We start from the raw sequence: 66,306 nt of genomic DNA on the forward strand, positions 1-66,306 counted from the left end.
ACCCAAACACTCCCTTCTTCCCAAAACATCGATCTCATCTTCTCCACCCGACCATTTCCAGAACCACCACCACCTGCTCTACCCTGCCACCATCTTCCCCGACCATCCCAGTTCGTCTCGAGCTCCTTCCCATCACCTCCCAACACCACATAAACCCATACCCATCAGTCCTTTCCCCCTAGCCTAGAGTTCTTATCAAACTCATATCTCTGCATCCTAGGTATGGAGTTGATAAGAAATCTGGAGCTAGGGTTTCACTTGGAGCGACATGGAAAGCAGAGAAAGCATCGTACAAGTATGGGTTGAAGCTATTTTGGTCAGTGTGTAGGTTAATTTTTATTAATTTACAAAACCCTAATTTTTGGGATTTGGGGGAAACCCTAATTTTATTGTTTGGGTATAAATTAAGGGTTGGGTATCACTGTTAAAACTCGTTCTTGGACTAGCCAAGTTTCCACCCAATTTGGGTTAGGTTAATTCCAATTTTAAATTGCACTGTTAAGTTTTAATGTGTGATGCTCCTATTCATTTTAATTGTTCCTGTTAGTTGCACTTTTACTTTTAATTGCATTTGTTCTTGTTCTTGGTTTTAATTCTCTGTTTATATGAATGCTCACTGTTAGTTCACCATATTGTTCACTGTGTTGTCATGTTAGTTCACCATGTTGTTCACTGTTATGCTCACTGCCATGTAATGTTAGTGTAATGTTTGTCATGTTCTAAACCATCATGCTAGGGATTTGATGAATCCCTAATTTCTTATTGTGTAGTACATTGATCATATTGCTTTAGAAGGCTAAACAAGTTTAGGAAAAACTTGAACTTAGTTCATCATCACCTCACTTTCACAATGTATGCCAAGTATACTTTGTAGTTAGGTCCATGAGCTGTTGATAAGCTGCAACTCAAGCTGAATTCATAATCTTTTGACTAATTGTGCCGTAGAAAGACAGTTAGTACTTTGGAAAGAATACCATAGTTGTGTTTAACTTTCTATAGGAGAATACATAATAAAAGTCAGAGTGAATTCAACCCCTAGTTCCCATCCATAATCAACCTTCCCTGTCATCCATAAATCCATCTTCAACTGTTAGTCTTGTTTTCTTTCACTTGTTTGTTTTACCTGCATTTTCTGTTTTGCATTTTCTTTACTACTTGCTTCCCCTCCTGCCACTTCTGTTGCATTTCTTCTACTGTTGCAATTGCTGCTGCAGCACTTGTGCTGCTGTGCTTTCCCTTGCTGCTGCCACTTCTTCTGTTGCTGCTGTAGCTTCCTCTGCTGCTGCTGCCTTTCTGCAGCTGCTGCTGCCACTCCTTGCCCTGTAGCTGCTGTTGCCTCCTGCATCTGAGCCTCTGCAGCTGCTGCTGCCAATCCACTTCTGTGGCTGTTGCATTGCTGCTGCTTGCTTTGCTCTCCAAGGCTCACTTCACAACTGAGTCCAAGGCCCTAAGCCCAATTCACAGTTGAACTGTTGAGCCCAAAGCTCAAATCAGTTCACTGAAACAAAGCCCAGCTTTCAAAGATCAAGCCCAGTTTCTAAAACCAAAGCCCAATTACTGTGAAAGACCATTTCACTGTTAAGGTGAAATTGAGCCCAAAGCTCAATCAAAGGACCAAAGCCCATTTGCACTTCAAAGATAACTGAGCCCAAGCTCAGTTCATTTTATCTTTAACAAACTCACTAAGCCCAATTCATTCAAAGGGCATTCAAACCCATTAGCACTCAAAGCCCAATCTAAGCCAAAAGGCTTCTAAGCCCAAAGCAAACTAGAAACCCAATTAGCTAAAACACTTCCGAAACACACCCGATCTCTGTGGATCGACCCGTACTTGCACGAGCTACAACTGACGACCGTGCACTTGCGGTATTACTGTAGGCCCGTTTTCATTGCATCATTTTTACACACTAGTCCGGACCTGCCAAGTTTTTGGCGCCGCTGCCGGGGATTGGTGCTGAGTTTTCTCTGTGTTTTTTTATTAGCTATTTTTGCATTTCATTGCATAGCATTTGCATCTGCATCTGCTTCACTTCATTTGCTGTTGGACCTGCTGTTCTGAACCTGTTTTTCCTCTGCTGGGACGCCACCAAGGAAAAGAACCAAAACCCAACTGGGTTTTTGCAACAATATCAGAGCAGCTGGGCTGTGCTAAAAAGGTAAGCCTAAACCCATTCAATTGAGAGAACCCAACCTGTGGGCTTCCAAATTTATTTAATTGTGGGCTTGTAATAATTAACCCAATTTTTTTTGGGCTTTTTATTTTTCTATTTTGGGTTTGTAATAATTTATTTTTGGGCTTGTTGTTTAATTTGTGGGCTTGTATTTATTTTGTGTGGGCTTGTTTAAATTCTTCCATTGGACTTGTATTTTGGGACTCTGGGTTTAGACCCAGCTGATAACCGATTGTGGGCCGCAGCCTTCCTTCCATTTCATTAGAGGCTTGCACAGTGGGCTTGCTCCCATTTCAAAAACCAAATTTTATTTTCTTCATTTTATTTAAAAAAAAAAAAAAAAAAAACCAAAATTTTCTTTTGCTCCCAATTTTAAACCAAATTTCTTTTATATCCCACCAAAACCAAATTTTTCCCAAAAATCCAAACCCATCAAAAACCAAAATTTTTTAAAACCCATTAAAACCAAATAGTGAGCTTTGTGTCATTTCAAAATGGGCCAACCTCGTGCTCTCCATGAATACATGTATCCATCAATACAAATTCCATTATCATGTATTGTCTTACCTAACCAATAACCCTTTTAAAATAAATGCAAACATGATACAAATACTTCCTATATTTCGAGGGTTCGATTCTGAGAACCCCTATACTCATGTGAGGGAGTTTGAACAAATTTGTCGGACTATGCAACCTGATCATATGTCCGAAGACTCTCTGAAATTGCGTTTGTTTACATTTTCTTTAAAGGAAAGGGCCAAAACATGGTTTTACGGTTTGAGACCACAATCAATCACCACTTGGGAACAACTCACTAATCAATTTTTCCAAAAATTCTTTCCACATCATAGGACCATCGCTATTCGTCAAAGTATCAATTGTTTTGTCCAATTGGATGAGGAAACTGTTTTTCACTATTTTGAACGTTTTAATGATTTGTTGAGTGAATGTCCGCACCATGGAATTGAGAAGTGGAGACTTGTCGTCATCCTCTATGAGGGACTAGACTTTAAATCTCGAACCATGGTTGAGTCTATGTGTAATGGTGAGTTTATTGATAAATCTGTGGATGATGCATGGAATTTTTTAGCCGAGATTGCAGAGAAAACCCATCAATGGGAATCCGTTAGGGAAACAGGAACAACACCACATGATATGAGTCACCCCCATGAATTAGAGTTTTATTCTTGTAATAACTCCGACCTTAGGATTGAAAATTATCCTTAATTGCAAAATGCCTATCATGATGATGATGATGATTATGATGTTATGCTAGAAGAACATGTCTATACTAAAAATGTTATGGAACCTTTGGGTTCAAATACATTAGGCTTCTCTGCCCCGACCTTAATGCATGATATTTCTTCTAGTATTCCATGTGATGTTTCCCCTGATGTGCCGATACACGAGAATAAATCTGTTGATGATGTTGATAATTCTGATTGTAATCTTGCCAATTTGATTGATGATTGTGAGCATGATGTGACATGTGTAGATGAGTTAGGAGATTTTGATTTGATTGATAATGATGTGCCTATCGTCCTACCTAAGTCACAATCTGATGGCCTTCCACCCAACCTAGATTTGGTTTGTACCCATATTGTCAAACCGATTTTTCTGAAAATGCCTAATCTAGGATTGGAACTGTGTGCTTCCCAAGTCCTCTTGGACTATTTTGCTTCAAAATATAACACTTTTAAAGAGCCACAGTTGGAATGCATTTCTTTGCCCATCCCGAAAACAGTCCATTATGAGTTAGACCTTTTGAATCCTGAATCCCTAAAATTAAAAGATTTTGTGCTTAAAAGTAAACCTGTTGAAAAATTTTGGTTTAGGGGTGATTCATTCGGTTTTTCACTCTCACTCCCATTTAAGTCCAATTTTAGTGTTTTGAAGCTTTCTTTGTCTCTACACTTTGTCTTTTGGTTTGATCCTCAACTCTTTAGATTGTTAGTGTATGGTGAAATTTTTGTATATAATCCAGTAGATAAAATTTCTTAAAAACCCCTTTTGTTCGTTTTGTATATATTTTGCTAATCCAATATGATCTCGGCTGAAATATGTTGGATTTTTGCCTTGAATAACGGAGTTTTAATTCTGCTTTCGCCGAAATCGGGTATTCTCTCTCCTTTTACTCTACTCAGCATGTCCCTTTCCATATGTTGCATTTTAATTCTTTTCATATTTTGAAACATTGAGGACAATGTTTAGTTTAGGTTTGGGGGTATAGAGTAGATACCACGATAATTTGCTATAATTGAAAACAAAACTCCATCTTTTTGAAAAAATTGAAAAATTCCAAAAAAATTAAAAAATCAAAATTCAAAAAAAAAATTTAAAAATTGAAAAAAATCATAAAAATGGAGCTCATCTACCTTGAAATGTTGACTCTTGTGCAAATATGTATTTTTATTAGGAGTCTTAGTCTAGATATTTAGGCACCCTGATTCTAGCACAATTCACATAGTGATAAGAAATTTGCACGCGCACGATCTACCAATACATGTATGGCCTCGATCTTCAAGGTGTTTGATAGGAAGTTACGATTGCCAATCACTTTAGAATACTGAACGAAACTTGACTAGCTTGTTCTTTGGTTGGTTGGGATAGAAGATGGAGGTTACATTAAGAAAAACAACCATCGAATTTAACTGGGTGCATCAAAAAGGGCTACCTCTTGCAAAGTGTCATGTAATTTTTTGTTTCTTTTTGTTATGTATCAAAAGTGCTACCTTATGTAAAAATCAGTATCATTTGTCAAAAAAAAAAAAAAATAAAAAATAAAAAAAAAATCAAGTATTTATCAATTCCATCATCTCTTGTTCCAAAAATAAAAAGAGAATAGTCAATGTAAATAAGAGTCATGTAAATAGTCATCTTTTGTTGTTTCATTGTAATAAGCAAGGAGGGTGTATGCCATTGATGTACAACGCGAGTAATTGTGAAATACCTCCAACTCATTCACAATTCTCGTAAAGTCCGGACAGCTAGCTAGATTTCGACCTCAGTTCTTAGCCTGAGAAACTATCTCTTGGTGATTAGTAGTCATGACTTCAGATCTTTCTTTACACATGTGTAGATACACTTTACACTCTTATCACATGTCTTTTTTTGTTATCAGTGCTAGGATTGTGCCTTCGATAGCTAGATTGACATCTCCATTTTGCTGTGAGCTTAAACTGTTTTGCACATGTCACGTTTGACGGAATCTGAGCTTATATTTTGTCCTTAGGTTTTGTAGGCACACCTCTGGTAAACCTTCACGAGACTTCAACTCGTCCACTAGGGACACTTAGTGGTTTAAAAGGCTTAGTGCATACGCTAAATGCATTCGAGAGACCAGCGACAATGGTATAGTTAGGATTTCCTTAGTTTTGTTTTACTTGAGGACAAGTAAAATTCAGGTTTGGGGGTATTTGATGAGTGCTAAATAGTGCATATTTATATATATTTTTGTTGGCATTTAACTCATCTTTTGTGCATTAATTCTACATTTTATCCCATATTCTGTATTTTCATTGTTTTCAAGAATAAATATTTTTCTTACTTAATTTTGCATTTTTAGGTAACAAATAAAATCTGGATGAAGTGCGGAGCAAAAAGAGCAGAAAAGTAGTGAAAAGCCGGGAGGAATTACGCAAGGAAGCAGCGAAGAATGTTGCGCACAAGACCAAAAAGCTAGGAATGGGCTCAAGAAGGAAGAATTGTTCTTAAAGAAGATATGGGCTTGGCATACCCAAGGCCCAAAACCCTTACCCAAATCCATTTCCTTTATCCATACCCATTTCCATGAGAGCCGTCAGATTGGATCCATCTTGTCATCCAACGGTCACCTCATCATTGCATCAAATCCCGATGATTCCGCCCAACACTACAGCACCTAACCTAATCTAGCACCGTTGACTTCGTTGTGTTCCACATCCAACGGTCGCTACAAACTGCTTCTCTCTTAGCCGTCCGATCTACCTACCATCTCCATATCCAGCGGCTCAGCTCGCCAAACATCGAACCAGATGCTCTCGCTTCACACCCTAGCACCGAATCCTATTATCCACCCAAACACTCCCTTCTTCCCAAAACATCGATCTCATCTTCTCCACCCGACCATTTCCAGAACCACCACCACCTGCTCTACCCTGCCACCATCTTCCCCGACCATCCCAGTTCGTCTCGAGCTCCTTCCCATCACCTCCCAACACCACATAAACCCATACCCATCAGTCCTTTCCCCCTAGCCTAGAGTTCTTATCAAACTCATATCTCTGCATCCTAGGTATGGAGTTGATAAGAAATCTGGAGCTAGGGTTTCACTTGGAGCGACATGGAAAGCAGAGAAAGCATCGTACAAGTATGGGTTGAAGCTATTTTGGTCAGTGTGTAGGTTAATTTTTATTAATTTACAAAACCCTAATTTTTGGGATTTGGGGGAAACCCTAATTTTATTGTTTGGGTATAAATTAAGGGTTGGGTATCACTGTTAAAACTCGTTCTTGGACTAGCCAAGTTTCCACCCAATTTGGGTTAGGTTAATTCCAATTTTAAATTGCACTGTTAAGTTTTAATGTGTGATGCTCCTATTCATTTTAATTGTTCCTGTTAGTTGCACTTTTACTTTTAATTGCATTTGTTCTTGTTCTTGGTTTTAATTCTCTGTTTATATGAATGCTCACTGTTAGTTCACCATATTGTTCACTGTGTTGTCATGTTAGTTCACCATGTTGTTCACTGTTATGCTCACTGCCATGTAATGTTAGTGTAATGTTTGTCATGTTCTAAACCATCATGCTAGGGACTTGATGAATCTCTAATGTCTTATTGTGTAGTACACTGATCACATTGCTTTAGAAGGTTAAGCAGGTTTAGGAAAAACTTGAACTTAGTTCATCATCACCTCACTTTCACAATGTATGCCAAGTATACTTTGTAGTTAGGTTCATGAGCTGTTGAGAAGCTGCAACTCAAGCTGAATTCATAATCCCTTGACTAGTTGTGCTGTAGAAAGACAATTAGTGCTTTGGAAAGAATACCATAGTTGTGTTTAACTTTCTATAGGAGAATACATAATAAAAGTCAGAGTGAATTCAACCCCTAGTTCCCATCCATAATCAACCTTCCCTGTCATCCATAAATCCATCTTCAACTGTTAGTCTTGTTTTCTTTCACTTGTTTGTTTTACCTGCATTTTCTGTTTTGCATTTTCTTTACTACTTGCTTCCCCTCCTGCCACTTCTGTTGCATTTCTTCTACTGTTGCAATTGCTGCTGCAGCACTTGTGCTGCTGTGCTTTCCCTTGCTGCTGCCAATCCACTTCTGTGGCTGTTGCATTGCTGCTGCTTGCTTTGCTCTCCAAGGCTCACTTCACAACTGAGTCCAAGGCCCTAAGCCCAATTCACAGTTGAACTGTTGAGCCCAAAGCTCAAATCAGTTCACTGAAACAAAGCCCAGCTTTCAAAGATCAAGCCCAGTTTCTAAAACCAAAGCCCAATTACTGTGAAAGACCATTTCACTGTTAAGGTGAAATTGAGCCCAAAGCTCAATCAAAGGACCAAAGCCCATTTGCACTTCAAAGATAACTGAGCCCAAGCTCAGTTCATTTTATCTTTAACAAACTCACTAAGCCCAATTCATTCAAAGGGCATTCAAACCCATTAGCACTCAAAGCCCAATCTAAGCCAAAAGGCTTCTAAGCCCAAAGCAAACTAGAAACCCAATTAGCTAAAACACTTCCGAAACACACCCGATCTCTGTGGATCGACCCGTACTTGCACGAGCTACAACTGACGACCGTGCACTTGCGGTATTACTGTAGGCCCGTTTTCATTGCATCATTTTTACACACTAGTCCGGACCTGCCAGTACGCATACGGGTATGCATACTAAGTTCCCGGACTTCAACTATGCATATTATGGTTCCCGGATTTTGAATAACTTGCAACAGTTAGCATACAAGTACGCATATTGTGCTATATCCAATCAATGGTTAATCGTTCTAAACTCCATGTTAATCAGTGAAACATTCTTGGAAGACGAGAATAGTTGTCTCACACAAACTATTAGCTTCAAAGCAATTTTCAAGTGATCAATAGATCAATACGAAATATTCCGAGTCTACATCAAATGACTGTCTCACACAAATCATGTAAGATGTTACCAGGGGATATTCACATGATCATCTTTTGACTTTCGTCAAGAATAAAGTGAAAGTGAAAGCTTACCAACAAATATTGCGAGAAATATGTAAGCGAGTTAAAATCGGCTCGAAATATCAAATGTATATAATATAAAGTCCATATAGCTATACGAATTTTGTCTCAATAGGACATAGAATACCTTTTGTTGATGAAGTTCCACAAGCTCCCCTTAGTAGTTCTTCGTCTTCAATTGATGAACGTCGTGAAGTTTGCTCTACTACACAGTTTATCCTAATCCGAGACATAGCTATAAGTACACTAGAAATCAAGACTTATAGTTTTGGCAACTAAACTTACCAAACAAGCTTGAGATAGCAACGCTTGCGAGTTCGATCGAGCAGTGCTCTAACAATCTCCCCCTTTGTAAATTTTAGTGACTAAACTATCAATACTTATGGATTACAAAATACATAAACTTTGTAGCTTCTCATCCAAATGCTTGATTTCCTTGGTTCTTCAACATTACTCGAAATCTTCGTCACTTCCAAGTACTCCAGTGATTCTGAACGTGTTCAACTCAGCATCATAGTTGTTGAAGACCCGTAGCCATAACAATAAGAAAACCATTATTTTCAGTTATTGTTATACAGTGTCATAGTATTATTATACAACATCAAAGTCCAATTGTATCACAACTTTGACAATAATACTACGGTGATAATGTATCACTCCTCCTTAGTCAATACTATATCTCACAATCAAAACCACTCCCCCTTACATAATGATTCGTAAACCATATGTATTTGTAGTGTGAACTACACATTAATTCTCCCCCTTTTGTCAATATAAATTGGCAAAGGTATGAAAACTAGTGGGATCGTAATGAAATTCTCATAGAGATACTTCATGACTAAAAGAGAACATATCAACTTTGTTTCAATGGTTTCACATAGTCGAAACTTAGCTTATTCATCAAGGAGTTTATAAAGATACAAGAAAACTCCTCCAATTTTCCACAACCACACTCCCCACAAAGATTTGTCAATTCATCACAAGTTCAATTAAGAATTCTCCCCCATAAAATGTCATTCCCGAAAGAACAACAATAACGACCTTACTTTCACAGGAAAATAAGGATTTCTTTGGACATTAACAAATTACATGAGACATGAATTGGTATCCAGAAAACTCAATTAAATTAACCACAAGAGAACCCGTGATTAATTTAATCGGAAATGCTCAACATAAGAAAACTTACGGAGCCATACAGTACTTTCACATAGAAGTGGATCAGGGAAAGATCAATACTGCGGAATATTCAAAGATTCATTCTATATTTTATCAATATTTTCATAATGATATCATAGACTTAATCTTTGCAATTCAAAAGTCCATTATATTTTCCATCACTATTTGCATAATGACACAATAGACTTAACTTTTGACAAGTATGGGACAATCATAGTTCACGGACGCAAACACACATATCCCATAACAATTTTTGCAATATATAAAACCAATAAAGATTAATACTGCAAAATCATCTTCCAAATAAACTTTAGAATTTAAATAAATTTAAAAAACATTGCAAGATGAAAATCGTTAGCAATAGCAATGTGCAATCACAATATAAGCTATTCCAAACACTAGTTATCCTTCTTAAAACAAGAATAAATTCTCATAAAAAGTTTTCCAGACATAATCAAGTTTCTTTGATAACTTCATACCTTTGAAAAGATCTATCATAAAAGGTATCACTGATATCCTTGATTCTTTTTACCGTAGAAACTCCATGTTCATGAGTTAAATATTAATTCTTCGATCAACAATGCGGGCAAGCTGCTTAGCTTTGACACAATCCACGATTAGTTTCTTCTGTTTCCTGATCAAGATCTTTTGATTTTCAAGGATTTTGGTATGACCATCAATAAGCTGATTCATTTGTTGTTGAAGATTTACAAATTCGACCCTAGAGTCATTCAGAAAAAGAATTAAATCCTTCACAGATTCTCCAATCCAGGAGTTGTACTCTTTCCTTTCAATCATCTTTTTCAAGACAAAATCTTGAACTGAATCACATCCTTTAATGCCTTCTTCCAACTCGAGATTCACCACTTCCTGAGGTCTTGAGGAGTTCTCCATTTATTTATTTTTTATTAGGGAAAGAAAAATAATATAAAATATATATATGTTTATGAACAAGAGAAGGACGCCCTTGTTAAGGAAACCCTAAAACACCCAAGAAAGACACAGACGTTCATGGACCTGTTATGAAAGGTTAATGGATCAGAAAAGATTTAAAAATAAGGAAATACTTTCAGATATATCTTACTTTCATAGCTCAATAATTAAAAGATTTAATCAGAGCATGAGGATAAGATTTTATAGTTACAAGGAGTCAAGAAATGACTCAACCTTCACAAAAAAAGAAAACAGTTAAATCAAACACAAGACAAATAGTAATCTACCGCAAACTTGAGCATCTCGTAAATGTCATCCTTGTAACTCTCAAGTTAGATACAAGGATGAAATTACCTAGAGCTAGGTAGCAAAGTGAGAAGTAATCCCACCATGACCATAGAGAGATGAATTGTAAATACCATCTAAATGTTTGATCCTTGTATTCCTTACCTTTCTTTGGTTATTTCTTATTCCAGAGAAATAATACATAGACCTCTTTGAGTATCCATCAGATGGATTTTTATGAGGATTAAATCTAGGACCTCTAGAGATTAGTTCTAGAGGATCAGAATTGATAAAATTCCATCTTTTAGACTTAGGTCTACCAGATTTCTTCTCATTTGCACTTGGAATGTGTACATTAGTAGTGTAATTATTAGCACCATTAAGAGGAACACAATTCCTGTAAAGATTTCTCAAAAAGTGACTTTGAAAACTTTGTACATGATAGTTATGGTTTCTGCAAGAATGAAATACTTTGTGGATGTTGTCAAGCAATTCACCCTGTCAACAACAAAAAGAAGTAGATTTTGAAGATCAGAAATCTGTTTTTTTCTAACCAAACAATGTGAATCATAATGATTTCTTTCCCCCCAGAAAGAACGGGATGGTGGATGAGGGGCATAGGAATTAACATGTTCCAAACTCATAGCTCTATTGGAAGACTGCAAGTTATGTATACATTTCTTAGTAGATGCTTCCTTTAGAGTAATTTTCTTCATGTACTGTAATCCCTTGTGAGAAGTAGAGAAGGGTATAGAAGAAGATTTGCTAATTAAGACATAGCTTTCCTTTTTCAAGGAATTGCACTGTTCCTGGGCTAGGAGAAGAGATGCGACCAGTTTTTTTTTCAGCACGAATGTTGTTCAGATCTGATGAATGAGTCTCGATCAAACGTTTTTCTCTAATTGAATCTTCTTTAACAATATATTCAAGAACACTAATTTTTTCACGTTGTAGGGTAGTTTCTTGAACAAGGTTTTCGATATTGTTAGAGGAAGACTCAACAATACTGTAGAGTTCCTGTTCTCGACCAAGAGACTTCTCGAGTTCATCAATGAGTTGAGAATGTTTTTCTTCAAGAGACTTTATTTTAGAATCTTGGAAATCAATAATCTCAATAGATTTTTTTTAAAGTTCTGGTGAGTTCCATTTCAGCTTTTGACATAGTGTCAATTGTCTCTGTTAGAGCACTGCTCGGTCGAACTCGCATGCGTTGCTATCTCAATCATATTTGTCAATGTTAGTGATCAAAACTATAAGTCTTGATTTCTAGCCTATTTATAGATGTCTCGGACTAGGACATAGATTGTGTAGTTGAGATTAGACTTTACGGCATTCATCATTTGAAGACAAAGAACTACTAAGGGGAGCTTGTGGAACTTCATGAACAAAAGGTATGTGGAGACCGAAACTCATCTATCACTTGGAAAGTCTATTTCTACTCTATCTCCTATATTGAGATATAATTCGTATTACGATATAGTTTTCTATTGTACACATTTGAGATTTCGAGCTGAGTTTATCTCGCTTACATATTCTCGAAATATGTGTTGGCAAGCTTTCGCTTCGACCAAGTTCATCTTATACCATGAGAAAATTTCCTAGTAACATCTTACATGGTTTATGTGATACAATCGTTTGGTGTAGTCTTGGAATGTTTCGTTAGATTATTTCAATATTTGAAAATTGCTTTGATGCTAATAGTGTGTGAAAACGGCTATTATCATTCTCTAAGAAAGTTTCAATGATTGAAATAAAGAGTTTAGAATCATGTAATCATGTTTGGATATAAACATAGTGTGTTATCACGGTTATGTATAAGTCCAAAACCGGGAACCTGAAGTATGCGTACCCGTACGCGTACCGGCGGTTGTTGGATGTTTGGGCAAGTATGCGTACCCGTACGCATACTGGCGGAAGTCTCACGTCCGTGAATTTCTGCTGTAGTCTAGAATGTAAATTGGTATGCGCACCCGGACGCGTACTGGCGTAACCTAACTCGGTCTGGCTACTTAAGTATGCATACCCGTTTGCATACTTGAGTTGGTTATTTTCTAAAATCGGTTGTGTACATGAACTTAAACATTTATAAAATAAGGAATGCAATCTTTGCAAACCGTGGCTATAATGTTCATGTATTGATTCGAGTGAATCAAACTGATTTTGATTCAATTGTGTTCTTGTATACTTCTATGAGAATATAGCAATTGAGCGGCTCTTTAACTAGTTTCATTTGAGTCATTTGAACTAGTTATGGTTAAAATGAACAAGTTTGATATGAGAGTAATCATATGGCTAACTTCGGTTAACTATTGTCGAGCCAACATGGTGTACACGTTTGGGTACGATTACATAAACCTAAATGAGGGTACATTTCATTTGTGTGTAACAAGCTAAGTTCGATCTAACAGTTGAAAGATATTAGATTGGATGAATTAGTTTTTCATCTAACGGTGAATTGAATGCTTTGTTACCAAGGTAACTTGGATTGAAAACCCTGATTTGAAAAACTATATAAAGGAAGAATTCTAGCAACTGGGAAACCTAATCCCCACACCTCCCGTGTGTTACTAGTTGCATAAACTAGAGTCGATTCTCCTTTAACCTTAGGTTTCTTCGAGACCCTGTAGGTTAACGACTTCAAAGACTTCATTGGGATTATGAAGCCAGACTCAACTATTTTTTTTGTAGTTGCGTGTTTTGATCTTGACCGATTCTATCGTTTAAGTACTATCTTCTCTAAGATTTGCTCGAGATTTAATCTCCGATACGCAAGATAAAAAGTAATCACAAACACCTTCGTCTCATCGTTTGTGGTTCCACAATATCTGGTTTCGCCATCATACAATTTAGATTATTGTGAGGTGATTGATAATACTAGGCCGTTCTTTTGGAATATAAGTATGGTTTATCAATTGGTTCATGTTCACCTTGATTTATCAAAAGACGGAACAAAAACTCTTGGGTATTTCTGTGGGAGACAGATTTATTCAATCTATAGACTTTTTTGTGTGAGATATATTTGTTTATCAAGTCTTCGACTTTGGGTCGTAGCAACTCTTGGTTGTGGGTGAGATCAGCTAAGGGGATTAAGTGCGTAGTATGCTGCTAGGATCAGAGACGTAAGGAACGCAACTGTACCTTGAATCAATGTGAGATTGATTATGGTTCAACAACGGTCCATCCTGAAGTTCATTGGTAGTGGGAGCGTTTGTAGCGGCTTAATACAGTGTGGTGTTCAAACTGGACTAGGTCCCGTGGTTTTTCTGCATTTGCGGTTTTCCTCGTTAACAAAATTCTGGGGTCTGTGTTATTTCTTTTCCGCGTTATACTTTTTTGTATAATTGAAATATCACATGTTGTGCGTTAAGATCAATCAATTAGAAAATCCAACTTTTGGTTGTTGATTTAAATTGATTGACACTTGAATATTGGTCTTTGGTATCGTTCAAGTTACTCCTCTTATATTCAATCGGGCTCGCAGATTTCTATATGCTGATTGCAGATTGAATTAATAGTTAGTGATATTAAACTCTTTGATATACTTTTCTCTAGATTGAGTCTGTTTTTCTAGTTGATTCTCTAGAATGTATATTGGAGTAAGTCCTCTCAGATTACCAAACGAATTATTGGGTGTGGTTATTAGACCCCGCATTTTCAATTGGTATCAGAGCAGGCAAACACATTAAAGACCTTATAAGTCTGTGTTTGTAGCAATCTGATATGGACAGAAGTGTTATCTCTATAAACGTACCACCAGTCTTCAATGTCTCAAATTACTTGTGGTGGAAAAATTTTATGCGTGCCTTTTTTCAAGCGCGTGATTTTCAATTATGGGCTTATGTGGTTAATGGCTATGATGCTCCCGTTGTGGCAGTAGGAAATGCGACAGTTCCAAAGGATATTGGTGCATATGACGCTGCTGAGATACTTGCTGCAAAGCAAAACCCTGACGGTTTGAATGCCATCATACATGCCATTACCCAAGATCTTCAGCACCATGTGACTACGTGCACTCGGTCTAAAGATGCTTGGGATATATTAGAAACCGTATTCAAAGGGAATACCAGTGAAAAGGAAGCCAGGCTTCAAAACCTAAATTCCGATTGGGAAAAACTTCTTATGGCAGATGAAGATTCATTTGATGAGTTTAATCACAAAGTGTCTGAAATTGTTAATGCATCCTTTGCATTGGGTAAGACTATTCATGTTAGAGCACTGCTCGGTCGAACTTGCATGCATTGCTATCTCAAGCATGTTTGTCAATGTTAGTGATCAGAAATATAAGTCTTGATTTCTAGCCTATTTACAGATGTCACGGACTAGGACATAGATTGTGTAGTTGAGCTTAGTATTCACGGCGTTCATCATTTGAAGACGAAGAACTACTAAGGGGAGCTTGTGGAACTTCATCGACAAAAGGTATGTGGAGACTTAAACTCATCTATCACTTGGAAAGTCTATTTCTACTTTATCTCCTATATTGAGACATAAGTCGTATTACGATATAGTTTTCTATATACACATTTGAGATTTCGATCTGAGTTTATCTCGCTTACATGTTTCTCGAAATATGTGTTGGCAAGCTTTCGCTTCGGACAAGTTCATCTTATATCATGTGAAAATTACCGAGTAACATCTTACATGGTTTGTGTGATACAATCATTTGGTGTTGCCTTGGAATGTTTCGTAATGATTATTTCAATAACTTGAAAATTTCCTTGATGGTAATAGTGTGTGAAAACTGCTATTGTCATCTTCTAAGAAAGTTTCAATGATTGAAATAAGAGTTTAGAACACTTAACCATTATTGGATATGTCATGTTGTGCACTCTTGTACATATGTAATCCATGTCCGGGAACCATAGTATGCGCACCCGTTTGGGTACCTATTGGTTTGAGAAATCCAGGAACCTAAGTATGCGTACCCGCTTGCGTACTGGCGTACATGTTCATGTTCGAGAGTTTCTGCTGGGATTTGAAGTTCGTGTACCCATTTGCGTACTGGCGGAACTCAATCTTAGTCTGGGTATTTCAAGTATGCGTACCCGTTTGCATACTTGAAGGTTGAAGTTCTAGAATCGGTTTTAACCTTTACAAACCGTGGCTATAATGTTCATGATTGATTCGAGTGAATCAAACCGATTTTGCTTCAATTGTGTTCTTGTATAATTCTATGATAATATCGCAATTGAACAACTCCTTAGCTAGTTTCATTTGAGTCATTTGAACTAGTTATGGTTAAGATGAATAAGGTTGATATGAGAGTGATCATATGGCTAACCTCGGTTAACTATTTGTGAACCAACATGGTGTACACGTTTAGGTATGATTACATAAACCTAAATGAGAGTACATTTCATTTTTATGTAACAAGCTAAGTTCGATCTAACGGTTGAAAGATATTAGCTTGGTTGAATCAGGTTTTTCATTTAATGGTGAATATTGAATGCTTTGTTACAAAGGTAACTTGGATTGCAAACCCTGATTTGAAAACTATATAAAGGAGAACCCTAGCAACTGGGAAACCTTATCCCCACACCTCCTATGTGTTACTAGTTGCATAACTAGAGTCGATTTTCCTTTAACCTTAGGTTTCTTCAAGACCCCGTAGGTTAACGAATTCAAAGACTTCATTGGGATTGTGAAGCCAGACCCAACTATTTTCTTTGTAGTTGTGTGTTCTGATCTTGTTCGATTCTATCATATTGAGTACAACTGAAATAATTGAATCGAGATTAGTTTATACGATAGGCAAGATAAAAGTAATCACAAACTGAAAATGCGGGGGGTACAACAACCTCACCCAATATTTCGATTAACAATCTGTATGGACTAACTCCAATATACTTTCTAGAGAATCTACTGGACAGTCAGACCCAATCTAGAGAAAAGTATATCGAGGAGTTAATATCTCAATCTCTTGATTTGATCTTTACTCAAGTAAATAGAAATCTGCGAGTCTTTATCAAATACAAGGATAAAAACTTGGATGGTACCAAAAACCAATATCCAAGGATCAATCAATTTCCAATCAACAACCAAAGGTTAGATTTCACAATTGATCGATACAACGCACAACATGTGATATTTCAATTATATAACAAAATATAATGTGGACTAGAAATAATATAGACACCAGAAGTTTTGTTAACGAGGAAACCGCAAATGCATAAAAACCCAAGGACCTAGTCCAGATTGAACACCACACTGTATTAAGACGCTACAGAAACTAGCCTACTACAAACTAACTTCGGTCTGGACTGTAGTTAAACCCTAATAAATCTCACACTGATTCAAGGTACGGTTGCGCTCCTTACGTCTCTGATCCCAGCAGGATACTACGCACTTGATTCCCTTAGCTGATCTCACCCACAACTAAGAGTTTCTACGATCCAAACTCGAAGACTTGATAAACAAATCTGTCTCACATAGAAAAATATATAGAATTGAATAAATCTGTCTCCCACAGAAATACCCAAGAGTTTTTGTTCCGTCTTTTGATAAATCAAGGTGAACAGGAACTAATTGATAAAACGGACTTATACTCCCAAAGAACAACCTAGTATTATCAATCACCTCACAATAATCTAAATCGCATGGTAGCGAAACTAGATATTGTGGAATCACAAACGATGAGACGAAGATGTTTGTGATTTCTTTTTATCTTGCCCTATCGGAGATATAATCTCAAGCCAATTATTCAATTGAACTCGTACGATAGAAAACGACAAGATCAGATCGCTCAACTACAAGAAAAAGTAGTTTCGTCTGGCTTCACAATCCTAATGAAGTCTTTCAGCCGTTAACCTACAGGGTCTCGAGAAGAAACCTAAGGTTAAAGGAGAATCGACTCTAGCAAACCAACTAGGTCTCGAGAAGAAACCTAAGGTTAAAGGAGAATCGACTCTAGCAAACCAACTAGTATCACACACGAGGTGTGGAGATTAGTTTTTCCAGATGCTAGATGTCTCCTTTATATAGTTTTCAAATTAGGGTTTGCAATCTAAGTTACCTTGGTAACAAAGCATTCAATATTCACCGTTAGATGAAAAACCTGATTCAAGCAAGTTAATATCTTTCAACTGTTAGATCGAAACTTAGCTCGTCATACACACAAATGACATGTATTCATTTAGGTTTGAGTAACCGTACCTAAACGTGTACACTTAGTTGGTTCACAAATAGTTAACAAATGGTTAGCCATATGAGCACTTTCATATTAACCGTATTCATCTTTCTCATAACTAGTTCAAATGACTCATAAAAACTAGTTAAAGAGTTGTTCAATTGCTTAGGTCTTTATTCATAAACACAATTGAAACGAAATCGGATTGATCCACTTGGATCAATTCATGAACAATATACCCTACTTTGGGCAAGCGGTTTGACGCGCTCCTGGATTGCTATGTGTAGTTCGATCAACCAGGTATGGAGGCGAGTCGCCGGTGAGCACACCAGTACCTGTTTGATCATTCGAAAGAAGATCTAAACTGTCCAACTAGGCTGGCCAAGTCGGACGGATATGATGGGTTTGAGTCCGTTATGGTTGGTCTTAGCTCGCTGAGCTTCTCTTTCAACAACGCGACCATCCTAACTCTAGCCAATGATCAGGGATGCTACTGGCGGGCTAAGAGGATTCTGATTGGCTGGGATGATAGTGGGACCGCCGGTGGACACCATGGAGTTTTCTCGGTCTTGTAAGGAGGAGGCCAAGCTTGTTGGATCAGCTGGCCAAATCGTGTGGTTGTGATTGTTTTGAGACTAACATGGGCAGCCTATGTTTAATTCCTTGAGGAATTAGGTGTGTCGACCAGCCAACTTCAAATTTTAATTAAAAGTGCGCGCAGCGCTTTCAAAGCGATCTGATTGGTCTGTGGGAAGAGGGGACCGGCAAGTAGCAACATGGAGCAGGTCGCGGACACGCCTCCTTTTGTTGCTGCTCTTACTTGCTGCAATTCCTCTTTATTCCTTGTTTTCTGATTTTTGGTAGGATCTTGATCCTACTAGCTCTGTGATGGATCAATTTCCTAGTTTGCCTAGGTTTAGTTTCGACCATCGAGTTTCGAATTATCGCGCAGGGTGCAAAAAACCTAATTTTTGCAAATTGATAAAATTAGGTTAAAGAACTGAATTTTGCGGGTTGCCGCAAAACCAATCAATTTTTGGTGAATTTCGCATATTGATACATAAATCACTAATTATGTTCATATGGCATCATAACTTTGCGTGCCCCTAATTGAGTATTTCCATGCATATCTTAATCCTGACACTTCGGAAAATTCATGTTGCGAGCGAACATTAATTGTCATGTCATGTCAAAATCAAGTGTTCTGATGAGAACATAGCATGGAATGAATACTCGACAGGCTCCGACATTAGTGAGTAATGCAACTTGGAGCTTAAACACTCATTAGGCTCTATACTAGTGAACAATTCATCTAGGAGCTTGAGTTTCAATATAATATGAAGAGAGACATAGGCACTCATCAGATTCTGATATATTCTTCAAATTCCTTGCGGAATATAAACATATCAAGGTCTACTACTTCTGATGCTGGGTCACGTAGGCATACTTTTACAATTTTTGCCCTAACTAAAAACCATCATCAACATTAAGTCCCTTGCTTAGCACGTAACAGGGACATTGTTGCGGGGTAAGCATTAGATGATGACAGACGTAATTAAAATTGAAAAGATAAAGCAGGTAGATATTACCAGGAAAATTCTAATCGTCCTTCAGCAACGGGACCGCGCGACCAGTGGTCTTTGTAGTAGCGTGTCCTAGCTCGGCTATGGGGCATGAGTGCTATGGGCCCAGCCGTCTATTCCCGTTCATGGAGCAAAAAAGGAATCCTTCTTTTGGAAACTTTGTTCGTATAAAAAGGGGTATCAACCCTCTTACGTTTTTGTTGCTTGTTTGGCTCTGTGCTTTCGTCTGTAGCAGCCGTCTCATCTTTGTCACTATTAGTAGCTCCATCACGAGCGTTCCAACCGTCGGCAGCAAGGTAAGTACATATTGTTCTTTCTTCTTTTTGCAAGTATGAACTTTAGTTGTACGTATAACTTCCACGGTTTTGAAATTTCATTAAATCCTGAGCAAACTCCATCGATCCTCTCCGGAATATGTAATAAGGTTCTGTCTCCAGAAAATGAGTATCCAACCTCTCTAGTGGGTTTCAAAATTTACCAAACTCCATTGCGCTAAATTGCAAGAGGCCTTGACTTTAATTTGTTTGGTGTCTGGACTGCTGAGTCGCAATTAAAATGGTCTTTAAACTCCTGAGCATTGACTGGTACGAAATTGTATTTATTCTGACTCTTTAGCTCATAGGAATATTCTTTCCTTTCTGATTGCTATGATGATATTCTTGGAAGGCTTGTATAGGCAAAATCTTCCGAAGTCGTTGAGTGAAGTAGACGAGCTGAGAGGCGTTCCGTTGCCGAAGTGTTGCTATCAACTCTTCCAGGAATTAGTTCTAAGCGATATCCTTTGAATCATCTTCTGAATCTTGGATTGTTGTATGAAATGGGATGCGATAAGTAGTCCCCAGTTACACTTCTGTTTGGTTACTTGAGCTGTACTTTTTGAGCCGGCTTGGGAATACAATGCGTTCTTGCAAGGAGTTGTAGATGTGTGTTAGATCCGATGGCGAGGCCAGATATGTGAAAATATCTCTGCGGCGTACTTTTGGAGTCTTCGATGCACGTGTACAGATTCATGTTGAGAAATTCCTATGGTTCGTAAATCTTTGACAGTGATGATACTGATATCAGCAATAACCTGGTTGAGGGACGTGAAGGCATCATGTGCTGGCTGTCCCCAGGTATGAAAAAGCGGGGGTCAACACCACCCAATATTTCTCTTTAGCAATCTGTATGGACTAACTCCGAAATACTTTCTAGAGAATCAACTAGACAGTCAGACTCAATCTAGGTAAAAGTATCTCGAGGAGTTAATATCTCTCTCTTGTTTTGATTTACTCGAGCTAATAGAAATCAGCGAGTCTTTAATCAAACACAAGGAACAACTTGGATGGTACCAAAGACCAATATCAAAGGATCAATCAATGACAATAAACAACCAAAGGTTGGATTATTCTAATTGATGATCTAATTGCACAACCTGTATTATTTCAATTATAAAGATAAAACAATATAATGCGAAATAGAAATAACACAGACACCAGAAATTTTGTTAACGAGGAAATCGCAAATGCATAAAAACCCCAAGACTTAGTCCAGATTGAACACACACTGTATTAAGCTGCTACAGACACTAGCCTACTCCAAGCTAACTTCGGACTGGACTGTAGTTGAACCCCAATCAGTGTCCCACTGATCCAAGATACAGTTGTACTCCCTACGCCTCTGATCCCAGCAGGATACTGCGCACTTGATTCCCTTAGCTGATCTTACCCACAACTAAGAGTTGCTACGACCCAAAATCGCAGGCTTTAACAATAATTTTTTTTTCTCATACAGACAAGTCTATCAAAGGATCAATCTGTCTCCCACAGATAAACTCTAAAAGGTTTTGTTCCATCTTTTGATAATAATCAAGGTGAACAGGAACCAATTGATAATCCGGTCTTATATTCTCGAAGAACATCCTAGAGTTATCAATCACCTCGCAACAATCTTAATCGTATGGTAGCGAAACAAGATGTTTCAGAATCACAAACAATGAGATGAAGATGTTTGTGATTACTTTTTATATCTTTCCTATCGGAGATATCAATATCAAGCCAATCAATATGATTGTACTCGTACGATAGAAGATGCAAGATCAGATCTACGATAAAAGTAGTATCGGTCTGGCTTCACAATCCAGATGAGTCTTTAAGTCGTTAACCTGGTTTTAGAAGAAAAAAACCAAAGGTTAAAGGAGAACCGACTCTAGTATGCAAACTAGTATCACAGTGAGGTGTGGGGATTAGTTTTGCACAAATACTAGAGTTCCCCTTATATAGTCTTTCAAACGGGGTTTGCAATTAAGTTACCTTGGTAACAAAGCAATTAATATCCACCGTTAAATGAAAAACTGATTTAGATTCAAGCTAATATTTCTCAATCGTTAGATCAAAAACTTACCTTGTTATACACACTTGACAATGCACGCTTCTAGGTTTGTTAACCGTACCCAAACGTATGCACTTGTTGGTTCAACAATAGTTAGCCAAAAGGTTATCCATGTGAGCATTTCATATCAACCACGTTCTTCTTCACCATAAATAGTTCAAATGACTTCAAATGAACTAGTTAGAGAGTTTTTCAATTGCAAGGAAATCTCATGTACTACACAAGACACAATTGAAGCATATATGATTTGATTCACTTGAATCGGTTCATGAACTTTCATAGCCACGGTTTGCAAACCGCATTCCTTAGTCTTTTTTAAGTTTAAGTTCAGAAATCATCTTCAGATATATAACCTTCTCAAATTCGCAGACTAGGTTCGCGGACTTAAGTTACCGGGCAGAGTTTACAAACTCCAGCAAAAATTCTCGGGTATGAGAACTTCGCCGGTTCGCGAACTTAGCTTCCCGCAAGTAGTTTGTCAACTCCATCAAAAATTCTCGGGTTTGAGAACTTCGGCAGTTCGCGGACTGAGTTCGCGGACTTGTCTCACGCTATTCTTCCGGTTCTCTTGATCAACAAAGTTCGCAAACTTTGGTTCAAGGAATATGACTTATATATAAATGTGTTTCCACAATAATGCTTATGTCCACCATTGTGTATGTAATCTAAACTCTCATTTTAATCATTGGAACATCATTAGAGGACGTTATATAGTTGTTACACCATTTCTCGTCAAAGTAATTTTCAAGATGATTGAAACATATCATGACTTTCGTCACATGGTAAAGATAAACTCGGTTAAAGCAAAAAGCTTACCAACTTATATTTCGAGATATAGATAGGCGAGGTATACTCGTCTCGAAATACAAAATATGTATAATCAAAGTCTATATATATAGCATACGACTTTTTGTCTCAAAGAGTAGGAGATAGAGTAGATAGACTTTTGAGTGATAGATAAGTTCAAGTCTTCACATACCTTTTTGTCGAGAAGTTCCACCGGTTCCTTGAGTAGTTCTTCTACTTGTATGATGAATCGTCATGAAGTCCTTGAGATCAACTACACTTTCTATCCTAGTCCGAGACTTAGCTATAATAGACTAGAAATCAAGACTTATAGTTTTGTTCACTAACATTGACAAACATGCTTGAGATAGCAACGCATGCGAGTTCGACCGAGCAATGCTCTAACAATCTCCCCCTTTATCAATTTTAGTGACAAAACTATCAATACATATGGAATACAAAAAAGATAAAGAAACTTTAGTAGCTCTTATTCCACATGTCTAATCTTCAACATTCCTCGAAATCTTCGTCACTTCCAAGTACTCCAATGATCCAAAAGGTTGTAAGTTTAGCATCACCGCTGTTGAAGATCAATATCTATAACAATGAGAAAGCACCGGTCTCGATCATTGTTATACAATGTTATAGTATTATTATACGGTGTCAAAGTCCAATTGTATCACAACTTCAACAATAATACTATGGTGATATGTATCACCCCCCCTTAGTCAATACTCCATCTCACATGGAAACCACTCCCCCTTACACAATGATCCGAAAACCATATGTATTTGTAGTGTGAACCACATATTAATTCTCCCCCTTTTTGTCAATAAAATTGGCAAAGGTACAAGAACGGGATCATAATGAAATTTCTGAGAGAGACATTTCATGACAAAAAGAAAAAAAATACATACCAACTAATTTAGATGTAATCATAAAGCCGAATCTAAATGCATTCATCAAGGAGTTTAGAGATACAAGATAACCCCTCCAAAATTCCACAGCTGCACACCCCTCAAGATATGACCATTAAGTGCAAGTTCAAAAGAACTCTCCCCCATTAGATGTCATTCCCGAAAGAACAACAAGAGGGACCTTAATATCAAAAGAAAAGAAGGATTTTTATTGGACACCAAAAACCATGAGAATGATTTCCTTTATCCAAAAACTCAATCAAATTAATCACAAGTAAACCCATGATTAATTTAATCGGAATATGCAATCAAATTAAACACAAAAAATGCTCAACATAAGAGAACCTATTGAGACACGAAAATACTCAATTAGATTAATTACAAGAGAACCCATAATTAATCTAATTGTAATACACAACCAAACTAATCACACAAGTATGCAATTTAATTGTCATTTGTTTTGCTCGACATAAGAAAACTTACGGAGCAGTAACTAAATAACCAAACAAGATGATTAATTTAGTTCAATATGCTCGACATAACATATCTCATGGAACACCAACTAAGCTAAAAAATCAACTTGGTTGTATAGTGATCAACATAGGATACATTACGGAGCCTCACAGTAATACATAATGTATGGATCAGGGATGATTAATATTGCGGAATACACAAGGATTCATTATATTTTCCACCACTATTTGCATAACGATATTAATAGACATAATCCTTGAAAACAAAAGATTTTAACCTATCTTCCATCAAATATTTGACAATATAGGCTTAACTTTTGTATTTGTCAAAAGTCCATTCATTCTTTTATCAATACGTGAATACGGATCACGAATGACTTTACTTTTGACAAAGTATGGGATAACCATAGTTCACGGACGTAAACACCAATATCCCATAACAAATTGCAGTATAAAAAATCATAAAGATTAAATACTGCAAAACATCATCCTCCAAAAAGTTTTTAGAATTTAAACCAATAAACCTCAAAAAGAATAAGAATATGAAAAATAATAGCTATGTGTAGTCACAATCATTGTTATTCAAAGCACTAGTTATTCTTCCAGCTAAATAAAAAAGAAGACTTACTAGGCAACCATAAGAACACGAATTACTCATCTTCTTCTTCATCGGAGAAACTCCAAGATGCTTGAATTGCGTTCAAATCTTCCTTGAGCTCGGGAAACTTCGTTGCAACCAAAGATAGTTGTTCTTGGACACACTTCACTCTTGAATCAACCTTACGCACACCCTTATGAATTTTTTTGAAGAAGGCTCACGGTGGTAGGGTCACTAAAGTCAAGAGAAGCGATTCTTTGTCGCTTGCAAGCATTTCCCCTTATGCGACTGAAGGTACACGGACGAACCGGTTTGGGAACCCCAAGAGAATTGCCAATTGAATCAAATCCACGATCACGAAAATTTTGACTAATCAAGCAAGGGTATCCTAACATCTTGGCAGGTGAAGTCATCGAAATCACTTGAAAGGTAATAAAACCACAAATATCGAGACTTGGAATACCTGTATCAAGGAAATAAACCAATTCTGCAAACTCATGACTCCACCAAGAATTTTTAATTGTAGAGGGACAAAGATTGGGGATACCAAGTTTTCCAAAAGCCAATAAAGCAATACTAAGATCATTAGTAGGGAACTTTCCTTGACTCCCAACAACCTTCTTGCCACAAAGTACGATTGAGGTATCATCACACGACGGACGTTCATGACTTGGTCTAGGAAGCCGTACGTTCCCCAACGGTATTTTGGTAACCCTTGAACTTAATTCTCTATCAATAAGAAACCTTTCTCTACCAATCATGGATTTGAATTCCATCTTGTTGTAATCAACAGCATGAATGTTGGCATAGAAAATCTTTGTGAGAGAATCAAATCCTTCACCAAGACCATCTAAAATATTTCCAAGCTTGAATTTTTTAAAGCAAGCCAAATCCTTTTCATGCCCACTAGAGAAATCCAATCTCTTTTCTAGAATGAACCCTTTTAAGGCAATCTTATCAAACACCTTATCACAAGACTCATTCACAAATCTAATTCTAGGAGAGTTCAAGATAGGGAAAATTGAGCTTTTTGAACACATTTTTGAGCTTCTAGAATTCATCATAGATCTAGAAATAAGCAAGGATCAAGAGGAAAATACTTACTTGAAGTGAGCCTTGAAAACCCTTCCTTTTGATTTCTCCAAAGAAGCTTTAATGGAGGAAAATAATAAAACCTTAGAGGTTCACGTACGCGGACTGTTTGAGGAGATGAAGACGTCCGCGAACTTCTTTTATACACCCTACATGGGACTTTGACCCGAGCACGAACCGTGACCCATTTGAGGAGTAGGATTTTTTAAAGGTGTAGATAACAAAAGAAAAAGTACCTACTGAAAAGCTCTTATCACAAAAACATAAGAAAAGAGAGATTAAAACAAAAATCAACCTGTTACTTGCCCCATTTCAAGTTATATACAAATGGGGTAGAGCCATTCCTTAAATCAGGTGTTGGAAACTGCATAGAATTTCCATGCAATTTTTCTGGTTGATATGTGTACCTAGAGTCAGGAGTATAACCGTAATGATAATACTTAGAAACAAGTGGGTCTTTTTTCTTATGACAAAGATATGAACTTTTCTGATAAATGGTTCCTCTGCTCAATTCATATGGATTCTTTTTATCTGCTTCACATGTATCGGTGTCGAGAATAGCTTGTGTATCATTAGAAAATGATTTGACAGGCACAAAACTCTTGTCAGAAAAATTCAAATTCTCTATGGAATTAAGCTTTTCTAAGATTGCAAAACACTTTCAAACGCTCTGAACAACTCCTTGTCAATGGAACCTTTATGGTAGTATTCCTCAAAGAGATTCAGAGTAATTCTTGTGTGAGTCCATACCCTTGAGCGTTGACCATGTTTTCTTCGACAATTCCTTTTATTCTTTTCCTTAGATCGTTTCTTCACATCTAGACTTTATGATATGCTAGATGGTATAGGATTATCATGTGCACCCATAGGAATGAGGCGTGATAATCTCCGAACAATCTTCAAGGAAATCTGGTGTGCGCTACAGATGCTACAAGCAACCCTCCAAAAAGATTTCCCATAGGAATATACTTTTGAGGATCGAACAAACACAAACTTATAAGGTTTGAGGTGTTTGCCTGCTCTGATACCAATTGAAAAAGTGAGGGTCTAACAACACCACCCAATATTTTACTTTAGCAATCTGTATGGACTAACTCCGAAATACTTTCTAGAAAATAAACTAGACAGTCAGACTCAATCTAGGTAAAAGTATCTCAAGGAGTTAATATCTCTCTCTTGTTTTGATTTACTCGAGCTAGTAAAAATCAGCGAGTCTTTAATCAAAGACCAATATCCAAGGATCAATCAATGACAATCAACAACCAAAGGTTGGATTATTCTAATTGATGATCTAACGCAGAACCTGTATTATTTCAATTATAAAGACAAAATAATATGATGCGGAATAGAAATAACACAGACACCAGAAATTTTGTTAATGAGGAAACCGCAAATGCAGAAAACCCCGGGACCTAGTCCAGATCGAACACACACTGTATTAAGCCGCTACAGACACTCGCCTACTACAAGTTAACTTCGGACTGGAATGTAGTTGATCCCTAACCAATCTCACACTGATTAAGGTACAGTCGCGTTCTTGCAAGGAGTCGTAGATGTGTGTTAGATCCGATGGCGAGGCCGGATATGTGAAAATATCTCTGCGGCGTACTTTTGGAGTCTTCGATGCACGTGTACAGATTCATGTTGAGAAATTCCTATGGTTCGCAAATCTTTGACAGTGATGATATTGATATCAACAATAACCTGGTTGAGGGACGTGAAGGCATCCTGTGCTGGCAGTCCCCAGGTGTGAAAAAGCGGGGGTCTATCAACACCACCGAATATTTCGCTTTAGCAATCTGTATGGACTAACTCCGAAATACTTTCTAGAGAATCAACTAGACAGTCAGACTCAATCTAGGTAAAAGTATCTCGAGGAGTTAATATCTCTCTCTTGTTTTGATTTACTCGAGCTAATAGAAATCAGTGAGTCTTTAATCAAACACAAGGAACAACTTGGATGGTACCAAAGACCAATATCCAAGGATCAATCAATGACAATCAACAACCAAAGGTTGGATTATTCTAATTGATGATCTAAACGCACAACCTGTATTATTTCAATTATAAAGATAAATCAATATAATGCGGAATAGAAATAACACAGACACCAGAAATTTTGTTAACGAGGAAACCGCAAATGCAGAAAAACCCCAGGACCTAGTCCAGATTAAACACACATTGTATTAATCCGCTACAGACATTAGCCTACTCCAAGCTAACTTCGGACTGGACTGTAGTTGAACCCCAATCAATCTCCCACTGATCCAAGGTACAGTTCTACTCCCTACGCCTCTGATCCCAGCAGGATACTGCGCACTTGATTCCCTTAGCTGATCTCACCCACAACTAAGAGTTGCTACGACCCAAAATCGCAAGCTTTGACAATAAACAAATTTTTCTCACACATACAAGTCTATCAAAGGATCAATCTGTCTCCCGCAGATAAACACTAAAAGGTTTTGTTCCATCTTTTGATAATAATCAAGGTGAACAAGAACCAATAGGTAATCCGGTCTTATATTCCCGAAGAACATCCTAGAGTTATCAATCACCTCGCAACAATCTTAATCGTATGGTAGCGAAACAAGATGTTGCAGAATCACAAACAATGAGATGAAGATGTTTGTGATTACTTTTTATATCTTGCCTATCGGAGATATCAATCTCAAGCCAATCAATCTGATTGTACTCGTACGATAGAAGATGCAAGATCATATCTACGATAAAAGTAGTATCGGTCTGGCTTCACAATCCAGATGAAGTATTTAAGTCGTTAACCTGGTTTTAGAAGAAAAAAACCAAAGGTTAAAGGAGAACCGACTCTAGTATGCAAACTAGTATCACAGTGAGGTGTGGGGATTAGTTTTTCACAGATACTAGAGTTCCCCTTATATAGTCTTTCAAATCGGGGTTTGCAATTAATTTACCTTGGTAACAAAGCAATCAATATCCATCGTTAGATGAAAACCTGATTTATATTCAAATTAATACTTCTCAACCGTTAGATCGAAAACTTACCTTGTTATACACACTTGACAATGCACGCTTCTAGGTTTGTTAACCGTACCCAAACGTATGCACTTGTTGGTTCAACAATAGTTAACCAAAAGGTTAGCCATATGAGCATTTCATATCAAGCACGTTCTTCTTCACCATAACTAGTTCAAATGACTTCAACTGAACTAGTTAGAGAGTTGTTCAATTGCAAGGAAATATCATGTACCACACAAGACATAATTGAAGCAAAGATGATTTGATTCACTTGAATCGGTTCATGAACTTTTATAGCCACGGTTTGCAAACTGCATTCCTTAGTCTTTTGTAAGTTTAAGTTCAGAAATCATCTTCAGATATTTAACCTTCTCAAGTTCGCAGACTAGGTTCGCGGACTTAAGTTACCGGGCAGAGTTTACAAACTCCAACAAAAATTCTCGGGTATGAGAACTTCGTCGGTTCGCGGACTGAGTTCGCGGGCTTAGCTTCACGCAAGTAGTTTGTCAACTCCAGCAGAAATTCTCGGGTTTGAGAACTTCGGCAATTCGCGGACTTGACTTAATCAAGAAAAAATACATCCAAGAGTTATATCTCCATTTCTCAAATCAATCTGCAATCGAACAGATTGAAATCTGTGAGCCGGATTAATATGAGAAATAACTTAGATGGTACTAAAGACCAATATCCAAGTGCCAATCAATTTCAATCAACAACCAAAGGTTGGAATTACCAATTGATTGAACTACGCACAACATGTGATATCTCAATTATATAAAAACATAATGCGGAAAAGAAATAACACAGACACCAGAAAATTTGTTAACGAGGAAACCGCAAATGCAGAAAAACCCTCGGGACCTAGTACAGATTTTAACACCATATTGTATTAAGACGCTACAGACTTCATCCTACTACAAGTTAACTTCAGACTGGAATGTAGTTGGTCCTTACCAATCTCACACTGATTAAGGTACAGTCGCGTTTCTTACGCCTCTTGAACCACGCCGGATTCTGCGCACTTGATTCCCTTAGCTGATCTCACACACAACTAAGAGTTGCTACGAACCAAAGTCGAAGACTTGATAAACAAATTTGTCTCACATAGAAAAGTTTATTGAATAAATAAATTTGTCTCCCACATAAGTAACTACGAGTTTTTGTTCCGTCTTTTGATAAATCAGGGTGAACATGAACCAATTGATACACCGGTCCTATATTCCCGAAGAACAGCCTAGTAATATCAATCACCTCACAATAATATTAATCGTATGAAAGCGAAACAAGATATTGTGGAATCACAAACGATGAGACAAATATGTTTGTGACTACTTTTTATCTTACCTATCGGAGATTAAATCTCGAGCAAATCTTAGAGAAGATAGTACTCAACACGATAGAACAAAGTAACACCATAACATGCAACTACAGAGAAAATAGTTGGGCCTGGATTTAGAATCCCAATGAAGTCTTTAAGTCGTTAACCTATAATGGTTTTAGGAAAAACTTAGGTTAAAGGAGAATCGACTCTAGTCGCAACTAGTATCACACAGGATGTATGGGGATTAGGTTTCCCAGTTGCTAGAGTTCTCCCTTATATAGTCTTCAAATCAGGGTTTGTAATCAATCATACCTTGGTAACAAAGCATTCAATATTCACCGTTAGATAAAGACCTGATTAGAGTCAAACTAATATTTTTCAACTATTACATCGAACTTAGCTTGTTATACACAAATAAAATATGACTTCATTTAAGTATGAGTAACCATACCCAAACGTGTGCACATGGTTGGCTCAACAATAGTTAACCGAAGTTAGCCATATGAACACTTTCATATCAACCTTGTTCATCTTAATCACAACTAGTTCAAATGACTCAAATGAAACTAGTTATGGAGTTGCTCAATTGTTTATATTCTCATAGAAGTATACAAGACACAATTGAAGAAAAATAGGTTTTGATTCACTCGAACCAATTCATGAACATTATAGCCACGGTTTACAAAAGATTGCATTCCTTAATATATAAATGTTTTTGTTCATGAACAAACCGATTTTAGAACTTAACCCACTCAAGTATGCAAACGGGTAAGCATACTTAGAGTTTCGAACTTGGTCTGGGTTCGCCAGTATATGAACGGGTGCGCATACTGTCGTACGTGACCAAACTCATTTGAATCCCCGGACTTGAACTTTTCAGCCGGTACTCATACGGGCATTGCATACTAAGTTCCCGGACTTCAACTATCAAACCAGTATACATACGGGTATGAATACTATGGTTCCCCGACTTTGCATAATTTGCAATAGTTAGCATACAAGTACAAATATTGTGAAATATCCAATCAATGGTTAATCGTTCTAAACACCATGTTAATCATTGAAACATTATTTGAAGACGGGGATAACTGTCTCACACAAACTATTAGCTTCAAAGCAATTTTCAAGTGATCAATACATCAATATACGAAATATTTCGAGTCTACATCAAATGATTATCTCACACAAATCATGTAAGATGTTACCAGGCGATTTTCACATGGTCATTTTTTGACTTTCGTCAAGAATAAAGATGACCTTGGTTAAAGCGAAATCTTACCAACACATATTTCGAGAAATATGTAAATGAGTTAAACTCAGCTCGAAATATCAAATGTGTATAATATAAAGTCTATATGGCTGGACTTTTGTCTCAATTGGAGATAAAATTTAAATAGACTTCTGAGTGATAGATGAGTTCAAGTCTCCACATACCTTTTGTTGATGAAGTTCCACAAGCTCCCGTTAGTAGTTCTTCGTCTTCAATAGATGAACGCCGTGAAGTCTAAAGATCAACTACACATTCCATCCTAATCCGTGACATAGCTATAAGTAGACTAGAAATCAAGACTTATAGTTTTGGAAACTAAACTTGACAAATAAGCTTGAGATAGCAACGCTTGCGGGTTCGAACGAGCAGTGCTCTAACAATTACATAATCCCTCTAAATACATAAGTATTGTTGGGACCCTAAAATACTTGACATACTCATCAGGCTAGATATCACATTTGTTGTCAACTATACTTCTTAGTTTATGCATGCTCTAAATTTCGAACATGTGCTTCTTGTGAAAAAAATTCTGAAATACCTCAAACTATTTTATGGGCCCGGGTATTACTATAATCCCAGGTGATAAAACTCAGCTTTCAGGTTACTCTGACTTAGATTGGGCGAGCTGTCCAGATTCAAGGAGATTAACTTCAGGTTTTTGTGTATTTTGGGTTCTACTTTTGTATCCTGGCAGTCCAAGAAACATTATACTGTCTCAAGTCGTCTATAGAAGTTGACTATAAAACTCTATCTTGCTTGGCATATGAGTCATGTGGCTTGCTACAGTCCTTGATGAGTTACATATATCTTCGACACCGCCTCACCACCTATTTTTTGACAATCTAGGTGCTCGTGCTTTAACTTTGATCCATGTCTTTCACGCTCGAACCAAGCATATATTGAGCTGACTTATCACTATGTTCGAGATCTGATTCAAGATGGCACCGTTGATGTTGAGTTTATCTCCCCAGCATTACAGATTGCTAATATGTTTACCAAGGATTTACCACTTCCTCTACTAAACATCTTGGAGACAAACTAATGCACTTCGGCACCATCCCTGCTTCATTTTGAGGGGTAGTGTTGGATATTACTAGTTATGACTTCTTTTACCTTGTGTTGTGCACATATCATTCCCTTGCTTTCTCTTTTATTTACCGTTTATCTTGTCATATTACTATCTAGAATATCCTAGGTTAATTCCGTTATGGAATTGTTATATATTATCATGTTTTCTGATCTTATCTCTATGTAATGACATTGCTATATATATATGATGTGATGTAACTCCTCCTAGGTATCTCTGATCTTCATGAAAACAACTTATCATCATAAATACTCATCGATATTTTTGTTTAATCATTAGTCTACATCGATATCATTGTCTTACATTATTCATATCTTTGTTTCGTCACAACTATTTCTTTTATGGAGGTTATCCAAAGTTTAAATACTGTCTAAGGAAGCTTGGGATAGGAAAAACCTATTTTGTGAGGCCATTTTTTGATCCGGATCTTCAAACTAGGAAAGGAAACAATATTGTTTGAGAGAGTAGTTGCATTTTAAGCATCTCTGGAAATGAAATGGCCAGACTTGTTGCCAAACCAAAGAAGCACTTCATCTTCCTCCGGATTGAACACAATAGAATCCAAGTAACTAGTCAAACGTGTCATTTTTCCAATTTCAAAATCATAAAATCTATTTACAGCTTATAATTATAGCTTTTACCATACACTAGAGTGGATGATCTTAATTAGTGACAGATAACTTATAGGCTTGCCTATATTCATCTTTGACACCGGTCAATAATAGATGAGAAACTTGGTCTCCTATATAGTAGCAGTAAAAGGCGATCTTCGTTATGGCCGGCATATTTCCTTCCTTTTTTCTTTTTCTGGGAAGTCCCGAATGTAGCCCTAAGCAATGCAAAATATGGTTTGGAGTTTAAAAGTGAAAAGGTTATATAATACATCTATTATTGGCTACCGAGACTTGTTAGCATAGACAGAAGGTCTAACCAACAGGTGAGAACAATCTTTTTGTTAAAATTGCTTAACTTAACTTTGTGCATATAGAATTCATAAGATGAATAAGTTACCTACTGATATAATATCTCGCTTAACTGAAGAAACCATAATTAACTGAAAACTAGTTTCCAAACTCTAGAGAGATATTGCAAGTTATATCAAGGTAGGTCTGCTTTTCCAGGTTCGGATGGGATCTGCTTCACAATTCTCTTATGGAGGAGAGCAATACGGTGACATTTATATGTATGGACACTACTTTTACAAGACACTTTTGGAAATCGATACTCATCGGTCTATTGAGATAGAAGAACCCATGATTGAGATGGTCAGATCATGTAACAATTTGGTTTGTTTCTCGGTAAAGGGAAAGTCCAATCTTGTGAGTGATCCTATCTACATATGTAATCCCATCACCAAGGAATATGTATATCTTGCCACATTCAATAAATATGAAACAAATCCATTCTTCTTAATATAAAGGAGGATGTAGAGGCTGACGTATAAAGACCACATTCATCCTCAGAAATGGTGTAAAAATAAAGATGTCACGTAGTCCCCCAAAGGAAATCAGGAAAAATATGTTTCTTCGAGGCTCACGACCATATAAGCAGATAGGATAAAAGGACACAAATGTTGAACTTGAAATAAATTATATATATGGAAAAGTCGACCCATCTTTAGTGTAGAAAGTTAGAAATTTGTTACCAGATCCAGAAGGAAGAGATGCGTCTTCTCGCGGTTTCAAGTAAAATCCAAATATGATGTTATTTTTTTGCAAACAATTTATGTTATTTTCGTTAATCTTATGTTTGACCAGGAAATAATTTTCCAGATTTAAGTTTTAACAGAACAAATACGTCTTTTCGTTAATAGACTTTGCCTCAAATAACTGTCTCAAAATGTACGATAATATAGGCTTTCGTACACGCCTTTATTCAGTAACATTTGCATATGGGCTATGGACATTACTATTCAGTAACAGTTGCATTTGCATATATAATGTGCCGAATGCACAACACTGATCACATTATTTACGATGCAACAAATCCATCTTCGCCGTGATTCAAAAGGTAAAGGTTTATGAAATTTATGAAAACCAGTCTAATTTATCCTTATCTTCATGTTCTAATCAACGTTTAACTCAATTATTTTTACTTATTTATAGAAAAATTATGTATACTCCAATTCTTGAAAGTTCAATAAAATGTCGGAACTTGTATACTCTTATTCCCGCGAGGGTAAAAAATTTAGGGTTGAATGGAACTGAAAAGATTGATGTTTGGGCTAAAGTATATGCTCATACACTTTCTTCATATAATGTGTGACCTCGGGCATCAATCTGCTCATACTGGTAAAAATTCAGTGATCTTACATCTATGGTTCCCAATAACTTCTAATGATAAGTTGTTTTATCGACAAGGATCAAGATGACACAGAGCGGGATGAAGATGTTTCGTTAAAGAAATCCCAATACCGCCAAACAGGTTAAATGTTTTTCCCTTTTCTTCTTTTTCTTTTATTTCTGATGAGATTATTCTAGATTGGATCAAGTGGTAAGTAAGGATGCTTCAATGTAAAGTACTGATTCTTTAACATTAAGTAGTAGGTTTTCTGAATTGGGTGTATTTCTCACTGCTTTTGATGATTAGGTTGATTTAGTTGGAGATTATAATGATGTTGGTGATCATTTGAAACTTGGATGGATATCACTGTAACAATGCTTTCATGTGGAGTAACTGCGTGTGAAAAACAAATCGCTAATTCTGATAATATAAACACTGATATAAGGGAGCAGATTATTTTATTAAATCTCATACCTACCTAAATGCTTTGTGGGCTGATGAGGTATTTTGGTATACAATGAATTCGTCTAATCATCATTTTAGGAAAATTTATGGCAATATTTCTAAATTTAGACTTATGTTTAAGGTACGTAACTGTCTGACACTAATCATTACTTTCACCAGTGACCAGAGATGGTCTAGCTGGCGAGATGCAGAGGTAAATTCTTTTTTAAAAGGTAGGATATTCTATTATGATAGATGGCTTCAGAATTCGTTTAAATATATAGAGGACCAGAGGGTTTCAGGCAGGTTTATACAAAATCCAACCGGACATTGTTGGAGATGTGTGTAAAATAGTTCAAATATTTTTCCGGTCCAAGCATATTTTGAAGCAAATCAATAAAACTTATATTTATTTGATTCATAAGAAGAAAAAGGCATTCAAGGATGCAGACTACAAACCCATAGAACTATGAAACACGTCTTATAAGATCAACTCGGAGATACTAGTTAATTACAAAGTAAAGTCATTGATAGAGAAAATTATTTCTCTATATTAAGCATCAAGGCAGAATGATCAGTGACGATACCATCATTGCACAAGCGATTGTTCATTCTATGAAGAAAAAGAGAGGGGGGAAATGATGGATTGCACTTAAGTTAGATTGTCCAGAGCCTTTGATAGGCTTGAATAGAATTTTTTAATCAAGGTACTTTGGATTTTGCGAAGACTAGTGTGATTTGATCTATCAATGCATAAATACTACGTCTCTATTAATGGTACTTAATGTCTCTCTTTCTCAGAGTTTCGTCCCACTAGAGGGATAGATAAGGTGATCCATTATCAACGTACTTATTCCATCTAACCATGGAGTTTTTTGTTAGAGTATTGCTCGGTCGAACTCGCATGTGTTGCTATCTTAAGCATATTTGTCAATATTAGTGATCAAAACTATATGTCTTGATTTTTAGTTTACTTATGACTAAGTCTCGGTCTAGGATAGTTAAGTGTAGTTGAAGCTCCAAACTCCATGACGATCATCTTGCGAAGACGAAGAACTACTCGAGGAACCGGTGGAACTTCATCCGACTAAAAGGTATGTGGAGACTTGAACTTATCTATCACTCAAAAGTCTATTCTATGTCCTACTCTTGAGAGAAAGTCGTTTAAGTATGTTAGTTTTCATACATACACATTTGTTATTTCGAGCCGAGTTTACTCGCCTATCTTTTTCTCGAAATATCTGTTGGTAAGCTTTTGATTTAACCATTTTCATCTTTACCCGTGACGAAAGTCATGATGACATTTCAATCTTGAAAATAGCTTTAAGGACGACAGTCGTGAATAACGATTGTTATAACATTATAGAAGAATGTTTCAATGATTGAAATATAGAGTTGCGATTACCATCTATGGATATAAGCATATATAGTGTGTTCGCACATCAGTGTATAAATCCATGTACCGGAAGCCAAGTGTGTGCATATGTGTGCATGTGGTATTGGTGAAGGAGACGGGTTGAGTATGCACGTACCCACGGAAGTTTTCATACCGAAAATTGATGCTGGAGTTTGTAAGTTTGCAATCTAGTAAACCATTCACCTTAGGTACGCGTACCCAAGGAAGTTTTCAAACCGAAAATTTCTACTGAGTTTATAAACTCAAATCCGGTAGCTAAGGTACGCATACCCGTACGCGTACTCAAGCTGGTGAGATCTCAAATCGGTAGTTCATGAACTTAAAACAATAAATTATAAGGAATGCAATCTTTGCAAACCGTGGCTATATTGTTCATGAATTGATTCAAGTAGATCAAACCGATTTTGTTTCAATTGTGCCTATGAATAAAGACCTAAGCAATTGAACAACTCTTCAACTAGTTCTTATGAGTCATTTGAACTAGTTATGAGAAAGATGAATACGGTTAATATGAAAGTGCTCATATGGCTAACCATTGGTTAACTATTTGTGAACCAATTAAGTGCACACGTTTAGGTACGGTTACTCAAACCTAAATGAATGCATTTCATTTGTGTGTGTGACAAGCTACGTTTCGATCTAACGGTTGAAAGATATTATCTTGGTTGAATCAGGTTTTTCATCTAACGATGAATATTGAATGCTTTGTTACCAAGGTAACTTAGATTGCAAACCTTGATTCGAAAACTATATAAAGGAGACATCTAGCATCTGGAAAAACTAATCCCCACACCTCCTGTGTGATACTAGTTGGTTTGCTAGAGTCGATTCTCCTTTAACCTTAGGTTTCTTATCGAGACCCTGTAGGTTAAGGACTGGAAAACTTCATTGGGATTGTGAAGCCAGACGAAACTACTTTTCTTGTAGTTGAGCGATCTGATCTTTACCATTTTCTATCGTACGAGTTAAACTGAATAATTGGCTTGAGATTTTATTTTTGATGGGGCAAGATAAAAAGAAATCACAAACATCTTCGTCTCATCGTTTGTGATTCCACAATATCTAGTTTCGCTACCATAGGATTTAGATTATTGTGAGGTGATTGATAATACTAGTTTGTTCTTCGGGAATATAAGACCGGTTTATCAATTAGTTCCTGTTCACCTTGATTTATCAAAAGACGAAAAAAAAACTCTTGGGCTTTTCTGTGGGAGACAGATTTATTCAATTATATAGACTTTTCTGTGTGATACAAATTTGTCTATCAAGTCTTCGACTTTAGGTCGTAGCAACTCTTAGTTGTGGGTGAGATAAGCTAAAGGAATCAATTACGTAGTATCCTGCTGGGATCAGAGACGTAAGGAGCACAACTGTACCTTGAATCAGTGTGAGATTGATTAGGGTTCAACTACAGTCCAGACCGAAGTTAGTTTGTAGTAGGATAGTATATGTAGCGGCTTAATACAATGTGGTGTTCAATCTGGACTAGGTCCCGAGTTTTTTTTTGCATTTGCGGTTTCCTCGTTAACAAATTTTCTGGTGTCTGTGTTATTTCTATTCCGCATTATATTTTGTTATATAATTGAAATATCACAGGTTGTGCGTTGTATCGATCGATTGTGAAATCCAATCTTTGGTTGTTGACTGGAAATTGATTGATCCGGATACTGGTCTTTGGAACCATCCAAGTTTATATCTCTTGTATTTAATCAAGACTCGAAAATTTGCTTGAGTAAGAATTAAATCAAGAGATAAAGATATAAAACTCTTTGATATACTTTTCTATTGATTGAGTCTAACAATCTAGTTGATTCTCATAAAAGTATATTGGAGTTTGTCCATGCAGATTGCTAATCGAAATATTGGGTGAGGTTGTTAGACCCCCGCTTTTTCATTTTTGTCAAACAATTTATCAGAAGCACGTGAAAACAAAACCATTATATGTATTAAAGTGGCAGGTCGTAGTTCTCCAGCCACTAATCATTTACTTTTTGTAGTTGATTGCTTGATCTTTACTCAAGCAACCCTTTCTTATGTTAACAATATTTTAAAGCTTCCCTAAGATTTCATTTCACATCCGAGTAAAATTATCAACTTTGATAAATCTTTGTTTTATTTCAGCAGGCTTATTAACCGATGGTTGTTTTAAAACTCACACACATCTTTGATGTCAAAACTATGAAAGCTAAAGATAAATATATGGGCTCTCCACTCATCTTAGGTCACTCCAAGAAAGATCCTTTAAGAAAATCATAGAGAATTTTGAGCACATATTATCAAGCTGATATTCTGAATCCACGACTCAAGCTGGTAGGGAAACAAAGGTAAAACATTTTCTTAACTATATTATTTTATATCAAATGAGTATCTTTCAACAACCTAAGCATCTCATCAATCAACTAACTACTATTCAAAAAATTGAGGTTATAAATAAGGGTTTTAATCCTCTTGCTTGGTATAAACTTTTTAAATCCGAGGAGATAGGTGGTCTTGCTTTCAGAGACCTTAAACTAATCAACCTAGCATTACTAGCTAAGCTAGCATGAAGAGTGCGCACTGAATCCAGTCACTTGTGGGTAAAAATACTAAAACCAAAGTACTCCAAAAACTCTGACATTCTGCATCTTAAACCATCTGGTTCTAGTACATCATCAGTTTGGCAGGGAATTGAAAAAGGTCTTAGAGTACTTTTAGAAATTTGTTTCATGGAAGCTAATAATGGCAGAAAGAAAAAATCTGGCACGATATATGGAGTATCGGTATACATCAACCGCCCATACCAATTGTAGGAAACCATGAAGATTATGTTTTTATCAGTTATGTGATCATACCGTAATTCAACAATTGGAATGTGACTGTGGTAGATTACTTATTTGATGCCACAACTACAACAAGATTTCCACAAATGTTTTTGGATACTTCTAAGGAAGACAATTAAATGCCTCCAAGATATGAAATTTTTTCAGTTAAGAGCACTTACAATCTGTTGCTAACAACAACAGTGATGCGCAAGTATATGGAAATATTATACCTTCGCATGTATGGAATTCTTGATGAAAGTATAATGTTTCCCATCATATAAAGATCTTTGTGTGGAAATGTATCCGAGAGATTATACCAACAAGAATCAAAATTGCAATTTTTAATCCTACATTGAATAAAATATCAAGCATATCTCACTAGAATGCAGTCATGCTAGGAATGTTTGGAGATGTATAAATATGGATATTGACGCATTCAAGAATAACTTAGTCACAGTATCTCAATGGTGATGTAATTGGTTCTTTAATAATCGTGTTTCATGGGATGATAGCTGGAGATACATGCTAATAGTTGGTTATTGGATAATCCGGAAAAACATATGCAAATTTGTTTATCAGGGAATATTAATTAACCCATACAATTCAGTGAATAAAATCCATTATTATTTGTATCGCTGCATGATCACTGATAATCCTTATGAATCATCAGGTGACACGATTAATTCTACCATTTTGCCTGTCTCACATTGGAAACTACCTGAGGTTAATTTTGAAAAGTTCTATGTTAATGCCTCATTTTATTATGACACTAATCTTGATGGAACTGCTTTGGTCTTTCAAGATCATGCAGGGTAAAACGACGGAATTAGGGGAACATATTCAGAAGGTTACCTAACACGGAAGAAGCAGAATGCAACGCAGTGCATGAAGCATTGTTATGGGCTAAAGCTTTGCAGATTAAAAAGGTTCATATTGAATCAGATGAACATTATTAAAGAAATCAAGCATATCAGTCTATATTTTGATCATTGCATTTTTTTCTTATGTTGGTATAAATGATAATCAAGTTTCAGATAAAGTCCCTAAACTAATTAAAGGTGACATGAAAAAAGAGTTTTATTTCCTATTAAATTATTTCTTATTATTATCATAAAAAAGAAGAAAAAAGATGCATTATTTCTTATTTGGACGGGATCGGCTGACAGACCTTAAATGATAGAGTTCATCACAACCTCTTCCGGCCAATGGATGTAGTACGTTTGAACGGCTGAGATCGAATGATAAAACACTGGTTTATTGACTGATCACGACCCGATTTAATGAATCAGTAGCTTTTTTATTTTGAATTTCTAACTTTCTTTGTCTTCTACACTTTTTCGTTCTCTCTCCTTTCATCTTTCTCCTTTGGTTTCTTCCAGAGTTTTGATGCGCCAATTGGTATTTTAGAGTTTTGAAATTGCTATTTTCTTTCATTGATTATCAATGATTTTTAACCTAAAATTTATTTTGGATTCAATACAATTTCTGATCCCTTACTTATTTCCTTTTGAGATCAACAGATTTGTGTTGAAAGTTGTTGTCGGGGAACCGATTAAAAGATTGTTTCAAGACGATATCGTTATGGTATATCTGCACTTGTTAAAATTACTTATGGGTTTGTTGGTATCCTTGATATCTACAGATGAATCATATGACTGGAGTTGTTATTAATGTTGGTTCCGATCTTATATGGATCTTGAATGAAGATAATTGATCTTAATTAGGAGATAAAATGGACCGACCTTGACACTTTGAAATGTTTTCAACATGAATTTATTTGGCCGCAGAAGAGAACCTATAAAGAAGAAGAAGCAAAATATTTGGATGGCAGAAAGAAAAAATATAAAAAAACTCAAACTATTTCTGGAACATATTACCAGGTCGCGGATCAGTCAATGAACTCAAATAATTTATCACTCGATCTCAGCCGTTCAAACTTACTACATCCATTGGCTGTGAGAGGCTGTGATGAACTCTGTCATATAAGGTATGTCAGCCGATCCCACCCCTTTCTTATTATCATCATAAAAAAAGAAAAGAAAAAAACACTATTTTTTATTATTATCATATCATAAGAAAAAAGACTAGATTTTGTGCTCGTGTTACGTACCGGGCGGACCCGAAAACAATCCACAATCATTCTTTTTCTTTTAATTTGGTGTGGCTCGGCGACCCTCGCCCAAGGACCCACCCTTTGTTAGTTCCTGTAATAAATTCCTTTTTCTTTTGATTTGGTGTGGCTCGGCTTCGCCTCGCCCAAGGACCCATCCTTTGTTAGTTCTTGTAATGAATCCCAAATAGGATGTACCATTATAATCGACCCGAAAGACCAAGAGAGGTAGAATGCTCTCAGCACAATAGGCTAACATGTTGCTATAGAAATGATGGACGGGCCCCATCATCTGTTTCACTGACCCCGAGAAGTCGATTGCGTGCATTTGTAAGTACTTCCGCATAGTGAAAACCATCAAAAAAATTCTCCTGCCATAGATTGAAACAAATATGAAAACAACAGATTCTTACTTTCAAGTTGTGGATATCGCATGCAACTTGCAACAACATAACCAAGTATCATAACCACGTGGATAGGTGGTGAACAATTAACATGATTATGATTATTTAGCAGACGCATAATGCAACATAGTACTCCAGAAATGATTGTGAAACACACATTTACCTGACATAACGCCTATCCCTGCAATAACAAAGAAAAACTCGCTCAGCTCATCAACAGACAAATTTGGACTACCAGTGTGACTGTGTGGAAACCTGCATCGGTTTAATAACTATTACTTCCACCAACACCGCCATCACTATAATGGTTCAAGATGGATACCTGGGTTGTATTGACCTCCTTGCTTGCGTGGTTGCCCACCTATATATATGTTTTGCTTATGCCACGAAAGGATATATTCGAAGGAAGACGAAAATATAAAGATATATGTAAGTACGTAACCAAAACCGTGCCATAGTCAAGGAAACATAAAGTGCTAAAATAGTCTTACTTGTCTGTAATTCACTTATCTCTAGTGTGAAGTCTCATTAATACAACCCTTTTCAATTTTTGCTTATCTCTTATTAAAACCCAAGCTTGATTTCACTCGATCATGACCAACCCCAGTAACCAAAAAAATCTTATTTCTTGAGATACAAACTAACAAAGTAGAACACCGTGGAAGGAGAAACTTATCAAATTGGAAGAGTTAGTCAATTAGATAAGATAAACCAACTGCAGGGGAAGATTAGGGTTCCTGAAAGATAAAAGGGAGAACATTTCAGAATAAAATCAATATTGTAAACAAAACGCGGCATCCCTGGCATTAATCTAAACGTAGTTATACATTCCCAATGGTGTACATGGTCACATTAACTTAAATTATGTAGTGTTATTCATTATCTTGTACTTGAGAACTCTTGCGGACAAAAGAAGATCCAGTGAACTTATATTAGTTAAAAGGGAGAATCTTCACTATATTAAGAAGTATTTTGGTATGAGCATAAGCCTTTTTTTACTTAGAAATTGAGTTTTTTTCCTGTAGAAGGCCAAAGATAACCCAAGAAAATGAGTTTTAAGTAACACTTCAATATTTAAGGGATTGTTACCAAAAGCAGTAGACAACCATACCAAATTTTCATAAATAAAATCATATAAGGACTCAATCATTATCAAGCGTAGTTAGAACACTAATTATACGTTAGTACTGAACCAAGTATTAAACTACAATCAATAATCTCCTATTAAAGACCTAATCGTATCCATTAGGTTTAACCCCAGACCAATCAAGTCTCGCCAAGTATCCTCTCCAGGTTTAACGTGAGAACTCTTTTCTAAGCGACTGTGGCCCTCTTCTCCGAATTAGGATTATAACGCTCACTACTCAACGTGGAGCGTAGGGGTGTAAATTTTGCCCGGCAGCCCGAGGCCCAGTACCGTCCGCCCTGTCCCATGATAGCCCATGGGTGACCGTGGCCCTTTACGGGCTGGCCCGACCTAGCCCATTTAAATAAGAGGGCAGGCACAGGCCACAATTCAAATTTTCTTGCCCGGCCCAATACCCTCCCTATTATCCCGTCAATGTTATCCGCCATGTTTGCCTGCCAGTGTTATCCATTTACCTAGCCTAAGTGACTGTTCTCATTTGTTTTATCCTAGAATATACTTGGTACATATACTTAATACAGTCAACCCTCATAGTTTTCATATGTATTTCTTAACTTTTATTCCATAGGAGTCTAATTTTGTTAACCATATAGAGAAAATATTGAGCAAAATTTAAGGCAATTTCCTTTTCTGATGATTCAATTCAGGAAAAATTATAGGAAGTTTGGTTTATCTTATTCCCATCTCAATTCTCGTATTTGATTATTAATTTTAAGTAAAACTTGTGTATTATTACTACTTTCTTTTTATTTTTAACAATATATATGTATAATATATATTTGTTTGTAATATTCAAGGCCCTCCAGGCCCTACCCGCCCGAGCCCAAATTACAAAACAGGCTTGGGTAGGCCATGGATACTAACTGTAGATAAATAACCCTGCCCGCCCGGCCCTTTTAATTTCATGGATAAGAGATGTTCCGGCCCGCCCTATACCGTCCCATTTAATAAATAGGCCGGGATGTCCGGCCCGGCCCAATTTACACCCCTGGTGGAGCGAGATATGAGTTAGGATTTTAAAAGAATTAGATAGATAGATCAATGGACTTGGATTCATTTTGCTCTCCAGTCAAGTGCATGATGCAGCACTATTAAGAGACCAGGCCCAAGTAGTACAAAAGAGGGCAAGCCGGCAAGCGGCCGACCCGACGAAGCCCTTAATAAGACCTAAACCCTAAAATGGGCAAACTCAAATTTTCGACCTCCCTATAAAATACAAACCTAAAACCCTCTCAAAACTGTATCTCCCACTTTCAGACTAAACCCTAACTTTTTTCGTAGACCTAGGGAAGATCAGTCACTAACAGGGGAGACTAGCAACCATGAGGCCGCCAATGACCAGAGGTGGCGGCTCTTTCTCTTCTTACTGCTCTTTGTTGTTATCTTATTGTTTTTGAATGTTTCAATCTCATCGTATGTTTAGGTACTTTGTTTGATTGTTTCTATCAAATATTTGGGTTTTTTCAGTCTCATGTATGTTTAGGAATTTTTGGTTTAATCATATGTAATCAACTGATTTTAAGTTCTTAATTGATGATGTGCTTATTTTTCAACTGGTCTTACGGCACAAATACATTTGAGAACAGTAATGGTTACGCAGTTTCAATGTTCGTAACTGTTTCAGCTACTTGTTAGGTCTTTTGTTGTTTCTGGGCTGCAGTCGTTTTAATGTATAACCCTTGTTGTTACAAAATCTAATGAAATTTTTGATTGATTCTGCAGGACGTGGTGGTGGTGGATTTAGAGGAAGAAGTGATGGAGGAGGTAGAGGAGGAGGAAGAAGTTTCGGTGATGGAGGTCGTGGTGGTAGAGGAGGTCGTGGTGGAGATAGAGGAAGAGGTGGTGGTCGTGGTAGAGGAGGAGGTCGTGGTGGTGGACGTGGTGCTGGTGGAATGAAAGGTGGAAGCAAAGTTATTGTAGAACCACATAGACATGAAGGTGTTTTTATTGCCAAGGGTAAAGAAGATGCTCTTGTTACTAGGAATATGGTTCCTGGGGAAGCTGTATATGGTGAAAAGAGAGTTTCAGTTCAGGTGACTATCTCTCTGTGAACTCATTTTTTTAGAGAGGATATTCCTGCAAACCATGAGTAGTACTGATATTTGGGTAAAAAGTTTCAAAAATGAATATTTATTGATATAAGTTTTGATTGTATACAATTCAGAATGAAGACGGAACAAAGATTGAATACAGAGTCTGGAATCCTTTCAGATCTAAGCTTGCTGCTGCTATTCTTGGTGGTGTTGATAACATTTGGATTGTGAGTGCATGTTTTCTTCAGCTCTGTGATGATTTTTATTCCAGTTTTGTTGTCAATGTGTTTTCCGTTGCTGTATCCTTTACTAAAATTGAAATTGATTTTACAGGTTCCAGGAGCTAGGGTTCTATATCTTGGGGCAGCTTCAGGAACTACTGTCTCTCATGTCTCTGACCTTGTTGGACCGGTAAGTGACATTTTTGTCTAGCTCAGTATTATTTGTAAATTCCGAAATTATCTGTTCTGACTTTTGAATCCTCCCTCTTGATAGACTGGAGTGGTGTATGCTGTTGAGTTTTCACACAGAAGTGGAAGAGATCTAGTTAACATGGCAAAGAAGAGAACAAATGTTATTCCCATCATTGAAGATGCTAGGCATCCTGCTAAATACAGGATGTTGGTAGGCATGGTTGACGTCATTTTCTCTGATGTTGCCCAACCTGACCAGGTATCTGTGCTACTCTAGTATCTCAATTTGCATGATTATGTTAATATTGTCAGATCTGATGTCCTCCATAAGTTTTGTGTGTACAATTAACCCCATAACTTGTTTAGCTTGCTTTCTTTTGCACACGAAGTTGTTAGTTGTGCAGAAATACTGCATTTAAATTCTATTTCATTTAACCCGATGAACAAAAAGCAGGGATTTGTTGCCATTGTGAACATGTCTCTCGTTGATGTCAGGGAAATTTAAGTGAGTCATTGTTATTGGGTGAACCTCTTTAAATGATTTAATTAACAGAAGGTTCAGTAAATGATGATACATGCTAACTTGAAACTTGTTTAATCTGGAGTGTTGTGTAATTTACCGAATCAACTGTTTGAAGTTGCCTATATGAGTGAGGTGTAAATTATGCCAATGATCCTTATTCCTAGGTTAGGTTATTGTTTTTTAATTTACCTAACTGTGAATAGGAGTTTTAAGTAGCTTAGTCATATCATTTCTCTTCTCTTTGCTATCCGTGATTATGTTGATTTTTGTTACATTCATGACATCTAGCATATGATGATAATACTCGGATTCCCCTTCTTACACTACGGGTGATGTAAAATCGAGCTTCTGATGCGACCTGTCTTTTTGATTTCGCTTACCTTTTTGCTGTTTTTTAATCAATCTCAGTGCTTTAGTACTTTCAATTTGACAACCGAGTTGATTTGTATGGTATTTTATTAAAGAAAAAAAAGTTACTCATGCTAGTTATTTTAACGAGTAACCTGCTCAGGTCTTGCTTTTGATTTAACATAGATTGATATTTGTTTTGTTAAAGAAGTAACAATTTCGTTTCGTTGAGTGTCTTTTGTTGCATCTAATTTTCCCAATGACCTCAATGTGTTGGTGGTCATCATGAGTACGGTGTTTTGTTGCATTCTTTAGTTGTGTAGTTTCTTTTGTCTTTAGGTAGTACGAAGTACTTATCTTACTGAGGTTTACTAGATGTTCAGGTAGTGCGAAGTACATAGCTTACCATAAAAAATCAAGTTCCAAACCTTCTCCATCTCATTGTAAAAAATGTGTGGATGTCTGTACGGGTGACTGGATGTTTGGTTGTTGCATGAGTTTTACTTGACACTACAGGTCTATATTTGTTTCTTTTTGGAGTGTACTGAAAGGTTCTCTTCTAGTGTTGCCAAACATCTATCAAATGTAACACTTGGTAACAACTTATAGCAGTTTTCTTACATGTTTTTGCTGTCAAGCTGCTGAACTATGCTGTATATGATATTAATTGTCGTTCTACTTGCAGGCTAGAATCTTAGCTCTGAATGCTTCGTATTTCCTCAAGAATGGAGGTCACTTTGTGATATCAATCAAGGTTTGTTATTTTGTATTTTCATTTTATTGTTCCTGAATATAATGTTTTTAATATTCTTTTTTTCCTTCAAAAGTTTGATTCATTTCATTGTTCTTGTAGGCAAACTGTATTGATTCTACAGTTCCGGCTGAGGCAGTCTTTGCCCAAGAAGTGAAGAAACTGCAGCAGGACCAGTTCAAACCATCTGAGCAGGTTACTCTTGAGCCCTTTGAGCGAGACCATGCTTGTGTTGTTGGTGGTTACAGAGTGCCCAAGAAGCAGAAGGCCTAGGACCGGCAAGAATCTACTGTTTTTTGTTTATTAGACTACAAACAGTGTTTTTAGATTTTATCTTGTATCTGAATTATTAATGAGTTCATATAGTTTTGATCCTTATCCTGAAATATTTCAAGCATGTTTTGCTTAGTAATTGAATCATTCCTTGCAGAAAATGGAAGTGTTCCTCCATGAGTTATATGCTGCATATACCATCGTTAATGGTGTGTCCGGGCATTTTTTGGCATCGAGAACATAGTTCAAGGTCTATAAATTGCCAAATACCATACCAAACCCAGGCTTCATTCAAGCTTCACTCGCCAGGTAAACCCAATTATGACTATACATATAATTGTCGCCAATTCAGCGGAGGTTTGCTATGGAGGTTGAAGGTTATAGTGGAACCTTTGTCGCTTTTCACCTTGTACTGTACACATTTTGGGCCACTCTCGTTTGCTTCACTATTCGAGATTACCACTTATTCTCGGGCAGGTCAATGAGAGTTCTGGATGGTATATGAATCTAGGAATCCTAGAATAAACAGGGGGTTATTTAACTTTGGTTAGTACGGTTCTTCTCCCATGATTTACATTGGAAGCTGAGGTTTAAGCTTCAAATTTGTCACTCCAGCGCGCCAATATATTGAAGTACTCGACGTATTGCAAAATTTGCTTTTAATGTACTTTCTGTTCGGATAGATTTAAAATGGTGTTCTTACAGATTTGATGAACAAAGTACCGTACTCTTCTGATAAGACCTTGGCTATAGCGACGTTGCTGATTATATATGATCCTTTATATGGGACAAGTCTCTCCAGATTATGGAAGCCACCCTGGTTAGCAAGTGTTGAACGTAACGAGTACACAAATCCAATGAAGGCACAAGGCCTTGGATAAGTGTAGATTGTTTATTCCATCGTCAACAAGCTCTGCTACTGGGTATCTTTTATCTCTGGTAATTTTGAACATCAAGTATCTGTTAGTCTTGCATTAAGTCTTTTTAAGTTTTGCTTCAGCACTTATCACCACTCGCCATCATCATCTGTTAATTAGGTTAGTTGCATATTCTTGTTTTGTTCTCTGTTTGTTTCATACAGTATCTTCACGATCTTCCAATCATCTAAAACCGTTCTCCCATGTCAATTGCATCACCCGTACCATCACGTGCATATCAGTATCATCACCATCACTTAGTAAACCCTAGGCTCATAGGTCCTCATCACCGCCGTTCATATCAATTTCCAAAAGTCAACCATATCGAGTCCCAGTAGTTATAACCGTCCATATCCATCTTTAGTACCCATTAATCCACCACAAATAGATAATTTGCATACGCACCAGCCAGTACGCACTTCATCTTAATTTTCTAAACCATATTCATTCATTCATCCATTCAACCTAGGCAGGTCATCATCTTTAATTATTAAGCCAGCATACGCATATCAAAATTTAATTAAAGCCCAACAGTTTCCGTTTAATCCAGTATGTACCAGTGCAGCAACATAAAAAGGTTGTTATGTCAACAATTTGATGGAAGAGACCCAGAGGGTTGGTTATTTCAAGCACAATTAATTTTTGAATTCCATAAAATTGCATCGGATCACTTTGTGAAAGTAGCTACTGATCACTTTGTGAAAGTAGCTACTGATCACTTTATCGGTAGTCTATTCGAAATGGTATAAGCGGATGTAAGATTATATTTCAGGCTCCTGAAAGAATTTTTGTTTTGCTTTATTAAAGCATTTCGGAAGTGATGATCCATCTCTTGTGTCAGCTAACTTGCAACGAGATTTAGATGACAATCATGCTTATTGGAGATCCACATTTCAAGAGTTTAAGGAGCGTCATAGAGCTAAAGTTGTTAAACCACGGGCATCTATATCTGATTATTCCATTATTGAAACTTCAACACCGAGTGAGCCGATTAAAATTTCAGATACGGTCAATAATCCTATTGAAGCTTTCGAAAATGAAAAGCAAGTTATGGGTGCACCAGAAGCAGCCTTGGGGGCAAGGTCCTATTTAAAGAGGGTGGAATGATAAGATCATGTGCGTAGCCTATTTGTGTGTATAAGCTGGACTTTGAGGACAAAGTCCTATTTAAGGAGGGTGGAATGATAAGATCATGTGCGGAGCCTATTTGTGTGTATAAGCTGGACTTTGAGGACAAAGTCCCATTTAAGGAGGGTGGAATGATAAGACGTGCTATAGCGGCGTTGCTGACTCAATATGTCGGTCAAGCATATTTGGTATATATGATCCTTTATATGGGACAAGTCTCTCCAGATTATGGAAGCCACCCTGGTTAGTAAGTGTTGAACGTAACGAGTACACAAATCCAATGGAGGCACAAGGCGTTGGATAACTGTACAGTAGAAACTCCTTTAATTAATACTCGATTATTTAATAAACCCTCTTAGATAATACTTTTAGTCGGCCCCGAATCGGGGAAAACGTGCCAAATTAATAATTCGCTAAAATTATAAGATAATACATTTTTTATTACCTATGTAGACCCCATGTGAAATATAAATTAATAATGCATTATATATATATATATTCAATACATTAATGATCTACGAAGAGTTTTTGAAAAATGATTCAATTCTCTTCTGTTTTTTGCTAAAATCAATATCACATTGAATCTAATCTATAATTTTTCTTATCATCGTAAGAATTTTTGGTGTTGTTTTCTCATAGCTCTGCAAGAAATTATTCAATGTGATTGCTGCTTTAATAGCCTCGTTTCGTGATGGAGGCTCTAGTGTAGAACTTTCATCATCGTCTAATTATTTGATATTGTACTTATATAGGAAATACAAAATATGATTTGATATTGTGTTTATAAGAATATAATTTAATATTGATATTGTGGTTATATAAAAGATAAAAAAATATGGTTTGATATTGTGTCTATAAAGAAACTAATTATTTGATATAAACTTATCTATAAGTTAATAAGATATTAATTAATATATAAATTAATACTTATTAATTTATCGGTTAATTAATATCTCGCTTAATTAATAACTTTTGGTAGTCCCCACATTATAGAGTTTCTAATGTAGATTGTTTATTATTAGAGATAGTATTTATTTTGGTGTTTTATTATTAAATATCTATTTTATTAGGAGTTTATATTTTTTAGAAGTCCATTTGTTTTCTTATTTTCCAAGTATTGTAGTCTATAGGTGCACTTCTTCCAGGACTGGCGCCTTCGTAAACAAGAACCGCAGAAAGTTGAATTCATTAGCACTGCCTCGGAATTTTACAATGTCAACTGTTAAGAGGTAATTCAGAGTGTGTTCGAGCTTCCAATAGTGTTCCAAGCTTCCTGAATTAGACTTTATCAACACAATAGCCCGAACAAAAAAAATGATAGTTAGCACCAGGGCAACTTTATAGGCAAAACATATAAACTAAAGACAGCAGTATAAGTTACCTCATCACAAGATGGTTGCGTTGTGGTTACGTCGGCATGTTTCTACCAAATAAACAATTAAGCGTTAGAAGAAGATGCATTAATTTCCTTTTAAGAGCTGAAGGTGGAAATAAAAGCTAGTATACAAAAACATAATAGAATAAATCAAAACAAATGAAAATTGAAAAAAGGTTTGGGTTGTAATTACCATATCCAACATTAAGGTGAGAGACTTGATATTAGGAGATAATTTCAGCAAGTAGGCAATTCCAGGAAGGCAGTCTTGCGAAAGGCATGTTTCCAGAGTCATATCTTGCAGCTTGTAAAATAGCTGGGGCTGACTTTGTAATAGGCCAGGAGCGTTTGATAGAATCTTGACACACTTTATAGAAAAATAAGACAATATACCATCTTGACAATGTTGTAGCATACTAACTGTTTGAATGAGAAAGAAAACAATATGAAAAAGGAAAAAACTATACCTTCAGGACTATGTGAGATAGAGTTAGAAACTTCACATCACTGAGCGCACTTAAGAATTTCCCCATAAGCTTACCAGATTCTACATCCTCTGCAGAAGAAAGCCCTGAATCTTCTTCTTCTACACCTTTATGGTACCAGCGCATATCTTCTAGTAATTTGATGTCAATGTCAGCAGTTTTAAGAGAAGAAAGGTTCTCTATGATGTTGTCTTCGGATATCAAACCTTTGCAAGTTAAGAATGTCAGTTTTGGAGCACTTAACTTGATAGTATTGCCGATGTTATACCAATCTTTTCCCCCAGGATTACGTTGACCATCTTGTAGTGTAGCCATTGGACACCTCAAATCATTAAATTCCATTATAAACACTTCGAGATTGGGACAACAGATATCAAACTCAATGTAAGTATCTACCATTGTCAATGATTCAAGATTAGGGCACTTCGAGAAGAACTTGTCAGTTGAATCTTCATCTTCAAATCCAAGTCCCTCAAACTTCAGACATTTGAGCCTAGGTAAATATATAGCATCAGGTAGAAATATTTCCCCATAGTTATGCCTACCATTCACTGCTAATTCAAATTTGGTTAAAGATGTGCATGTAAATAGAGAAGGAGGAATCTTAACCTGTTGATTATCCCAAATCTCAATAGATAGTTCTTGAACATTACAGTCTACAGCAGCATGTATCCATGAATAAAGATGATCTCCAAAATCAAATTTAACATCATAAATAACAATGTCAAGTCTCCGTATATCAGATCTCTCACGACGAGCTAATACATGGTCAATAAAATACACGATGGCTCCCTCCTCTCTCATGTATAAGTTTCTAAAAGATTTCTGATACATATCATACGAGTTGAACTTCAGAGTAGGAGGAGATTTCCAAAGATACCTCCATCTTTTCGACAAAATGCTGTTCTGAATTGCAGATGTCATATTAATGAATGATAAGATTTTATAAAGAAGGGCATCTGGTAAACCACTAAGTCTATCTCTGCTATCAGATGCCAATGGTGGTTTTTTTGATATCATGGTTCTATTTCTTTCATGGTATTAAGATCACAAGTTCTTTGATGATGATACTGAGGGTTTTTGTTTCTCTTACCTTACTTCAGGTGCATTCAAAGCGACGAAATCTGAACCAGAAATGGTGGAGCAGGATAAATGGATCCCCAGAGAAGAGAAGATTGAACCACAAGACTCTGCTAAAAGGGAAGAAGTTGGAACCCAAGCAGCCAAGACCTTTATCAGATACAAATTTCAAACCCTAAAAGATATTTCAGCGCCAGAATGACAAAATGGCGGGAAAGCGCCAAATTTTCCCGCGTTTATTAAAGCTGTAACATTGGGTGGGTGTTCGGGCTTAATCGATTGTGAAATTTTGAGATAAATCGTGGACTTAGGGCAAGCCCCATCCAAAAATCCCATTTTGATAAGCCAACGTGGGTTGGAAAATGGGGTTCCTCCCTGCTGCAGGGTGGAGTTAACCGGGCGACGGAGATTTTGTTGTGCGAAATACATTGTGCTACATTGCGAAAGAGTTTTGGCTGTTTAGTACATTCTCTGACAATATAGGCGTTAGCCAACGCATATATTTTCCATTTTATTTATCTCAATTTATCACAAGCTTTTACCTATTTCTAAAACAATTCTTTCCATTTATTTTCTGATTAACGAATAGAGATGGAATTGGGAACTCCTCGGTATAATCAAGAGCAACTAAAGTATATTCAGATATTACAAGAATTGGATGATGAGTCAAGGGATAGAGAACTGAGAGACACTATGTTGACAATAGCATTCCCCAAAAGATAGACGTTTCGTGACCAGAATTTTCCCACTATGTGTCTTCTGGTCAAGATTTCTAGTGTTGATTCTGCATATGTCTTGATTTGTTCTTAAGATAATTGTCGAGCTTTGGCAGTACAACCTTAATTTAACGATCAATATGATGTATGAAATATTTGAGGACATACCTTTGAACAAAAATTTACTGCAGCCTTAAAATTGCATGCGAATGTGGCACGGATGCTATGCCGCTTAGGACGACCAATATAAGATTTATTACCCAAAACCCACGATTATTTTGGATATAAGATCACAAAATGACATAAATGCTTTGCACGAATTACTTCTTTTTGAGGATCTACTGTGGAATTTTCCCTCGAGTAAATTCACAATCAACGGCCTAACTACACGGGGTATTATCTGGCGGATGAAATCTATTCACAATGGTCAACCTTAGTTATACCAGACAGTTGAGAGTGATGGGTTTTGTCATCTGTAGCATTTTAACATCAAACATGACATCGCGGAAGGATGTTGAACGTCCAATTGAAATGTTGAAGAAGAGGTTTGTTATTTTTTGAGGGCTATATCAATTTTTTGATCTTGTTGAAATGTGTTAGAGCAATGCTTTTTGCTATCTCAAGCTTGTTGTCAAGGTTAGATTATTAAAATTATATTTTGATTTCTAGTCTACTAAGTAAAGTCTCGGACTAGGTTAGAATTTGGTAATTGAGTATCAGACATTACCCTTGAAGACTGGAGATCGACGAAGACATTTGGAGAACTTATGTATCGGGTATGTGAAGACTGAACCATTCTATTTTACTCACTATCTTACCGTTCTATCTTTTTGAGATGATATCGTATGACTTCTAATAGATTTACAAAGAGGAAGTTTCAAGTCAAGATTGTCATGTCAAAAATCTCAAAATATGATTTTAGGAAAGATGTTCAACGATCCTTAACAATATTAGTTCTAAGCAATTTATTATTTGAATAAATTGGTGTATCAATTGAAAATCGACCATGCATTGATCTTATCACTTGGGAATTTTTCAAACATCATAAGAAAGAAATACAGAACCACTGATATTTTTGCTGAAGGTAGGTTGGTGAACCAGTTCGCAAATCATAGATATCCGAGATTCAAAAATACAGGAGGGTAGGCAAACCAGTTCGCAAATTGTGAGTACATATGCGAACAATTCACGAACCGTTGTGAACCAATTTATTAAAGTTGGTATTTTAGGCTAGCAGTTGGAAAACCCGGTTCGCGAACCGTAGTCAACTGAGTTCGTTAGTCTTGTATGGTTGGCGAATCCGGTTCACGAACCGTTGCACCCTGACTCGTGAACAAGCCTGACAGTTCATGAACTGTTGTACCAACCGACCCAACATATTTTAGCAGAAGCTCAAAGACTTTTTTTTTTTAAATATGTTTAGCATTGCTCGAACTCTCAAAGATGATATATATGTATTGCTTATTTCGTGAGATTTGTTCTTTGCTATCAAATTCCGGTGATTGTAATATATATCTCATATTTTCTCATAGGTTAAGCTCTTAACTCTTGCAAAAGTGGATCTATTTTGAGAATGGAGGTATTTATCCCTCCACGATTACACTTTGTGAATATACTGTTACAGGATTCTGTAAGATGCTCTGTAGGAATCTATTTACTTCCTTGATTGAATAACCGCTAGGAGATAGTGGTGAACTTTAATTCCTATGTTCGTACATGGCTAGAGAATTTATAATTCTTACGTTGAGTCATATCACACTAATCTTTCTCTTTTCGTAACTGGCATAGAGAATAATTTTTTTTAATGACTATTTTTCTCACGAAAACCTTATATCTCAATACCTCTAACATTAGGACCGTTATTTTTAACTTATTTGTTCGTCACCGACGAGAAGAGAAAAAAAAGTAGTGAGAAACTTTTTGTTGTCGCGCTTCGCAGTGGCTAGCCAAGGTGGCTTCCATAACTTGGATAGGCTTGACCCATATAATTGACCAACAAGACCACATATGCTCCAATGCCGTATCGGATCAACAATGTTGACATGACCGATAAGACGTGGTCTTATCATTCCACCCTCCTTAAATTGGACTTTTCCCTCAAAGTCCACCTTATACACACAAATAGGCTCCGCACATGGTCTTATCATTCCACCCTCCTTAAATAGGACCTTGCCCCCAATTTCCGGTTTTGACGCACCTATAACTTTGTTTTCTTTTTCGTCGAATTCCAAAGGAGCATTAATGGTGTCAGAAAACTTAACCAGTTCACAAGAATTTGGAGTTTCAACAACGGAACAATCAGATATAATTGCAGCGGGTTGAAGTTTAACTACTTTAGCTCTTTGACGCTCCTTAAACTCTTGGAATGCAGATTTCCAATAAATACGACCGTCGTCTAAATCTCGTTCAAAATTGGCTAAAGCAAGTTTCGGATCTTCGCTTCCAAAACACTTTAATAAAGCAAAGCAAAAATTGTTCCAAGATCCTGAAATATAATCTTGCATCCACTTGTACCATTTAAATAAACTACCGATAAGATAATCATTAGCTACCTTGACAAAATCTTCCAGAGAAATTTTACGAAACTCAAAATTTAATTGTGCCTGAAATAACCAACCTTCAGGATCTCTGCCATCGAAGTGCTGACATAATAACCTTTTGTTGGTCGTTTGGTAAACAATGGCGTAGAAATTGAGAAACTGTTGGGCTTACTGTTGGGTGATAGATAGCCAAACTGGTAACGGGCTTTAAATGCGTGCTTGAATGGACGAATGATAGATGAGCTAAATGAGCCAAATGGGTTCTGATATATGATGGCTACGTAGGTAATTAATGGACAAGCCACACTCTTTTTTTAGCAGTGCAAGACACGTATGAGGTGAGAACTATTATGGTTTGCTAACTAGGGTTTTGACGGCTAATTGGAAAAGAACTATGCAGCTGATCAGATTAATCTTACCAGCGAACGCGGAACCGCAAAACACCACCACGATGCTGACGTGCCGATTAGTTTCTTCGATATTAATTTCTGGAAGCACTTGATGAAGACCAGCAACGTAGAAGAATCTTGTGAATCTTGTGTTTGTAATAAGTTTTGGTGTTTCTGTACCCAGCCGGGATAATCAATTGTTGTCCTGCTGTCGTACTTTGTTTGCAGACGAACGGTATTCCCACAAATTTTTTTTTGGATACGGTGAAAGACTGGTGATGGTAACGGGTGAAGCAAAGATAGATGATGCTGATAACGGCGGCGAAAGCTGGGATAGGAACGAATTTGTCCGATACCAATGACCAATGGCCAGCAGCTTAAGCTCAAAAGGTCATGATTCATAAAAATCAATAAATCAAAGGGTATCAATTTGCTTAATAATTTTCTTGTTATCATTATAGAATAGAAAAGGCCTAATTATAGGCTACAATACTTGTAAAATAAGAAAACAAACCCTAAAACAAAACTTATGAGAAATCCTAATAATAATAAAATACTTATTTTAATTAATAATAACTCCTAATAAAACTAATAATAATTATCGAGTTCTCCATAAAATCCATATTCTCACGTTCCGCAATCACTAGCCAAGGCGGCTTCCATAAGATATGGTCTCATTCCACCCTCCTTAAATGAGACTTTGCCCTCAAAGTCCACTATATATGCACACATAGGCTCCGAGCGTGGTCTTATCATTCCATCCTCCTTAAGTAGGACCTCGTCCCCAAGGTCCGATCTCGATACAGCTACAACTTATTTTTTTCCTGACTTCGACTCGGTGCATGTTACTTCGATAATATCAGTGGAACAAACAACTTCAATAACCTCAACAAACATGTGTGATGACATAGAGTTGCAGACATGAACTGCTTCAATTTGCTCATATTTAGCTATTCCAGTCGCTTGATATTCCTCGTAAGTCATCTCTCCAAATTTAGATAATATACCACACAAGATATTATACCAAGATCTCATATAAAGAGTTTCCCACTTGCCATCTTAATGCATTCCCTTCGAGATGTGCAACAACTATTGCAGTTTTCCTATGTGGTGTGATATCATTGGACTCAAAATATGATTCCACTTCAAATAAACATTCCACTGCGTCTGTACCATCAAAAATTGGGAGGACCGGACATGGATTTTTATTACGATATTTACTGAACCAAACCATAATGTGAAAACAAAGTAGTCACGGCAATATTGTTGTACGCGAATTAATATGATTAATGGGTAATGGGCCAAAAGAACTGCTAGGTTTAACAGATAGATATAATGGGTCTAACTATGAAAGAAACCTGTTTTGAGGCATACCAAATGGTGACAAAATAGGGTCACTAGATAAAAAAAGACCATCACCCCTTATCCATCCATTTTTAATAATGGCAAGTATACCCTTATTTAATTAGTTCTAATAATAATAATTAAGTATTAATGATTATGATTAATTAGTAATGTTAATTCATTGATTAAGTTAAGTTGCTAATGTTATATTAGTAGAGAAATCAAATTTTTTGAGAGGAGGAAGAAGAAGAAAGGAAAACTAAGTTTTTGAGATTATCGGGATTCAAAATGGATGATTCCAAATGATGAAGCAGGATCTGGGGCGAAGACAGTTCGGCTCCTAGTCTACAGCCGAACCTTAGGGTTTTGTAAATATATGTGTGGTTCGGCTGATTCGTACTACTATAAATTTCAGCCGAACCTCCTGGTTTAATGAAAATGGCGAGTTTCAGAGAAATGTTCGGTTAACTTATGTTCAGCCGAACCTTGTAGTGCGACTTCCAAAAAAAACTTAGGTTATCAGAAGGTTCGGCTGAACACATAGCGAAGTCGAATCAGCCGAGCTTCAATGAATTCAATAACTTAGCCAAGTCAAAGGTTCGGCTGAAAACCTAGCAAAGTCGAATTAGCCAAACATAATGTTTCCCCGAACTATATCTTATGTTCGGCTTAAAATTGATATTCCCAGATCAGCCGAACTGATCTTCTGAAAAACAAAAAACAAAGAACAAAGCTAGGTTAGGCTCTAATTTATCAGTCGAACCTCCTTCTGAAAACACTAATTTCATCTAAGAAATCCTATTTTATCAATCAAACGATGTAAAAACAATGAAACACAAGATGGGTTTGTAGGAAATATCTTCTAATATAATTGGAAAGTAATCGATATTTGGATTTCGCCTTCCAACGTCGCTCAATTGGATTCGCTCTTTACTTTTGTTGATAACTTTCTTGATTTGTATGGTTAATCGGCGACGAAAAGAAATTTCAACGTTTATGCAAGGAATAGTTCGGCTGCGGGAGATGAGAAGAAGAAAGATTGAACTGATTTTGATTAGTTTTAGTTTAGGTTTTTAATTTAGTTGAAGGGTAACCTAGTAATTTCATCACGGCTAGGACACCCCTTATAAACATACCTTAGATGGTATCATCATTTAGTATGCCTAAAAAAAATCAGTATGCCTCAAAACAGGTTTCTTGTGGTGTAGATATCGCAATCTGATAAGTTTCGGCAACTTGGATGGCTGCTGGTTACTGAAATAGATTATACACGTGGAAGATTGCAACTGATATGCTTTCCTATCTAGGGTTTTGAAGACTAATATGAAAAATTATGTAGCTGGCGAGGTTATCTTACCTATCTGATAAGGAATCTACCGGACACCAACACGCTGACGAGATGTGGTTTCTTCAATATTATCTTCACAAGACACTTGTCCTGGATCGGTAACGTTGAATCTTGTAGTCGTAATAACCTTTGTGCGGAACTTGTATGATAAAGCTCGTCTTGCTGCCGTACTTCGTTGGAGACAATCACTGATTGATTTTTTTTTCTTTTTTATTTATTTATTTATGAATATAGTAAAAGATGGAGGTGATTTTGATGAGTGTATTTGTGATGATTTGTGATAGGGTTCCGAAAGCTGGGATAGGAGGGAACTTGCTCTGATACCAATTGATAAGAAACAGTTTGTTTCTTAACCAACGACCAACAGCTCAAGCTCAAAAAGTCATGATTCCAAATAAATCAATAAACCAAAGGGTAGCAATTTGCTTAATAATTTTCTTGTTATCATTATAGAATAGAAAATGCCTATTTATAGGCTACAATACTTGTAAAATAAGAAAACAAACCCTAAAACAAAACTCATGAGAAATCCTAATAATAATAAAATACTTATTTTAATTAATAATAAACTCCTAATAAAACTAATAATAATTATCGAGTTCTCCCTAAAATCCATATTCTCACGTTCCGCAGTCACTAGCCAAGGCGGCTTCCATAAGATATGGTCTTATCATTCCACCCTCCTTAAATGGGACTTTGCCCTCAAAGTCCACTATATATGCACACATAGGCTCCGAGCGTGGTCTTATCATTCCATCCTCCTTAAGTAGGACCTCGTCCCCAAGGTCCGATCTCGATACAACTACAACTTATTTTTTTTCTGTCTTCGAATCGGTGCATGTTACTTCGATAATATCAGTGGAATAAACAACTTCAATAACCTCTACAAACATGTGTGATGGCATAGAATTGCAGTCATGAACTTCTTCAATTTGCTCATATTTAGCTACTCTAGTCGCTTGATATTCCTCGTAAGTCATCTCTCCAAGTTTAGATAATATACCACACAAGATATTATACCAAGATACCATATAAAGAGTTTCCCACTTGCCATATTAATGCATCCCCTTCGAGATGTGCAACATCTATTGCAGTTTTCCTATGTGGTGGGATATCATTGGACTCAAAATATGATTCCACTTCAAATAACCATTCCACTGCGTCTTTACCATCAAAAATTGGGAGGACTGGACATGGATTTTTATTACGATATTTACTGAACCAAACCATAATGTGAAAACAAATTAGTCACGGCAATATTGTTGTACGCGAGTTAAAATGATTAATGGGTAATGGGCCAAAAGAACTCCTAGGCTTAACAGATAGATCTAATGAGTCTAACTATGAAAGAAACCTGTTTTGAGGCATACTGATTTTTTTTAGGCATACCAAATGGTGACAAAATAGGGTCACTAGATAAAAAAGACCATCACCCCTTATCCATCCATTTTTAATAATGGCAAGTATACCCTTATTTAATTAGTTCTAATAATAATAATTAAGTGTTAATGATTATGATTAATTAGTAATGTTAATTCATTGATTAAGTTAAGTTGCTAATGTTATATTAGTAGAGAAATCAAATTTTTTGAGAGGAGGAAGAAGAAAAAAGGAAAACTAGGTTTTTGAGATTATTGTGATTCAAAATGGATGATTCCAAGTGATGAAGGAGTATCTTTTTTTTTTTTACTTCTATTCTTCAAAAAAATTGAATGTTTACAAATTTTTTCAGAGTTCAACATTAGGTTCGACTGCTATTTTGGAAGCAGAACTTGGCGCGAAGAACAGTTCGGCTCCTAGTCTACAACCGAACCTTGGTGTTTTGTAAATATATGTGTGGTTCGGCTGATTCTTACTACTATAGATTTCAGCCGAACCTCCTGGTTTAATGAAAATGGCGAGTTTCAGATAAATGTTCGGTTAACTTATGTTCAGCCGAACCTTGTAGTGCGACTTCCATAAAAAACTTAGGTTATCAGAAGGTTCGGCTGAAGACATAGCGAAGTCGAATCAGCCGAGCTTCAATGAATTCAATAACTTAGCCAAGTCAAAGGTTCGGCTGAAAACCTAGCAAAGTCGAATTAGCCAAACATAATGTTTCCCCGAACTATATCTTATGTTCGGCTTAAAATTGATATTCCCAGATCAGCCGAACTGATCTTCTGAAAAACAAAAAACAAAGAACAAAGCTAGGTTAGGATCTAATTTATCAGTCGAACCTCCTTCTGAAAACACTAATTTCATCTAAGAAATCCTATTTTATCAATCAAACGATGTAAAAACAATGAAACACAAGATGGGTTTGTAGGAAATATCTTCTAATATAATTGGAGAGTAATCGATATTTGGATTTCGCCTTCCAACGTCGCTCAATTGGATTAGCTCTTTACTTTTGTTGATAACTTGCTTGATTTGTATGGTTAATCGGCGACGAAAAGAAATTTCAACGTTTATGCAAGGAATAGTTCGGCTGCGGGAGATGAGAAGAAGAAAGATTGAACTGATTTTAATTAGTTTTAGTTTAGGTTTTTAATTTAGTTGAAGGGTAACCTAGTAATTTCATCACGGCTAGGACACCCCTTATAAACATACCTTAGATGGTATCATCATTTAGTATGCCTAAAAAAAATCAGTATGCCTCAAAACAGGTTTCTTGTGGTGTAGATATCGCAATCTGATAGGTTTCGGTAACTTGGGTGGCTGCTGGTTACTGAAATAGATTACACATGTGGAAGATTGCAACTAATATGCTTTCCTATCTAGGGTTTTGAAGACTAATATGAAAAATTATGGAGCTGGCGAGGTTATCTTACCTATCTGATAAGGAATCCACCGGACACCAACACGCTGACGAGATGTGGTTTCTTCAATATTATCTTCACAAGACACTTGTCCTGGACCGGTAACGTTGAATCTTGTAGTCGTAATAACCTTTGTGCCGAACTTGTATGATAAAGCTCGTCTTGCTGCCGTACTTCGTTGGAGACAATCACTGATTGATTTGTTTGTTTTTTTTATTTATTTATGAATATAGTGAAAGATGGAGGTGATTTTGATGGGTGTATTTTTGATGATTGGTGATAGGGTAGCGAAAGCTGGGCTAGGAGGGAACTTGCTTTGATACCAATTGATAAGAAACAATTTGTTTCTTAACCAACGACCAACATCTCAAGCTCAAAAGGTCATGATTCAAAGAAATCAATAAACCAAAGGGTAGCAATTTGCTTAATAATTTTCTTGTTATCATTATAGAATAGAAAAGGCCTATTTATAGGCTACAATACTTGTAAAATAAGAAAACAAATCCTAAAAAGATTACTTTTAATATAAATCCTAATTCTAATAAAACACCTATTTTTCAATAAAAACTCTTAATAAATTAAATAAATAAATAGTAAACTATAAAACTTTTTGTTGTCGCGCTTCGCAGTGGCTAGCCAAGGTGGCTTCCATAACTTGGATAAGCTTGACCCATATAATGGACCAAAAAGACCACATATGCTCCAGTGCCGTATCGTATCAACAACGTTGACATGACCGATAAGACGTGGTCTTATCATTCCACCCTCCTTAAATTGGACTTTGTCCTCAAAGTCCACCTTATACGCACAAATAGGTTCCGCACATGGTCTTATCACATTACCCTTGAAGACTGAAGATCCACGAATACATTTGGAGAACTTCTATATCAGGTATGTGAAAACTGCACTATTCTGTTTAACTCACTATCTTACTATTCTATCTTTTTGAGACGATGTCTTATGACTTCTAGTAGATTTGCAAAGAAGAAATTTCTAGCCACGCTTGTCTTGTTAAAAATCTCAAAAGATGATTCTAGCAAAGATGTTCAACGATCCTTAATAACATAAGCTCTAAACAATTTATTGTGTGAATTAATTTGTGGATCAATTTAAAATTTCCAATGCAAATGATTTTATCACGTGTGAATGTTTCAAACATCATAAGAGAGAAATATTGGACTATCTGATATTTTTGCTCAAGGTAGGTAGGCGAACCAGTTCCCAAACCATATATATATGAGTTTCAAAAATACATGAGCGTTGGTGAAGTAGTTCGCAAACCGTAAGTTCATATGGGAACAATTCATGAACCGTTGTGAACTAATTTATTAAAGGCATTTGGCGTACCCGGTTCACGAACCGTAGTTAACTGAGTTCGGTAGTCTTATAGGGTTGGAGAGCCCGGTCCAAGAACCGTTGCACCCTGACTCGTGAACAAGCCTAACAGTTTGCGAACCGTTGTGCCAACAGTCCCAGTTTAAGATTTTAGCAAATAAACTTATTTTTTAAATATATTTAACGTTGCTAGAACTCTCTTAAACACTTCTAAAACTTCATTGAACACTCAAACACTTATGTGTGTGCATCCTGATTAAATTCTGAGATTTTTAAATGAACATCAAATTGCTTTAGTTCTTTGGCATACTTTCCAAACTGAACAATCATTATACACGGTTCCAGAACTGGTTCCTAATGTATATTCTTACATTGTATTTCCAAGAACTAAAAATGTTTGCTTGATTCTCAAGTTATCTTAGCTTGAATTCTAAGCAACCCATGGTTTTTCAAAACTTTAAATAGAGATGTTATTCCAACTGAGAAAGTCAATCCCTGACACTTGGTGTCCTAGTTGATTCTAGAGTTGTCCTCTATAGTCCTAGGTTTCCTCTGAGAAACATAATTAGGTCTACGACATCTAAAAGACTTCGCATTGGGGATTCGTGAAGCCAGGTCCGATTATATTTACCTTTATAGTTCGTGAATCTGATCTTTCTTTTCTGCTATCGAGGTTTTCGTAATCTCTTTCACGCAAGATAGATAGTAATCGCAAAGTTCTCTTTGTCTCAGACTTTATGATTCCTCAAGATATATATCTGAAAATTGATCTTTTGGAGATTGTTCTTGAGAGGTGGTTAAGAATCTAGGATGCTCTTAGAGTCGTAAGTTCCGGATTTGTGAGGTTTAATAGCTTTATCTATTGCAAACAAATTCCATCACCTTGATCTAAACGGAAATCAAATAGGTTTATCTTTTAGAAGCAAAATTGGTATCAAAAGTCTTCACTTCGGCTGAAGCAACTCTTAGTATGTAAAGGACGTCAGCTAAGGGAATCAATTGTGTAGAGCCCCGCGAGGTTCAAGAGACATAAGGAGCGCGACTATAACTGAATCATTTGGAGTGTGGACTCGGATTCAACTACATTCCAGTACAAAGTATGATAGTATGCTAGTGTCTATAGAAGATTAATATAGTTGGTGTTCAAATCTGGACGAAATCCCGTGGTTTTTCTGCAGTTGCGGTTTCCTCGTCAACAAAATTTCTGGAATTTGTTGATAAGATAAATTTAATACGTACGCCTTATGATTTCTTCATTCTTCTATTTGATTGAGCTTAAATATTCATGAGCATGTAATATCAGTCTTTTACAGTCACCTTCTACCCAAAAAAAATTTAATGAGTGCTCTTTTGCCTATTCAGCAATCTTTTGCATTCCTAGTGCTTCACCCTATTCTGTGCTGCTTGCGGTGACTAGCGAAAAAGCGGGGGTCTTGCAACCACACCCAATATTTCATTTCGGAAATCTATATGGGCTAACTCGAATATATTTCCAAGAGAATCAACTAGACAGTCAGACTCAATCAAGGAAATACATCCAAGAGTTATATCTCAATTTCTCAAATCAATCTGCAATCGAACAGATAAAAATCTGTGAGTCGGATTAATATGAGAAATAACTTGGATGGTACCAAAGACCAATATCCAAGTGTCAATCAATTTATATCAACAACCAAAGGTTGGATTGTCTAATTGATTGAACTGCACACAACCTGTGATATTTAAATTATAAACAAATATAATATGGAAAAGAAATAACACAGACACCAGAAATTTTGTTAACGAGGAAACCGCAAATGCAGAAAAACCCTGGGACCTAGTCTAGATTTAAACACCACAATGTATTAAGCCGCTACAGACACTAGCCTACTTCACACCGATCAAGGTACAGTCGCGTTCCTTACTCCTCTGAATCCCAGCAGGACTCCTCGCACTTGATTCTCTTAGATGATCTCACCCACAACTAAGAGTTGCTACGACCCAAAGTCGAAGACTTTAATAAACAAATCTGTACCACATAGAAAAGTTTACGGTAATAGATAAATCTGTCTCCCGCAGAAATACCTACGAGTTTTTGTTTTGTCTTTTGATAAATCAAGGTGAACATGAACCAATTGATACACCAGACTTATATTCCTGAAGAACAACCTAGTAATATCAATCACCTCACAATAATCTTAATTGTATGTTAGCGAAACAAGATATTGTGGAATCACAAATGATGAGACGAAGATGTTTGTGACTACTTTTTATCTTTCCCATCGGAGATTAAATCTCGAGCAAATCTTAGAGAAGATAATGCTCAATACGATAAAAAACAGCAAGATCAGAACACGCAACTACAGAGAAAATAGTTGGGTCTGGTTTTACAATCCCAATGAAGTCTTCAAGTCGTTAACCTATAGGGTTTTGGAAAAACCTAAGGTTAAAGGAGAATCGACTCTAGTCACAACTAGTATCATAAAGGAGGTGTAGGGACTAGGTTTCCCAGTTGATAGAGTTCTCCCTTATATAGTCTTCAAATCAGGGTTTGCAATCAATGCTACCTTGGTAACAAAGCATTCAATATTCACAGTTAGATGAAAATTGATTAGACTCAAGCTAATATCTTTCAACCGTTAGATCGAACTTATCTTGTTACACACAAATGAAAAGTGACTTCATTTTTATTTATTTTTTTGAAACTGAAAATTTAATTGATTAAGCTTGATTGTTTACAAACTGAGCTTCTTCCTGCACAATAGCAGAGATCTCTACTGGAGAATTTAACAAACATACACTACTTAATCTTTCTACTCTATCAAGTTTAGATAATGTACGCTACTTTATTATGCTCCTTAGGTATATGTTTGCAATACCAGGAACTAAAAACATCGAAAATAAAAGTTTAATATCTAGAATTAAATTTCTAAGCCTCCAATATATATTAAAAACTTCATTGTTTACTGCATCCACCACGATCTTTGAATCCAGCTCCAAAACAACCTTATCTAACCTCTGCTCCTTAGCCCAATGCACTGCTTCCCATACGCCTCTACTTTCAGCTTGTTCTGCACTCAATATATGGTTCAAATAGATGCATTTTGATCCCCTATGGGTACCTGCAAAATTACGAATAATCAGTCCCACACCACCAGTTTTGTTAATATGCTGAAACGAGCCATCACAATTAATTTTAAAAGAGTCTCTCGAAGGAGGAGACCAGTGCAAGTTAGATCTAGGGATAGAAAGATTATCCCAAGGTGCAGAAACTTGTTTAAATTCAAACTCATAGATCTCTTTTCTGCACTTATGTACAATCATTTCTGGAGTAACTTGAATATTATTGAAGGCTTTTTCACATCTGACCAAGTGGATTTAGGGTGTTCTTCTATATTAAACACCTGACCATTAGGGAAGTATTTAGCTCTAAGTGATCTAGCACAAATGGAAGATTCATCTGTGCAAAGTTTCCAAGCTGCTTTTGCTAACAAAGCTATATTAAAAACCTCAAGGTCTCTAAACCCCAGACCTCCT

At 36.6% G+C, this 66,306-nt stretch overlaps 2 protein-coding genes and 2 non-coding genes across 5 annotated transcripts; 3 read left to right on the forward strand and 1 right to left on the reverse strand.

Moving 5' to 3' along the window:
- The first annotated feature begins 44,179 nt into the window (after positions 1–44,179).
- Positions 44,180–48,070, forward strand: LOC113303409 (probable mediator of RNA polymerase II transcription subunit 36b). 2 transcript variants are annotated; one of them, XM_026552441.1, is made up of 8 exons: positions 44,180–44,335; positions 44,714–45,024; positions 45,156–45,251; positions 45,358–45,435; positions 45,520–45,696; positions 46,994–47,062; positions 47,162–47,337; positions 47,490–48,070. In XM_026552441.1, exons 1-7 carry the CDS (start codon positions 44,314–44,316, stop codon positions 47,330–47,332), a joined length of 924 nt encoding a protein of 307 aa, XP_026408226.1. In that variant the 5' UTR covers positions 44,180–44,313; the 3' UTR covers positions 47,333–47,337; positions 47,490–48,070. The 2 variants fall into 2 exon arrangements, with proteins under 2 accessions (XP_026408226.1, XP_026408225.1); XM_026552440.1 differs by lacking the exon at positions 47,490–48,070 and having other exon boundaries at positions 47,162–47,488.
- On the forward strand, positions 45,882–46,016 carry LOC113307348. Its single transcript, XR_003339130.1, has one exon. It is a non-coding gene; the product is annotated as a small nucleolar RNA snoR74 (small nucleolar RNA).
- Positions 46,246–46,316, forward strand: LOC113307306. The gene has a single exon (XR_003339096.1). It is a non-coding gene; the product is annotated as a small nucleolar RNA snoR60 (small nucleolar RNA).
- Positions 48,071–51,213: 3,143 nt separating the features above from the next.
- LOC113306164 (F-box/FBD/LRR-repeat protein At1g16930-like) lies at positions 51,214–52,257 on the reverse strand. The gene has a single exon (XM_026555135.1). The coding sequence runs from the start codon at positions 52,255–52,257 to the stop codon at positions 51,214–51,216; it is 1,044 nt and encodes a 347-aa protein (XP_026410920.1).
- Between the last annotated feature and the right edge of the window lie 14,049 nt (positions 52,258–66,306).

This window comes from Papaver somniferum, chromosome 8 (genome assembly GCF_003573695.1).
Source record: "Papaver somniferum cultivar HN1 chromosome 8, ASM357369v1, whole genome shotgun sequence".
In the NCBI taxonomy this organism is placed as follows: domain Eukaryota; kingdom Viridiplantae; phylum Streptophyta; class Magnoliopsida; order Ranunculales; family Papaveraceae; genus Papaver; species Papaver somniferum.

Bases quoted from the DNA above. Each gene is read 5' to 3' on its own strand.
- LOC113306164 (XM_026555135.1), bottom strand. From the start codon at position 52,257: ATGATATCAAAAAAACCACCATTGGCATCTGATAGCAGAGATAGACTT.
- LOC113303409 (XM_026552441.1), top strand. From the start codon at position 44,314: ATGAGGCCGCCAATGACCAGAG. The intron at 45,025-45,155 runs GTGACTATCTCT...TATACAATTCAG, and splicing joins AAAAGAGAGTTTCAGTTCAG to AATGAAGACGGAACAAAGAT. The intron at 47,063-47,161 runs GTTTGTTATTTT...TTGTTCTTGTAG, and splicing joins ACTTTGTGATATCAATCAAG to GCAAACTGTATTGATTCTAC.